This window comes from Gossypium hirsutum, chromosome D10 (genome assembly GCF_007990345.1).
Source record: "Gossypium hirsutum isolate 1008001.06 chromosome D10, Gossypium_hirsutum_v2.1, whole genome shotgun sequence".
Lineage (NCBI taxonomy): Eukaryota > Viridiplantae > Streptophyta > Magnoliopsida > Malvales > Malvaceae > Gossypium > Gossypium hirsutum.
Window position 1 is genome coordinate 64,866,737 of NC_053446.1, and position 54,537 is coordinate 64,921,273.

Sequence of the window (54,537 nt, forward strand, 5' to 3'; positions counted from 1 at the left end):
ATTGAAGCAATCCCCGAGGCAGTGGTACAAGCGATTTGATAGCTTTATGAGAAGGCAGAAGTACACAAGAAGCAAATATGACAATTGTGTGTATTTGCAGAAGCTGCATGACGGATCTTTCATTTATCTACTCTTGTATGTTGATGATATGTTAATCGCTTCGAAGAGCCAAAATGAGATAGATAAGCTGAAGGCTCAGTTGAATCAAGAGTTCGAGATGAAAGATCTAGGTGAGGCCAAGAAGATTCTCGGCATGGAGATAAGTAGAGATAGACAGAGAGGCAAGCTTTGTTTGAATCAGAAGCAATATCTGAAAAAGGTATTACAATGTTTTGGTGTAAATGAAAACACAAAACATGTAAGTACCCCACTTGCTTCTCATTTGAAACTTAGTGCTCAATTATCTCCGAAAACTGAAGAAGAAAGAGAATATATGGCAAAAGTCCCATATGCTAATGCAGTTGGGAGTTTGATGTATGCGATGGTGTGTATGAGGCCTGACATTTCACAAGCTGTTGGAGTTGTGAGCAGGTATATGCATGATCCTGGAAAAGGACATTGGCAAGCTGTGAAATGGATTCTACGGTATCTTCAAAAAACCGTAGATGTTGGTTTAATTTTTGAACAGGATGAAGCACTTGGTCAGTTTGTAGTTGGATATGTTGATTCCGACTTTGCTGGTGATTTAGATAAACGTCGTTCAACTACGGGGTATCTGTTTACTCTTGCGAAAGCCCCAGTGAGTTGGAAGTCTACCTTACAGTCTACAGTAGCTGTGTCTACTACAGAGGCAGAATATATGGCAGTTACAGAAGCTGTTAAGGAGGCTATTTGGCTTAATGGATTATTGAAAGACTTGGGAGTTGTTCAAAGTCACATTAGTCTATATTGTGATAGTCAGAGCGCTATTCATTTAGCGAAAAATCAAGTCTATCATTCAAGAACCAAGCATATCGACGTAAGATATCACTTTGTGCGGGAAGTCTTTGAAAAAGGAAAAATTCTACTTGAGAAGATTCCGACAACAGATAATCCCGCAGATATGATGACCAAGGTGGTAACAACAATCAAGTTTAATCATTGTTTGAACTTGATTAACATCCTGAGAATTTGAGCACCTTTAGGTGTATGGCGCTCGAGAGCGCATTTGGAGGCACTACAAAAGATAGCTTTATCGAATTTGGGGAGTTGAAGGAAGTGTGTGAAGATGTGATTATCCTAATCAAATCTTCAAGGTGGAGATTGTTGATAAGTTAAATTAAAAAGGGGTTGAAAAGTCAAAAATGGTGGGAGGTGCAATTGGCACCGAAAGAAAAAAAATAGTTGGCAAGTTGTTTAAAGTTGAAAGGGATAATTACAATTTTGGTCCCTAATTTTTAGGCCATTTGCAAGTTAGTCCCTGAACCTCAACTATAAATAGGCCTAACCATTTCTCATTTCAACCATCCCAACCAATCTTTCTCTCTTAGTTTTCTCTCTTCTCCCATTTGAGAATTCTCAAGGAATTCTATTTGTTTGTAATATTGTGAAGATAGTAAAGTTATCATCTGGTGTTAGTGCCCGAGGACGTAGGTATAATTTACCGAACCTCGTTAAAACTCTTGTGTTCTTTCTTGTCCTATTTTTCTTTCAATATTTGAGGGTATAATAGTAGTATTTAATTGTGCTATTAAATTACTATAGAAGGGATATTCTGACTAAGGAAAGACTTGGTATTTAAGAGATCCATGTGATCCACCTCTCTTCCCTGGGAATTGAACTTTGTGTGATTTTTTAGTACAATAATTTACACGCTTCCGACCCTATTGGAACAACAGAAATGGTTAGTCATATAAGTGACTTCGGCTTAGCAAAAATCCTTTCTACGGACAGACTGAATTATTCTGCTAATAAATCAAGCTCCCTTGGATTAAGAGGAACTATTGGTTATGCTCCTCCAGGTATGTTCACTTTAGTATTTTCTTCCATAATTTAAAAGCAAATCACATAGTTTAATATCAATTTTTCATGCTCTCTGCAATTATTTCTATATGTAATTTTGATAAAGTAATTGTAGAATATGGCATGGGAAGCGAGTTGTCAACAAAAGGTGACGTGTATAGCTATGGCATCCTACTGCTTGAGATGTTTACAGGAAAAAGGCCAATCGATGAAAGGTTCAGAGAAGGTTTAAGTCTCCACAACTTTGTTAAGGCAGCACTGCCTGAACGAATAATCGAGATTACAGATCCTAATCTTGTTCAAGAAAGAGTGAGACGAGGAACTCCCAATGTAAACAACTTTGGAAATGATTGGTATCTTCAGTGCTTGAATTCACTATTCGAAATAGGGCTCGCTTGTTCTGCTGAATCACCCAATGAGCGGATTGACATGAGTGATGTTGCTACCAAGCTTTGTTCTATTAAAGACAAACTTCATTCAACTAGATTACCTCGTGAGGTTCGAACTTAAATAAATTGCTTGGTCGAAAGGTAAGATAACTTCTTATCTTAGTAAAATATTGAATCATTCCATAACTTAAGTTATATTTCCACTACTTTTGGAGTTAAGTGTTATGCTAAGATGATATGAAGAAGTAAAACAGATTACTCTATTTTCAACAGGCAGGTATCTAAGGTGTCGAATAAATATGCAATATTTATAGCTTTCCACCAATAATTTCTCAGTGTACTTTGTATTAATGCTTTGTTTTTCTCTGTGCTTCTTAAACTATTGGATCCTCATCAAATAAGAATTTGAGATAATGCCAATATGCTTTGATTTTATTTATGTTACTCGGATTTGGAAGAATGTATTCAAATGTTTGACATGGAATATTATACTTGATTTTACATCTAAGTGTGGTCAGAAATCACTGAAATTTAAGACTCTTTGTTTTTGTATCCATATTAAATGATAAAGACTTCCTTTCTATTGGATTGAAGGGAGACTTATAAAATGTCTCTACATGATTTATTAATAGAAGCTTCTATTTATAAAATGTCGAGGAACTACTTATACTGCACTTTGTTTCTTGTTGATCAACAGAACACTTTGAAATACGTATAGAAATTGATTCAGGTTGATGGAGTTATTGAAAAGGCATTCGAAACTTTCCAGCTCTTTTTTCTTTGTTTACGTTGTAGTTATAATTCTTCTCTCATGCTTCAACTCCCACTGTCTTAACTTGCTTGGTTTAGCAGACCCTGTAGTTAGAGGAAATGCCACTGTAAACAAGCTTTACTCAAGTTCAAAGCCAAGATAACAAAATAATTAGAATTTCTATTTATTAGTGACAATAATTTTGAAGGGGTATCAGCAATTTTTCCAACACCCTTTTACGAAATAATGGGAAGAATCCCAGATGGGATTGGTAATCTCGTCAATTTGGAGGTATTATTTGCATCAGAAATTTACCGGTCAAATTAATTTTTTTCTCCGGGACTATTCCGAAATTTATCGGCATTAACAAAAGTTGGTTTAGATTTTAACTATCTCCAGGGCAGCATTCCTTCAAGGTTTCATCAAATAGATGTCGACAATACTTCTCTTCAAGATTTTTTTATGAACAAGTCTTTACGAGACGACCATCAAAATTTTAAGGACTCAGTCAATCCAAATCATGTATGCAATTTATGTTGGAACATTTTCAAATATTATGAAAAACCAGGCAAAGTAACAGTTCAATTCACTCACAAATAATGCCTAAAATCGAGTGTAAACATAGGCAACGAGAATACTTTGACAAAGTAACAGTTCACAACTCTCTACCCAACAAAAACAAGTCCCAATTAATCAGAAAAGATCACCTTGAAAATAGCCACCCATCACGTATTGGGAAGGAGAAAAATTACCACCTTCAACTTACGTGTAATATCACATTTTTATGTAATATTAAATTTATTAACGTAAAAGATAAAAACACTTAAATAATAATTATATAATATTATTAAATATTTATTTACTTGCCATTAATTCTTTAAATTTAAGGACAAAATCTAGTTAATTAATAATAACCAACATTATCAGATGAAGTTGGAGATGTTACAAATTGGTAGAGTATGAGAGTGATCTTTAATTCATGTAAATAATAGTTGTAATGGGGTTGAATTGAAGCAGCCCAAATTTGTTTCCTCCAACATATTCAGTAGTTGGAATTATGTAGTTTCTTTCACAATAATTATGATGATAATGACAATGGGAAATTACCAATTTAATTTTATTACATTCAAAAGAGATGTTACAGCATAGATTGAAATTATAATTTTTCTCATTTTTAGCTATTAAATAATAGTTAAGTATTTTAAAAGTCTGTTTTAAATTGTCAAGCTCAAATATTTGTCTATTGAAGTCTGATTATGAGTTGGTAAAATGATGAATAATAATACTCAATTTTGGGGTTATTTCTAAAGGACCCAATAAATTTTTAATTAGAATTAGAGGATATTTTTTAATTGATCGTTTTATCACATCATGATATTTTACATCGTTGAAAGAGCCCATGTAAAAATAATAAAATGATGACAAAATTATCAAAGATTGAGATTCCTTATTTCTGTCCAAGAGCGTATGAATAGTTTCGAGATTTTGGCTAAATGATTGTTAAATTCTTGCATAAGAACCAAACAGATTTTTATTGGTACGATCTCAACTATTATCAGAAACCAATCATTAACCCATGGATCATTTATTTTTCTGATAAAAAAAATATGAGGTTTCATTAAGTCAGTTCTTAAGAAATCTCGAATCAGACCATTAGTCCTTACTTCAACAAAGGAAGCACATGCCTATTCACCAGGAGAACTTTTGTTGTCTTGGTCTTGGTCCCAACTCAACACTACACAAGTCCAACTGTTTCTGAGCAATTTTTGGATGTCAAATGGACATCCTCATATGGTAATTTTAATGTGGCCGATTTTCTCTCCTTTACAATCAGTTTTGCAACAACACCCGCTGCTCTACTTGATTGTTCACCCTGTCCAAGTGTGCTTTCTATATTATGTATAATTGTGTCTAAGGGCATATCAATTGAAGTAGATTCTTTTTTTTCATCCATCAATTAAAACTCTTTCCTAAACTGTACAAACTTCTTCCAAAGTATATGGATTTATGGATGGAGATCTTTCTTGTTAAAAAATAAGAAAGAGTAGAAAAGAATCAATTAAAAACATTACGCATGTTTTTTAAATCAAGGCAAATCATAGTTGGTTTGGCTCAGTCAGTAGAGCGGGCATGAATTTTAACATGCGGACGTGGATTCGAAACTCATGGTTAACTTTTTTTTATTCTTTTATTCTTATTTGACTTACCAATCTCCCTAATCAATTTTAACTTTTTTCTCATCTATAAAATCCAACTAAAACTCTATGATAAAAGAAAAACCCAACTAAAACTCTATCATGTTTGGACAATTTTAATTAAAATAAAATACAAACCTTACGATAATTTTAGTTAAAATAATGAAAGATACTTTCATCCTAATCAAATTATTGATATTATTTATTGCTTTCGAGAGTTATAATATAAATAAATCTTTTAATTGTTTCAATTTAATCTTAACTTTAACCTATTTGAGTTAATTTCCAAGTGTATTATTGATCTATAAATAGTCAGTTGATTCATTCGTATTTTATCATATCAATTTATTCAAGTTTTGTTTGTTTATTTTTCCAATGATGAATTTCAAAAGCATTACGTTTTTTGTTGTGTTTTTGTCATGTCTTTTGGTCTCAAAGGCCGAAAAAGTTGAAGTTGTGGTTGAAGGAGCAACTTCCATTGCTCAAACCGATGAAGATTTTATTTGTGTTACCCTTGATTGGTGGCCTACAAACAAGTGTGATTATGATCAATAATTCTCTGTCTTCTCTGTTGGCTACGGTCAAGTCTAGTGACTACGTTTTATTTTAACATTTTGTTTAAGAAATTCCAGCGAAATCTGGAAAAAAAATACGATTGATGTTATTGTCAAGCATTTGGAAAAAATGTGGAGCATAATGTTTTAAAATAAAATTTTCCAACCCCAAGTCTAGGAACTATTTATACTGCACTTTATTTCTTGTTGATCAACAGAACACTTTGAAATACATATCAATCTCATCAATTAAGAAATTGATTCAGGTTGATGGAGTTATTGAAAAAGCATTCAAAACTTTCCAGCTCTTTTTTCCATGTTTACGTTGAAGTTATAATTCTTCTCTCATGCTTCAACTTCCGGTGTCTTAACTTGCTTGGTTTAGCAGACCCTGTAGTTAGTGGAAACGCCACTGATAAACAAGCTTTACTCGATTTCAAAGCCAAGATAACTGGTGATCAGCTCAAGGTTATGGAGTCGTGGAATAGTTCCATTCACTTCTGTCAATGGCATGGCGTTACATGCGGTCGCAAGCATCAGAGAGTCACCAAATTGGAACTACAATCCCTCAAACTCTCGGGATCTTTATCACCACACATTGGAAATATGAGCTTCCTTAGGGTGTTGAATCTTATGAACAACAGCTTCTATAACCAGATTCCTCAATCGATTGGTGGTTTAAGGAGACTGGAAACATTATATCTGACCAACAACTCCATAAGTGGTGAAATTCCTTCCAATTTATCTTCTTGTTCTAAGCTCACAATAGTTCGTATGGCAGGCAACCGGCTAACAGGAGAAATACCTGCTTTTCTGGGTTTCCTGTCAAACTTGAAAGTCTTGAGTTTTTACAACAACAGTTTGATAGGGAGTATCCCACCTTCATTGGGTAACTTGTCATCCTTGGAGGAACTTGCCTTGACATATAATGCATTAGATGGGATTATACCTGAAACTCTTGGACGGCTAACAAATCTTTCAATTTTTTTGGCAGCAGCAAATGCAATTTCTGGTACGCTTCCTGTTGCAATGTTCAATCTTTCCAATATTAGGCTCTTTGATATTGGTGAGAATAAGATTCAAGCTACTCTTTATACTGACTTAGCGATCACTATGCCATATGTTGAGTTCTTTTCTGTAAGGGGAAATAAAATCTCCGGACAAATCCCGATTTCAATAACCAATGCCTCAAATCTACACGTACTTCAATTTAATGATAATAGACTTAGTGGAAAGGTGCCTTCCTTGGAGAAGTTGGATAAACTATCTACGCTTCAACTTGCCGTAAACCGTTTGGGGCATGGGAGAGAAGGTGACTTGAACTTTCTTTGCACTTTAGTCAATAATACCAAACTAGAGTTTCTATATATTAGCGACAATAATTTTGGAGGGGCATTTCCTAAATGCGTCAGCAATTTTTCCAACACCCTTTTACGTTTAGGAATAGACGAGAACAAAATAATGGGAAGAATCCCAGATGGGATTGGTAATCTCGTCAATTTGGAGGTATTATTTGCATCACAAAACCAACTGTCAGGTCCCATACCATTTGATATTGGGAGGCTTCAAAAGCTAAACAAATTTTTCGCTGATATTAATTTTCTGTCCGGGACTATTCCCCATTCTTTTGGAAATTTATCGGCGTTAACAATGGTTGGTTTAGATTTTAACAATCTCCAGGGCAACATTCCTCCAAATATAGGCAAATGCCAGAGTTTGCTTGGCTTGAGTGTTTCTTATAATAATCTTAGTGGACCTATACCCCCTCAATTACTTGGGGTCTCATCCATGTCCATAATACTAGACTTATCGTCAAACTATTTGACTGGTGAGCTTCCTGTTGCAGTAGAAAATTTGAAAAATCTAGGTCAACTCCGTGTTTCTCAAAACAGGTTATCCGGTTTGCTTCCAAAAACCCTTGGTAGCTGTGTAAGTCTAGAGAAACTGTATTTGGATGGAAATCTTTTTGAAGGACCCATTCCTTCATCTTTGAGTTCACTGAGAGGACTTGAGGCATTAGACGTATCCAACAATAATCTTTCAGGTGAGATTCCAGAATTTCTTGTCAGATTTGGGGCTTTAAGGTACTTAAATCTCTCCTTCAATAATTTTGAAGGAGTGATACCAAGTGGAGGAATCTTTAAGAATGCCAGTGCAACATTTGTTGAGGGAAACAGTAAGCTCTGTGGAGGCATCCCCGAATTACACATGTTAAGATGTAACTTGAAAACATCATCAAGCAATTCTCTTAGATTAGAAGTTGCAATTATTGTTGGGTCTTTAGGAGCGACTCTGGCTTTTACTTGTCTCCTCATCTTGTGGATTGGAAAGAAGAAAGAGAAACAGGCAACAACAACTAGCGTAGAAAATTCAGTTTTACAACTATCATACCAAAGCATCGTAAGGGCTACGGACGGATTCTCCACGCAAAATTTGGTTGGTTCAGGAAGCTTTGGTTCTGTATACAAAGGAGTTCTTCAAGCTAGTGGAGCAGTTATTGCAGTAAAGGTGCTTAATCTTCTGAATCGTGGAGCTTCTAGGAGTTTCCTGGCTGAATGCGAGGCCTTGAAGAACATTCGACATCGAAATCTTGTCAAGGTACTAACAGCTATTTCAGGAGAAGATTACCAAGGCAATGATTTTAAAGCCTTGGTTTATGAGTTCATGGAAAATGGAAGCTTGGAAGACTGGTTGCATCCACTTATTGGCATGAATGAACCAGAGACGGTGAGAAACCTAAACTTCTTCCAAAGAGTAAGTGTTGCCATGGATGTTGCTCATGCACTCGAATATCTGCACCATCATTGTGAAGAACCAATCATTCATTGTGACCTCAAGCCAAGCAATATTCTACTTGATGAGGAAATGGTTGGTCATATAAGTGACTTCGGCTTAGCAAAAATCCTTTCTACGGACAGACTGAACTATTCTGCTAATAAATCAGGCTCCCTTGGATTAAGAGGAACTATTGGTTATGCTCCTCCAGGTATGTTCACTTTAGTATTTTCTTCCATAATTTAAAAGCAAATCACATAGTTTAATATCAATTTTTCATGCTCTCTGCAATTATTACTATATGTAATTTTGATGAACTAATTGTAGAATATGGCATGGGAAGCGGGTTGTCAACAAAAGGTGATGTGTATAGCTATGGCATCCTACTGCTTGAGATGTTTACAGGAAAAAGGCCGACCGATGAAAGGTTTAGAGAAGGTTTAAGTCTTCGCAACTTTGTTAAGGCAGCACTGCCAGAACGAATAGTCGAGGTTACAGATCCTATTCTTGTTGAAGAAAGAGTCGCACGAGGAACTCCCGGTGTAAAAAACTCAAGAAATGATAGACATCTTCGGTGCTTGAATTCACTATTCGAAATAGGACTCACTTGTTCTGCTGAATCACCCAATGAGCGGATTGACATGAGTGATGTTGTTATCAAACTTTGTTCCATTAGAGACAAGTTTCATCCAACTCGATTACGTCATGAGGTTCCAACTTAAATAAATTGCTTAGTCGAAAGGTGAGATAACTTCTTATCTTAGCAAAATATTGAATCATTCCATTACTTAAGGCATATTTCCACTACATTTGGAGATGAGTGTTATGTTTAGATGATATGAAGAAGTAAAACAGATTACCCTGTTTTCCACATGCAGGTATATAAGGTGTCGTATGGATGAAGTTGAGAGGCTTGGGTCAGTCAAAGTGTAGGATTTTATCTTTTGTTCACATTCTATTGGGTATTAGCAGGACTCCACATTTCGCCTAAAAGCACTATGCTTTGAGAAAAGAGAATAAATATGCAATATTTATAGCTTTCCACTGATAATTTCTCAGTGTATTTTGTATTAATGCTTTGTTTTTCTCTTTGCTTCTTAAACTATTGGATCCTCATCAAATAAGAATTTGAGATAACGCCAATATGCTTTGATTTTATTTATGTTACTCGAATTTGGAAGAATGTATTCAAATGTTTGTATATTTGATTTTACATCAAGTGTAGTCAGTAATCACTGAAATTTAAGACTCTTTGTTTTTGTATCCATATTAAATTATATTGTTGAAGTTTGGTCAACATGTAACACCAGGAGCAGTCAAGAAGCAGGCTATGCAGACTGAGTCATGCAGAAGCTGCTGAAGCAAGTGCAGCTGCTGTTCTTTTATTCATTTTGTAACCATAGTTTGATGAAATGTATTCAAGTTCATTTTGAACTATGTTAGGTTAATGTTTGATGTAATTTGATAGTGATTGAGCTGTTAACTTAGCTTTGTTTAAGTGTACAAGCTTTGTTTTCAAGTTTCAATGTATTAATGGTAGTAGGTGTTGATTAAGTGACCACACACTGATTTTGACAACTTAGTGCTTGGTTTATGTATTGGCATTAAGCCATTATTTATTTTTAAATGAATTCAATTAGTTTCCCTTCCAACAAATTCTCCATTTTCTTTGTTTTTCTTTTGTCTCAAATTCTGTTGTTTTCTCATCAAGCATCGAGCCTTGTTGCTCAACCCATAAGCTGAATTTGCTTGCACTTGTTCTTAACACCAACAATTGGTATCTAGAGCTGTAATCTCAGTGGACCTGTTACAACTTAACTTCAAAATCAATGGCTTCATCAAGCTTCTCCACTGCTGCACCACCAGTCTTCAACGGAGAAGGCTATCACATATATATGGGTGGTCAAATTAAAAACTAGCAGTTAATCTTGTTACCTACGAATACTAAAATATATAACTTTTGTTAAATACAAATACAAAATTGAATAAAAAATAACATAGTACCACAGTAAAAAAAGTGTCAAACTCGGATACTAAATAATATATTAAGAAAAAGTTAAAAAGTTAAAATCTTAGTCTAATAATTAATACCAATAGTAATTTTCGTCAACATTTTCGTCAAGTACAGGGATTAAGACAGATAATAGATTTCAACCAATACGAAAACTACAAAGGATGCAGGAGGAACTGGAGTTTTCGCTGACGCAACGTGTTTTTATTTTTTATTTATTCTTATTTGACTTATCAATCTCCCTAACCTTCGGTACTTTCCCTAATCAATTTTAACTTTTTCTCATCTATAAAATCCAACTGAAACTCTATGATAAAAGAAAAACACAACTAAAACTCTATTATATTTGGACAATTTTAATTAAAATAAAATACAAGCCTTACGATAATTTTAGTTAAAATAATCAAAAATACTTTCATCCTAATCAAATTATTGATATTACTTATTGCTTTTGAGAGTTATAATACAAACAATTCTTTTAATTGTTTCAATTTAATCATGACTCTAACCAATTTGAGTTCACTTCTAAGTGTATTATTGATCTATAAATAGTCAATTGATTCATTCGTATTTTATCATATCAATTTATTCAAGTTTTGTTTGTTTATTTTTCCAATGATGAATTTCAAAAGTATTACGTTTTTTGTTGTGTTTTTGTCCTGTCTTTTGGTCTCAAAGGCAGAAAAGGTTGAAGTTGTGGTTGAAGGAGCAACTTCCATAGCTCAAACCGATGAAGATTTTATTTGTGTTACCCTTGATTGGTGGCCTACAAACAAGTGTGATTATGATCAATGTCCGTGGGGTCAAGCTGGACTTTTTAATTTGGTAATTTTATTTTATTTCTTTAGTATATATTGATTCAAGACTATTTGTTTACTTAGATGTTTATTGTTTTGTATTATATATTCCATTTGTAGGATTTGAAGAACAAGATTCTTGAAAAGGCTGTAAAAGGTGAGTATTGGAGTTATTCTAATGAATGTTTTGTTTACTAGTTTTTTTTTTTACTGATATGAGCAGCTTCTAATATGCTAAATGATGTTGGTGAATAAATTATGGTTTCAGCATTTCATCCTTTGAGAATTAGAGTTGGAGGTTCGTTACAAGATCAAGTGGTGTACAACGTTCGAAATAATATTGAGAATTGCCAACCATTCCAAAAACAAGACAAGGGCTTCTTATTCGGTTTCTCCATTGGATGTCTTGACATGAAGAGATGGGATGAACTCAATGAGTTTTTCAATCAAACTCGGTATAAATTTATGACTACTGTGTTATTTTAAAATAGTAATTATGATGTGAGCTACTCATGTTATTTTTATGTTGTAGAGCTAAAGTTACATTTGGTTTAAATGCTCTTATCGGAAGAAAAGAGTCCGAAACTGAAAAGACTCTTTGGGTTGGTGATTGGTATTCACATAATGCTCGGGATCTCATGAGTTATACAATTTCCAAAGGATATACAATTGACTCTTATGAATTAGGTATTTGATTGGTATCAATATTTTTATGTTTTTAGATTAGTTTATATATGATTGACTCTCATCATATTCGATTTTCTTTTCATTTTTTTTAGGAAATGAATTGTGTGGAGTAGGAGTTAGTGCTAGGATTGAAGCTAAACAATATGCAAAAGATATGGCAACACTTAAAAATCTTGTAAAAGAGATGTATCCAAATCCAAAAACACAACCTAAGATTTTAGGCCCGGGAGGTTTCTATGACAAGAAATGGTTCGATACTTTTTTGGATGCTTCAGGACATGACGTTATTGATGGAGTTACACATCATATTTATAATCTCGGACCCGGTATCTATCTATATATCAATTAAAATATTTTTATTATTATTTATTGTTTCATGATTTGTTTAACATTATTGATGATTAATGTAGGTAATAACCCAGATGTGGTTCGTCGTGTCCAAGATCCATTTTTCTTGACCCAAATTGCTCAGACATTTAAAGATGTTTCAAATGCTATTGTCAAATTTGCACCATGGTCTGGTGCATGGGTTAGTGAATCGGGTGGAGCTTATAACAGTGGTGGCCAATTAGTGTCGTATACATTTGCATTTGGCTTTTGGTAAGTGTTTTTCAAATCTTTTATTAGTTGATTATTTTTAAGGCCCTATTAAAATCTAATGATTAACTTATGACTCCAACAGGTACTTGGACCAATTGGGAATGACATCAGTTTATAACCACAAAGTTTATTGCAGACAAGCTTTGACCGGGGGCAATTATGCTCTTCTTAACACTACCACATTTGTTCCCAATCCAGATTATTATGGGTATCTTTCATATATTTTCCACCGTATTTGTTGTTAAATTCATTTGTTTTAATTTCATTTGTTAAAATATCTTTTGCAGTGCACTTTTGTGGCATAGAGTTATGGGGAGTAAAGTTCTTTCCGTCACGCATAAGGGTTCTCCATATTTACGTGTATACTCTCATTGTGCCAAAAAGGAGGTAATTATTATTATTTTGGTTGACTCAATTAATTTTAATTTTAATTTTTTATTTCCTAAATTTTTGCTTGGTTGCAGCCCGGGGTTTCTTTGTTTTCATCAACTTATCGAAGAATACCTCATTTGAAATTGATCTTTTCCATGATCTAAATTTAAATGGTGGGAGTCCAAATTTTGAATTTAAAGGACATAAAAAGCGAGAAGAGTATCATTTGACTCCAAAAGATGGGAACATCTTAAGCAGTATTGTATTGCTAAACGGAACACCATTGGAACTTTCAGACTCGTTGGAGATACCAGAGTTGAAGCCGAAGCTTGTGGATGGTTTGAAACCCATTAGCATCGCTGCTCATTCAATCGCATTTGTAACCATAAGAGATTTCAATGCACCTGCATGTTCTTAAGATTTTATTTCTTGTAGGGTCAAAACTTATTGATTTTATTCATTAGGCAAATTTAGGATTTTTGGTTTTTGAGTTACAAGAGTTATTAATTTTGTTCATTAGGTCAATTTAGGTTATCATATTATTTTTTTAATTTTTAATTTGTTCCTTCTTATTAAAATAAATTATTCTTTTATTATTATTTTACTATTCGTTTCTTTTTATTTTTTAATTTAATATATAATTATGTTTATGAACAATTTGTCTTTACATTGCCTTTTTTACAATTTAAAAAAAAATAAACAGTAAATGAAAACAAATTTTACTCTTAAATAAATAAAGATTTTCTGAAGATTTTACAATACATTAATGTTGGAACAGACATGTATGATGGCCTGTTACCTCGAAACTCATTCATATTTCTCTATGTGTGTTACTGACTGGCCATCAAAATAAGTTACTACTGGTAGACGAAGAAAATAGTCATTTATGAGTTGGTCAATTTACTACTATTTGAGCTATGATTGTAAACAAAGAATTATTTTGTGGCTTCATTCCTACAACTGTGATGCATTCAAATGAATATATATGATTTTGAAAGGAGCTTTCATTGAAGTTGATTATGGTATTAAACAAAACATTATTGGAAGAAAATCATAATTTTAAGATGATGCCTTTCCTATTCCATCTTTACTTTGAAATTTTATAATAATATCCATAGGAAAACTGATGTTGGAGATGACAATAATTCTCTGTCTTCTCTGTTGGCTACAGTCAAGTCTACTGACTACGTTTTATTTTAACATTTTGTTTAAGAAATTCCAGCGAAATCTGGAAAAAAAAATACGATTGATGTTATTGTCAAGCATTTGGAAAAAATGTGGAGCATAATGTTTTAAAATAAAAATTTTCCGACCCCAAACAGTAAAACAGAAATAGAAATAGTGAAAGTAGAGAGAAATATATTTAAGCATAGTGTATGGTACAATGATAATAAATAATAAATAAAGGAATGCTATAATAATTGCAATATAATTATAAGAATAATAAAACACCAAATAATAACAATAGCAATAATCATATTAATTATTATTCTAATACTAATTAAATAATGCTGATGAAAGACAGCTCCTTTCGGCGCAGAGCCTCCGAATCCGCATGTTGCCAGTCACTCCCAAATAATTTCCCAAGTTGCAAACTTTGAAATTCATTACTAAAAACCATTTGCAATGTCTTCTCCCAATACAAGAACTGGGGCAGCCATTCTATTTTATTTTATTACGCTTATGAAAAGGGAAATAAAAATATTTTTTATATATTTAAATTTATTTTTATATTTGAAATTCATAAAAAATTTAGATGTGTTAAAAGAAATAATAAAACATAAATGATGAGGTGGAAAACGGGAGGATTCCAGCGGCCTCAAATCAGGCTGTATTTGGATTCAAATTAGTTCGGGCTTAGATATTCTCAAACTCGAGCCATTTCAGGTTAGGATTTTTTAATTCGGATATTTTCAGATTCTATCATATCAGTCGATCAAGCTAAAACAAATTCAAATAATTTTGATATTTTATAAATTTTATTTCGAATGTAATAAATAAATTCATTTTTACTTGATGATAACATAATACAAATTCGATTCACATAAATTCATGTCTGGTATTTGTATTGGCTTTAAGCCATTGTTCATTTTTAATGAAATTCATTTAAGTTTCATCATCCAATACTCTATTTTTCTTTGTTTTCACTTTCAATTTCTGTTTTGAATTCTGTTTTGTTTCTTCAGCAAGTTTCGAGCCTTGTTGCTCAAGTCAGAGCTGAACTTGCTTGCACTTGGTTCTTAACGCCAACAGCAATCATAGTATTAAAATTTCATGCCAGTTGTCAAGCATTTAGGACATCAATTTTGACTTAGTTGTGGGAAAAAAATCGACAACAGATTCCTTAAGGAAGCATTTAGCTCAAATTCCCAAGAAAACCGTAGGCATGTGATGTGATTTTCAAAGCTGGAAAACATGAACCAATTGACAGGAGATACCAGAGTTTGAAGCCTACTTATATTGCATGCTAGTTCTTGTTGATGAACCAAGCACTCTCAAAACAAATCAATCTCATCACGATTCAAGTTGATGGAGCTATCAAAAAAGCATTTTGAAGCATGCTGCTCTTTTTTCCTTGTTTTCTTTTTACAGCAAGTTTTCTCAAAAACTCCAACAGGCCTTGTAGTTAGAGGAAATGACACTGATCAACAAGCATTACTCCAGTTCAAAGCCAAGATAACTGATGATCAGCTTAGAGTCATGGAGTCCTGGAATAGTTCCATTCACTTCTGTCAATGGCATGGCGTTACATGCGGTCGCAAGCATCAGAGAGTCACCAAATTGGAACTACAGTCCCTCAAACTCTCGGGATCTTTATCACCACACATTGGAAATATGAGCTTCCTTAGGGTGTTGAATCTTTTGAACAACAGCTTCTATAACCAGATTCCTCAATCGATTGGTGGTTTAAGGAGACTGGAAACATTATATCTGGCCAACAACTCCATAAGTGGTGAAATTCCTTCCAATTTATCTTCTTGCTCTAAGCTCACAATAGTTCGTATGGCAGGCAACCGGCTAACAGGAGAAATACCTGCTTTTCTGGGTTTCTTGTCAAACTTGAAAGTCTTGAGTTTTTACAACAACAGTTTGAGAGGGAGTATCCCACCTTCATTGGGTAATTTGTCATCCTTGGAGGAACTTGCCTTGACATATAATGCATTAGATGGGATTATACCTGAAACTCTTGGACGGCTAACAAATCTTTCAATTTTTTTGGCGGCAGCAAATGCAATTTCTGGTACGCTTCCTGTTGCAATGTTCAATCTTTCCAATATTAGGTTCTTTGATATTGGTGAAAATAAGATTCAATGTACTCTTTATACTGACTTAGCGATCACTATGCCATATGTTGAGTTCTTTTCTGTAAGGGGAAATAAAATCTCCGGACAAATCCCGATTTCAATAACCAATGCCTCAAATCTAGACGTACTTCAATTTAATGATAATAGACTTAGTGGAAAGGTGCCTTCCTTGGAGAAGTTGGATAAACTATCTACGCTTCAACTTGCCGTTAACGGTTTGGGACATGGGAGAGAAGGTGACTTGAACTTTCTCTGCACTTTAGTCAATAATACCAAATTAGAATTTCTAATTATTAGTGACAATAATTTTGGAGGGTGTTGTGCGGAAGCGTGTGAAAGAGTAAAATTATTGTACTAAAAAATCACACTAAGTTCAATTCCCAGGAAAGAGAGGTGAATCACGAGGATCACTTAAGTACCAAGTCTTTCCTAGCCAGAATATCCCTCTATTGTAATTTAATAGCACAATAAATCACTACAATCACACTCACAAAATATGAACAATAAATAGTAAAGAACACCAGAATTTTAACGAGGTTCGGCAAATCTTGCCTACGTCCTCGGGCACTACCAAATATATTTCACTCCAAAAATACAAGTGAAACTTTACAAATAGGGAGAGAGAACAATGCCTTAAGTAGAGAATGGCAAATGTGGGATGATGAGAATGAGCAATGGTTGGCCTATTTATAGTTGAGATTCAAGGGCCACCTTGCAAAGTCCCTATTCACTTAGGGACCAAAAATTGCTATTATCCCATGCCCAACACTAAATAAATATTTGGTGCCCATAACTTTGACCTTTCCAAAGTATGGGTAGGTATGGGAAAGGTATGGGCAAGGTATGGGGTATATTCTAATAATCTCCACCTTGATGATTTGATTAGGATAATCTTATCTTCACACAATTCTTTCTGCTTTTGACAACAATACTTGATAGTGCCTTCTTCAACTGTTAAACTTGCAGGATATTAATCAAGTTCAAACAATGTTCGAACTTGGTTGTTGTTACCACCTTGGTCATCATATCTGCGGGATTATCTGCAGTCTTGATCTTCTGAAGACAAATTTTCCCCTCTTCAATAATTTCCCGCACAAAATGGAATCGTCGTCGATATGTTTTGTACGTGCATGATAGACTTGATTCTTTGCTAAATGAATAGCACTTTGACTATCACAATACACGTTAATATGCTCCTGAACCAACCCCAAGGTTTTAGCCATACCTTGTAACCAAACAGCCTCCTTTACAGCCTCTGTTACAGCCATGTACTCGGCTTCTGTGGTTGACAATGCAACTGTAGACTGTAGTGTAGACTTCCAACTTATTGGTCCTCCAGCAAGTGTAAACACATAACCGGTGGTTGATCTTCGCTTGTCCAAATCACCGGCATAGTCAGAATCAACGTACCCAATAACACCTTTACCAAGTGTATTATCCTGCTTGAACAGTAATCCAACATCCACGGTCTTCTGAATATACCGTAGAATCCATTTCACAGCTTGCCAATGTCCTTTTCCAGGATTATGCATATACCTGCTCACTATACTAACTGCCTGTGAAATGTCGGGTCTTGTACACACCATTGCATACATCAAGCTACCCACTGCATTAGAATACGGAACTTGCAACATGTATTCTTGTTCCGTATTCGTCGAAGGAGATAGTTGTGCAGAAAGCTTGAAATGAGAAGCCAACGGGGTACTTACAGGTTTGGTCTGCTCGTTCATGCCAAACTGCTGTAGTACTTTCTTCAAATACTGCTTCTGAGACAAGCTAACTCTGCCATGAGCTCTATCTCTACATATTTCCATGCCGAGAATCTTTTTAGCTTCTCCTAGATCTTTCATCTCAAACTCGAGATTGAGTTGAGTCTTCAATCTTTCAATCTCAACTTTGCTCTTAGATGCTATTAGCATATCATCAACATATAAGAGCAAGTATATGAAAGTTCCTTCTTGTAGCTTTTGAAAATACACGCAATGATCAAATTTACTTCTTGTGTACCTTTGCCCTTTCATGAACTGATCAAATCGCTTGTACCACTGCCTCGGAGATTGCTTCAATCCATAAAGCGACTTTGTTAGTTTGCAAACCCAATTTTCTTTTCCAGCAACATTGAATCCATCAGGCTGAGTCATATAGATTTCCTCTTCCAAATCACCGTGTAAAAATGCTGTCTTCACATCAAGCTGAACTAGTTCAAGATCGTATTGCGCAACCAAGGCTAGCAAAATTCGAATAGACGAATGCTTCACAACTGGAGAAAACACTTCATTGTAGTCTATTCCTTCTTTCTGAGCGTAACCCTTTGCTACCAATCTAGCCTTGTATCGAATTTCATTTTTACCAGGAAATCCTTCCTTCTTTGCATATACCCATTTGCATCCAATTGCCTTCTTTCCCTTGGGCAGTCTCACCAACTCCCAAGTCCTATTTTTATGAAGAGACTGCATTTCTTCATTCATAGCTTGCTTCCACTTTACACCATCAGAGTTACTTATTGCTTCTGTGTAAGTGGAAGGAACATCATCATCTGCAATTGGAAGTGCATAGGCCACCATATCGTCAAAGCGAGCAGGCTTACGAATCTCTCTTCTTGGCCTCCTATATGCAATTGAATCTTGTTGCTGTAGAAGTTCTTGGGTCGAAACTTCTTCATCATTTGTTCTTTCAATATTAGCTGGATCATCATTAACCTTTTCAAACTCCACCTGCTGCAAAGTACTACTGGTTTTGTCATCCTTTTGTGAATCCTCGTTCTTCATCATGGTTGATTCATCAAAAGTTACATCTCTACTGAAAACAATCTTCCTTGTATCAGGACACCAGAGACGGTATCCTTTTACACCACCAGTTATACCCATGAATAATGCTTTCTTTGCTCTTGGGTCTAACTTAGATTTTTTTACATGATAATATGCAGTGGAACCAAAAACATGTAAAGAATCATAATCAGTAGCAGGTTTACCAGTCCACATCTCCATAGGAGTTTTTCCATTTATTGCAGCTGATGGCAATCGGTTAATTAGATGGCACGCATATGTAACTGCCTCAGCCCAAAATTCCTTGCCCAATCCAGCATTGGACAACATACATCGAACTTTCTCCAGTATAGTCCGATTCATGCGTTCTGCCACCCCATTCTGCTGTGGTGTATCTCGAACAGTGAAGTGTCGCACAATGCCCTCATCTTGGCATACTTGTAGAAATGGATCGTTTTTGTACTCAGTACCATTATCTGATCGAAGTCGTTTGACCTTTCGACCAGTCTGAGTCTCCACCATCTTCTTCCACTTCAGAAATGCATCCAAAACTTCACTTTTTCTTTTCATTAGATACACCCATACTTTTCTTGAATAATCATCAAGAAAAGTGACAAAATAGTGCATACCTCCCAAAGAAGCCACTTTGGTAGGTCCCCACACATCACTGTGAACGTAGTCCAGAATTCCTTTCGTATTGTGAATTGCTGAACCAAATTTTACCCTCGTCTGCTTGCCCAGAACACAATGTTCACAGAATTCCAATTTGCAAGAATTTGCACCTTTCAACAAGCCTTGCTTCGCCAAAGTCTGCAAAGCTTTTTCACCAGCATGTCCCAATCGCCTATGCCATAACCTGGTAGCCTCTGAATCTGCATCTTTCGCAGAAGCTGTTGATGTTGATCCAATAACTGTACTTTCATTTAAATAGTACAAGTTATTTCTTCTAGTGCCTTTCATCACCGTCAATACCCCAGCTACTACCTTTAGTAATCCATCTCTCAAAGTGATTGTGAACCCTTTAGATTCTAGGGCCCCTAATGAGATGAGATTTTTCTTCAAGCTGGGTACATAGCGAACATCTGTCAGAACTTGGATTGAGCCGTCATGGTTCTTCAATTTGATTGTACCTACACCCATTGTCTTACAGGCACTATCATTGCCCATAAAAACAACTCCACCTTCTAGTTCTTCAAGACTAGAAAACCAGTCCTTATTAGGACACATATGGTAAGTACATCCCGAATCCAATATCCACTCATCCGTTTGACATGCCATTGCCATGCCAACCAAGCTAAAGTCTGACTCCTCATCATGCTCCGCTACACATGCATTAGAAATAGACTTGCCCTTTTGTAATTTAGGACAATTCTTTTTCCAATGCCCTTTCTCACGACAAAAGGCACATTCATCTTTGGCGGGTCTCCCTTTGGACTTACCCCTTCTACCAGGTTTGCTGCTGTGTGAACGACCTCTTACTGTTAAGACTTCTGCAGTTGTATCTCTGTGATCTCTTTTATCTTTCTTCCGAGTCTCAGATCTATACAACGCACTACAAACTGCATCAAATGTGATCGTGTCCTTCCCATGAAGCAATGTGGTGGTAAGATGATCATATTCATCAGGAAGGGAATTCAACAACAATAATGCCTTGTCTTCATCTTCAAATTTCTCATCCAAATTTAGCAAGTCTGCTAAAATTTTATTGAATGAGTTCACATGGTCATTCATCGACATACCGGGTGCATACGTGAATCGATAAAGTTTCTTTTTCATATAAAGCCTATTTTCAAGACTTTTCGTTAGAAACTTTTCTTCCAGTGTATCCCATAACTTCTTCGCTGATGCCTCCCTCATGACAGAGTACTTCTGCTCTTTGGCCAAACATAGGCGGATTGTACCACACGCCTGTCTATTGATCTTGGCCCACTCCTTGCCATCCATATTGTCAGGTTTTTCTTCAAGGGCTATATCCAGCTCTTGCTGACATAAGACATCCAGGATCTCACACTGCCACATACCAAAATTATTGGTACCGTCAAATTTCTCTACTTCAAATTTTGCATTTGTCACAGTAGTCCTTGCTGATGACGATGCTGCTGCCATTTTTCTCCTCAATCCCAACTACTGTATACGTGAACAGTACTGTATACGTGAATAGTGCCGTATACGTGAATAATACTGTATACGTAAATAGTGCCGTATACGTGAATAGTGCCGTAAACGGTCGTATTCCCCAAGTACGAACCTTGCTCTGATACCAATTGTTGCGCGGAAGCGTGTGAAAGAGTAAAATTATTGTACTAAAAAAATCACACTAAGTTCAATTCCCAGGAAAGAGAGGTGAATCACGAGGATCACTTAAGTACCAAGTCTTTCCTAGCCAGAATATCCCTCTATCGTAATTTAATAGCACAATAAATCACTACAATCACACTCACAAAATATGAACAATAAATAGTAAAGAACACCAGAATTTTAACGAGGTTCGGCAAATCTTGCCTACGTCCTCGGGCACTACCAAATATATTTCACTCCAAAAATACAAGTGAAACTTTACAAATAGGGAGAGAGAACAATGCCTTAAGTAGAGAATGGCAAATGTGGGATGATGAGAATGAGCAATGGTTGGCCTATTTATAGTTGAGATTCAAGGGCCACCTTGCAAAGTCCCTATTCACTTAGGGACCAAAAATTGCTATTATCCCATGCCCAACACTAAATAAATATTTGGTGCCCATAACTTTGACCTTTCCAAAGTATGGGTAGGTATGGGAAAGGTATGGGCAAGGTATGGGGTATATTCTAATAGAGGGGTATTTCCTAAATGCGTCAGCAATTTTTCCAACACCCTTTTACGGATAGAAATAGACGAGAACAAAATAATGGGAAGAATCCCAGATGGGATTGGTAATCTCGTCAATTTGGAAGTATTATTTGCATCAGAAAACCAAATGTTTGGTCCCATACCATTTGAGATTGGGAGGCTTCAAAAGCTAAACAAATTTTTCGCTCATATTAATATTCTCTCCGGGACTATTCCCCATTCTATTGGAAATTTATCGGCGTTAACAATAGTTGGTTTAGATTTTAACAATCTCCAGGGCAACATTCCTCCAAGTATAGGCAAATGCCAGAGTTTGCTTGAACTGACTGTTTCTTATAATAATCTTAGTGGACCTATACCCCCTCAATTACTTGGGGTCTCATCCATGTCCATAATTCTGGACTTATCGTCAAACCATTTGACTGGTGAGCTTCCTGTTGCAGTAGAAAATTTGAAAAATCTAGGTCAACTCTATGTTTCTCAAAATAGGTTATCCGGTTTGCTTCCAAAAACCCTTGGTAGTTGTGTAAGTCTAGAGAAACTGTATTTGGATGGAAATCTTTTTGAAGGACCCATTCCTTCATCTTTGAGTTCACTGAGAGGACTTGAGGCATTAGACGTATCCAACAATAATCTTCAGGTGGGATTCCAGAATTTCTTGTCAGATTTGGGACTTTAAGGTACTTAAATCTCTCTTTCAATAATTTTGAAGGAGTGATACCAAGTGGAGGAATCTTTAAGAATGCCAGTGCAACATTTGTTGAGGGAAACAGTAAGCTCTGTGGAGGCATCCCCGAATTACACATGTTAAGATGTAACTTGAAAACATCGTCAAGCAATTCTCTTAGATTAAAAGTTGCAATTATTGTTGTGACTTTAGGAGTGACTCTGGCTTTTACTTGTCTCCTCATTTTGTGGATTGGAAAGAAGAAAGAGAAACAGGCAACAGCAACTAGCGTAGAAAATTCAGTTTTACAACTATCATACCAAAGCATCGTAAGGGCTACGGATGGATTCTCCACGCAGAATTTGGTTGGTTCAGGAAGCTTTGGTTCTGTATACAAAGGAGTTCTTGAAGCTAGTGGAGCAGTTATTGCAGTAAAGGTGCTTAATCTTCTGAATCGTGGAGCTTCTAGGAGTTTCCTGGCTGAATGCGAGGCCTTGAAGAACATTCGACATCGAAATCTTGTCAAGGTACTAACAGCTATTTCAGGAGTCGATTACCAAGGCAATGATTTTAAAGCCTTGGTTTATGAGTTCATGGAAAATGGAAGCTTGGAAGACTGGTTGCATCCACTTATTGGCATGAATGGACCAGAGACGACGAGAAACCTAAACTTCTTCCAAAGAGTAAGTGTGGCCATAGATGTCGCTCATGCACTCCAATATCTGCACCATCATTGTGAAGAACCAATCATTCATTGTGACCTCAAGCCAAGCAATATTCTACTTAATGAGGAAATGGTTAGTCATATAAGTGACTTCGGCTTAGCAAAAATCCTTTCTACGGACAGACTGAATTATTCTGCTAATAAATCAAGCTCCCTTGGATTAAGAGGAACTATTGGTTATGCTCCTCCAGGTATGTTCACTTTAGTATTTTCTTCCATAATTTAAAAGCAAATCACATAGTTTAATATCAATTTTTCATGCTCTCTGCAATTATTACTATATGTAATTTTGATGAACTAATTGTAGAATATGGCATGGGAAGCGGGTTGTCAACAAAAGGTGATGTGTATAGCTATGGCATCCTACTGCTTGAGATGTTTACAGGAAAAAGGCCGACCGATGAAAGGTTTAGAGAAGGTTTAAGTCTTCGCAACTTTGTTAAGGCAGCACTGCCAGAACGAATAGTCGAGGTTACAGATCCTATTCTTGTTGAAGAAAGAGTCGCACGAGGAACTCCCGGTGTAAAAAACTCAAGAAATGATAGACATCTTCGGTGCTTGAATTCACTATTCGAAATAGGACTCACTTGTTCTGCTGAATCACCCAATGAGCGGATTGACATGAGTGATGTTGTTATCAAACTTTGTTCCATTAGAGACAAGTTTCATCCAACTCGATTACGTCATGAGGTTCCAACTTAAATAAATTGCTTAGTCGAAAGGTGAGATAACTTCTTATCTTAGCAAAATATTGAATCATTCCATTACTTAAGGCATATTTCCACTACATTTGGAGATGAGTGTTATGTTTAGATGATATGAAGAAGTAAAACAGATTACCCTGTTTTCCACATGCAGGTATATAAGGTGTCGTATGGATGAAGTTGAGAGGCTTGGGTCAGTCAAAGTGTAGGATTTTATCTTTTGTTCACATTCTATTGGGTATTAGCAGGTCTCCACATTTCGCCTAAAAGCACTATGCTTTGAGAAAAGAGAATAAATATGCAATATTTATAGCTTTCCACTGATAATTTCTCAGTGTATTTTGTATTAATGCTTTGTTTTTCTCTTTGCTTCTTAAACTATTGGATCCTCATCAAATAAGAATTTGAGATAACGCCAATATGCTTTGATTTTATTTATGTTACTCGAATTTGGAAGAATGTATTCAAATGTTTGTATATTTGATTTTACATCAAGTGTAGTCAGTAATCACTGAAATTTAAGACTCTTTGTTTTTGTATCCATATTAAATTATATTGTTGAAGTTTGGTCAACATGTAACACCAGGAGCAGTCAAGAAGCAGGCTATGCAGACTGAGTCATGCAGAAGCTGCTGAAGCAAGTGCAGCTGCTGTTCTTTTATTCATTTTGTAACCATAGTTTGATGAAATGTATTCAAGTTCATTTTGAACTATGTTAGGTTAATGTTTGATGTAATTTGATAGTGATTGAGCTGTTAACTTAGCTTTGTTTAAGTGTACAAGCTTTGTTTTCAAGTTTCAATGTATTAATGGTAGTAGGTGTTGATTAAGTGACCACACACTGATTTTGACAACTTAGTGCTTGGTTTATGTAAGCCATTATTTATTTTTAAATGAATTCAATTAGTTTCCCTTCCAACAAATTCTCCATTTTCTTTGTTTTTCTTTTGTCTCAAATTCTGTTGTTTTCTCATCAAGCATCGAGCCTTGTTGCTCAACCCATAAGCTGAATTTGCTTGCACTTGTTCTTAACACCAACAATTGGTATCTAGAGCTGTAATCTCAGTGGACCTGTTACAACTTAACTTCAAAATCAATGGCTTCATCAAGCTTCTCCACTGCTGTACCACCAGTCTTCAATGGAGAAGGCTATCACATATATATGGGTGGTCAAATTAAAAACTAGCAGTTAATCTTGTTACCTACGAATACTAAAATATATAACTTTTGTTAAATACAAATACAAAATTGAATAAAAAATAACATAGTACCACAGTAAAAAAAGTGTCAAACTCGGATACTAAATAATATATTAAGAAAAAGTTAAAAAGTTAAAATCTTAGTCTAATTATTAATACCAATAGTAATTTTCGTCAACATTTTCGTCAAGTACAGGGATTAAGACAGATAATAGATTTCAACCAATACGAAAACTACAAAGGATGCAGGAGGAACTGGAGTTTTCGCTGACGCAACGTGTTTTTATTTTTTATTTATTCTTATTTGACTTATCAATCTCCCTAACCTTCGGTACTTTCCCTAATCAATTTTAACTTTTTCTCATCTATAAAATCCAACTGAAACTCTATGATAAAAGAAAAACACAACTAAAACTCTATTATATTTGGACAATTTTAATTAAAATAAAATACAAGCCTTACGATAATTTTAGTTAAAATAATCAAAAATACTTTCATCCTAATCAAATTATTGATATTACTTATTGCTTTTGAGAGTTATAATACAAACAATTCTTTTAATTGTTTCAATTTAATCATGACTCTAACCAATTTGAGTTCACTTCTAAGTGTATTATTGATCTATAAATAGTCAATTGATTCATTCGTATTTTATCATATCAATTTATTCAAGTTTTGTTTGTTTATTTTTCCAATGATGAATTTCAAAAGTATTACGTTTTTTGTTGTGTTTTTGTCCTGTCTTTTGGTCTCAAAGGCAGAAAAGGTTGAAGTTGTGGTTGAAGGAGCAACTTCCATAGCTCAAACCGATGAAGATTTTATTTGTGTTACCCTTGATTGGTGGCCTACAAACAAGTGTGATTATGATCAATGTCCGTGGGGTCAAGCTGGACTTTTTAATTTGGTAATTTTATTTTATTTCTTTAGTATATATTGATTCAAGACTATTTGTTTACTTAGATGTTTATTGTTTTGTATTATATATTCCATTTGTAGGATTTGAAGAACAAGATTCTTGAAAAGGCTGTAAAAGGTGAGTATTGGAGTTATTCTAATGAATGTTTTGTTTACTAGTTTTTTTTTTTTTACTGATATGAGCAGCTTCTAATATGATTTTAACATTTTGTTTAAGAAATTCCAGCGAAATCTGGAAAAAAAAATACGATTGATGTTATTGTCAAGCATTTGGAAAAAATGTGGAGCATAATGTTTTAAAATAAAAATTTTCCGACCCCAAACAGTAAAACAGAAATAGAAATAGTGAAAGTAGAGAGAAATATATTTAAGCATAGTGTATGGTACAATGATAATAAATAATAAATAAAGGAATGCTATAATAATTGCAATATAATTATAAGAATAATAAAACACCAAATAATAACAATAGCAATAATCATATTAATTATTATTCTAATACTAATTAAATAATGCTGATGAAAGACAGCTCCTTTCGGCGCAGAGCCTCCGAATCCGCATGTTGCCAGTCACTCCCAAATAATTTCCCAAGTTGCAAACTTTGAAATTCATTACTAAAAACCATTTGCAATGTCTTCTCCCAATACAAGAACTGGGGCAGCCATTCTATTTTATTTTATTACGCTTATGAAAAGGGAAATAAAAATATTTTTTTATATATTTAAATTTATTTTTATATTTGAAATTCATAAAAAATTTAGATGTGTTAAAAGAAATAATAAAACATAAATGATGAGGTGGAAAACGGGAGGATTCCAGCGGCCTCAAATCAGGCTGTATTTGGATTCAAATTAGTTCGGGCTTAGATATTCTCAAACTCGAGCCATTTCAGGTTAGGATTTTTTTAATTCGGATATTTTCAGATTCTATCATATCAGTCGATCAAGCTAAAACAAATTCAAATAATTTTGATATTTTATAAATTTTATTTCGAATGTAATAAATAAATTCATTTTTACTTGATGATAACATAATACAAATTCGATTCACATAAATTCATGTCTGGTATTTGTATTGGCTTTAAGCCATTGTTCATTTTTAATGAAATTCATTTAAGTTTCATCATCCAATACTCTATTTTTCTTTGTTTTCACTTTCAATTTCTGTTTTGAATTCTGTTTTGTTTCTTCAGCAAGTTTCGAGCCTTGTTGCTCAAGTCAGAGCTGAACTTGCTTGCACTTGGTTCTTAACGCCAACAGCAATCATAGTATTAAAATTTCATGCCAGTTGTCAAGCATTTAGGACATCAATTTTGACTTAGTTGTGGGAAAAAAATCGACAACAGATTCCTTAAGGAAGCATTTAGCTCAAATTCCCAAGAAAACCGTAGGCATGTGATGTGATTTTCAAAGCTGGAAAACATGAACCAATTGACAGGAGATACCAGAGTTTGAAGCCTACTTATATTGCATGCTAGTTCTTGTTGATGAACCAAGCACTCTCAAAACAAATCAATCTCATCACGATTCAAGTTGATGGAGCTATCAAAAAAGCATTTTGAAGCATGCTGCTCTTTTTTCCTTGTTTTCTTTTTACAGCAAGTTTTCTCAAAAACTCCAACAGGCCTTGTAGTTAGAGGAAATGACACTGATCAACAAGCATTACTCCAGTTCAAAGCCAAGATAACTGATGATCAGCTTAGAGTCATGGAGTCCTGGAATAGTTCCATTCACTTCTGTCAATGGCATGGCGTTACATGCGGTCGCAAGCATCAGAGAGTCACCAAATTGGAACTACAGTCCCTCAAACTCTCGGGATCTTTATCACCACACATTGGAAATATGAGCTTCCTTAGGGTGTTGAATCTTTTGAACAACAGCTTCTATAACCAGATTCCTCAATCGATTGGTGGTTTAAGGAGACTGGAAACATTATATCTGACCAACAACTCCATAAGTGGTGAAATTCCTTCCAATTTATCTTCTTGCTCTAAGCTCACAATAGTTCGTATGGCAGGCAACCGGCTAACAGGAGAAATACCTGCTTTTCTGGGTTTCTTGTCAAACTTGAAAGTCTTGAGTTTTACAACAACAGTTTGAGAGGGAGTATCCCACCTTCATTGGGTAATTTGTCATCCTTGGAGGAACTTGCCTTGACATATAATGCATTAGAAGGGATTATACCTGAAACTCTTGGACGGCTAACAAATCTTTCAATTTTTTTGGCGGCAGCAAATGCAATTTCTGGTACGCTTCCTGTTGCAATGTTCAATCTTTCCAATATTAGGTTCTTTGATATTGGTGAAAATAAGATTCAATGTACTCTTTATACTGACTTAGCGATCACTATGCCATATGTTGAGTTCTTTTCTGTAAGGGGAAATAAAGTCTCCGGACAAATCCCGATTTCAATAACCAATGCCTCAAATCTAGACGTACTTCAATTTAATGATAATAGACTTAGTGGAAAGGTGCCTTCCTTGGAGAAGTTGGATAAACTATCTACGCTTCAACTTGCCGTTAATGGTTTGGGACATGGGAGAGAAGGTGACTTGAACTTTCTCTGCACTTTAGTCAATAATACCAAATTAGAATTTCTAATTATTAGTGACAATAATTTTGGAGGGGTATTTCCTAAATGCGTCAGCAATTTTTCCAACACCCTTTTACGGTTAGAAATAGACGAGAACAAAATAATGGGAAGAATCCCAGATGGGATTGGTAATCTCGTCAATTTGGAAGTATTATTTGCATCAGAAAACCAAATGTTTGGTCCCATACCATTTGAGATTGGGAGGCTTCAAAAGCTAAACAAATTTTTCGCTCATATTAATTTTCTCTCCGGGACTATTCCCCATTCTATTGGAAATTTATCGGCGTTAACAATAGTTGGTTTAGATTTTAACAATCTCCAGGGCAACATTCCTCCAAGTATAGGCAAATGCCAGAGTTTGCTTGAACTGACTGTTTCTTATAATAATCTTAGTGGACCTATACCCCCTCAATTACTTGGGGTCTCATCCATGTCCGTAATTCTGGACTTATCGTCAAACCATTTGACTGGTGAGCTTCCTGTTGCAGTAGAAAATTTGAAAAATCTAGGTCAACTCTATGTTTCTCAAAATAGGTTATCCGGTTTGCTTCCAAAAACCCTTGGTAGTTGTGTAAGTCTAGAGAAACTGTATTTGGATGGAAATCTTTTTGAAGGACCCATTCCTTCATCTTTGAGTTCACTGAGAGGACTTGAGGCATTAGACGTATCCAACAATAATCTTTCAGGTGAGATTCCAGAATTTCTTGTCAGATTTGGGGCTTTAAGGTACTTAAATCTCTCTTTCAATAATTTTGAAGGAGTGATACCAAGTGGAGGAATCTTTAAGAATGCCAGTGCAACATTTGTTGAGGGAAACAGTAAGCTCTGTGGAGGCATCCCCGAATTACACATGTTAAGATGTAACTTGAAAACATCGTCAAGCAATTCTCTTAGATTAAAAGTTGCAATTATTGTTGTGACTTTAGGAGTGACTCTGGCTTTTACTTGTCTCCTCATTTTGTGGATTGGAAAGAAGAAAGAGAAACAGGCAACAGCAACTAGCGTAGAAAATTCAGTTTTACAACTATCATACCAAAGCATCGTAAGGGCTACGGATGGATTCTCCACGCAGAATTTGGTTGGTTCAGGAAGCTTTGGTTCTGTATACAAAGGAGTTCTTGAAGCTAGTGGAGCAGTTATTGCAGTAAAGGTGCTTAATCTTCTGAATCGTGGAGCTTCTAGGAGTTTCCTGGCTGAATGCGAGGCCTTGAAGAACATTCGACATCGAAATCTTGTCAAGGTACTAACAGCTATTTCAGGAGTCGATTACCAAGGCAATGATTTTAAAGCCTTGGTTTATGAGTTCATGGAAAATGGAAGCTTGGAAGACTGGTTGCATCCACTTATTGGCATGAATGGACCAGAGACGGCGAGAAACCTAAACTTCTTCCAAAGAGTAAGTGTGGCCATAGATGTCGCTCATGCACTCCAATATCTGCACCATCATTGTGAAGAACCAATCATTCATTGTGACCTCAAGCCAAGCAATATTCTACTTAATGAGGAAATGGTTAGTCATATAAGTGACTTCGGCTTAGCAAAAATCCTTTCTACGGACAGACTGAATTATTCTGCTAATAAATCAAGCTCCCTTGGATTAAGAGGAACTATTGGTTATGCTCCTCCAGGTATGTTCACTTTAGTATTTTCTTCCATAATTTAAAAGCAAATCACATAGTTTAATATCAATTTTTCATGCTCTCTGCAATTATTTCTATATGTAATTTTGATAAAGTAATTGTAGAATATGGCATGGGAAGCGAGTTGTCAACAAAAGGTGACGTGTATAGCTATGGCATCCTACTGCTTGAGATGTTTACAGGAAAAAGGCCAATCGATGAAAGGTTCAGAGAAGGTTTAAGTCTCCACAACTTTGTTAAGGCAGCACTGCCTGAACGAATAATCGAGATTACAGATCCTAATCTTGTTCAAGAAAGAGTGAGACGAGGAACTCCCAATGTAAACAACTTTGGAAATGATTGGTATCTTCAGTGCTTGAATTCACTATTCGAAATAGGGCTCGCTTGTTCTGCTGAATCACCCAATGAGCGGATTGACATGAGTGATGTTGCTACCAAGCTTTGTTCTGTTAAAGACAAACTTCATTCAACTAGATTACCTCGTGAGGTTCGAACTTAAATAAATTGCTTGGTCGAAAGGTAAGATAACTTCTTATCTTAGTAAAATATTGAATCATTCCATAACTTAAGTTATATTTCCACTACTTTTGGAGTTAAGTGTTATGCTAAGATGATATGAAGAAGTAAAACAGATTACTCTATTTTCAACAGGCAGGTATCTAAGGTGTCGAATGGATGAAGTTGAGAGGCTTGGGTCAGTCAAAGTGTTGGATTTTATCTTTTGTTCACATTCTATTGGGTATTAGCAGGTCTCCACATTTCGCCTAAAAGCACTATGCTTTGAGAAAAGAGAATAAATATGCAATATTTATAGCTTTCCACCAATAATTTCTCAGTGTACTTTGTATTAATGCTTTGTTTTTCTCTGTGCTTCTTAAACTATTGGATCCTCATCAAATAAGAATTTGAGATAATGCCAATATGCTTTGATTTTATTTATGTTACTCGGATTTGGAAGAATGTATTCAAATGTTTGACATGGAATATTATACTTGATTTTACATCTAAGTGTGGTCAGAAATCACTGAAATTTAAGACTCTTTGTTTTTGTATCCATATTAAATGATAAAGACTTCCTTTCTATTGGATTGAAGGGAGACTTATAAAATGTCTCTACATGATTTATTAATAGAAGCTTCTATTTATAAAATGTCGAGGAACTACTTATACTGCACTTTGTTTCTTGTTGATCAACAGAACACTTTGAAATACGTATAGAAATTGATTCAGGTTGATGGAGTTATTGAAAAGGCATTCGAAACTTTCCAGCTCTTTTTTCTTTGTTTACGTTGTAGTTATAATTCTTCTCTCATGCTTCAACTCCCACTGTCTTAACTTGCTTGGTTTAGCAGACCCTGTAGTTAGAGGAAATGCCACTGTAAACAAGCTTTACTCAAGTTCAAAGCCAAGATAACAAAATAATTAGAATTTCTATTTATTAGTGACAATAATTTTGAAGGGGTATCAGCAATTTTTCCAACACCCTTTTACGAAATAATGGGAAGAATCCCAGATGGGATTGGTAATCTCGTCAATTTGGAGGTATTATTTGCATCAGAAATTTACCGGTCAAATTAATTTTTTCTCCGGGACTATTCCGAAATTTATCGGCATTAACAAAAGTTGGTTTAGATTTTAACTATCTCCAGGGCAGCATTCCTTCAAGGTTTCATCAAATAGATGTCGACAATACTTCTCTTCAAGATTTTTTTTATGAACAAGTCTTTACGAGACGACCATCAAAATTTTAAGGACTCAGTCAATCCAAATCATGTATGCAATTTATGTTGGAACATTTTCAAATATTATGAAAAACCAGGCAAAGTAACAGTTCAATTCACTCACAAATAATGCCTAAAATCGAGTGTAAACATAGGCAACGAGAATACTTTGACAAAGTAACAGTTCACAACTCTCTACCCAACAAAAACAAGTCCCAATTAATCAGAAAAGATCACCTTGAAAATAGCCACCCATCACGTATTGGGAAGGAGAAAAATTACCACCTTCAACTTACGTGTAATATCACATTTTTATGTAATATTAAATTTATTAACGTAAAAGATAAAAACACTTAAATAATAATTATATAATATTATTAAATATTTATTTACTTGCCATTAATTCTTTAAATTTAAGGACAAAATCTAGTTAATTAATAATAACCAACATTATCAGATGAAGTTGGAGATGTTACAAATTGGTAGAGTATGAGAGTGATCTTTAATTCATGTAAATAATAGTTGTAATGGGGTTGAATTGAAGCAGCCCAAATTTGTTTCCTCCAACATATTCAGTAGTTGGAATTATGTAGTTTCTTTCACAATAATTATGATGATAATGACAATGGGAAATTACCAATTTAATTTTATTACATTCAAAAGAGATGTTACAGCATAGATTGAAATTATAATTTTTCTCATTTTCAGCTATTAAATAATAGTTAAGTATTTTAAAAGTCTGTTTTAAATTGTCAAGCTCAAATATTTGTTTATTGAAGTCTGATTATGAGTTGGTAAAATGATGAATAATAATACTCAATTTTGGAGTTATTTCTAAAGGACCCAATAAATTTTTAATTAGAATTAGAGGATATTTTTTAATTGATCGTTTTATCACATCATGATATTTTACATCGTTGAAAGAGCCCATGTAAAAATAATAAAATGATGACAAAATTATCAAAGATTGAGATTCCTTATTTCTGTCCAAGAGCGTATGAATAGTTTCGAGATTTTGGCTAAATGATTGTTAAATTCTTGCATAAGAACCAAACAGATTTTTATTGGTACGATCTCAACTATTATCAGAAACCAATCATTAACCCATGGATCATTTATTTTTCTGATAAAAAAAATATGAGGTTTCATTAAGTCAGTTCTTAAGAAATCTCGAATCAGACCATTAGTCCTTACTTCAACAAAGGAAGCACATGCCTATTCACCAGGAGAACTTTTGTTGTCTTGGTCTTGGTCCCAACTCAACACTACACAAGTCCAACTGTTTCTGAGCAATTTTTGGATGTCAAATGGACATCCTCATATGGTAATTTTAATGTGGCCGATTTTCTCTCCTTTACAATCAGTTTTGCAACAACACCCGCTGCTCTACTTGATTGTTCACCCTGTCCAAGTGTGCTTTCTATATTATGTATAATTGTGTCTAAGGGCATATCAATTGAAGTAGATTCTTTTTTTTCATCCATCAATTAAAACTCTTTCCTAAACTGTACAAACTTCTTCCAAAGTATATGGATTTATGGATGGAGATCTTTCTTGTTAAAAAATAAGAAAGAGTAGAAAAGAATCAATTAAAAACATTACGCATGTTTTTTAAATCAAGGCAAATCATAGTTGGTTTGGCTCAGTCAGTAGAGCGGGCATGAATTTTAACATGCGGACGTGGATTCGAAACTCATGGTTAACTTTTTTTTATTCTTTTATTCTTATTTGACTTACCAATCTCCCTAATCAATTTTAACTTTTTTCTCATCTATAAAATCCAACTAAAACTCTATGATAAAAGAAAAACCCAACTAAAACTCTATCATGTTTGGACAATTTTAATTAAAATAAAATACAAACCTTACGATAATTTTAGTTAAAATAATGAAAGATACTTTCATCCTAATCAAATTATTGATATTATTTATTGCTTTCGAGAGTTATAATATAAATAAATCTTTTAATTGTTTCAATTTAATCTTAACTTTAACCTATTTGAGTTAATTTCCAAGTGTATTATTGATCTATAAATAGTCAGTTGATTCATTCGTATTTTATCATATCAATTTATTCAAGTTTTGTTTGTTTATTTTTCCAATGATGAATTTCAAAAGTATTACGTTTTTTGTTGTGTTTTTGTCATGTCTTTTGGTCTCAAAGGCCGAAAAAGTTGAAGTTGTGGTTGAAGGAGCAACTCCCATTGCTCAAACCGATGTGTTACCCTTGATTGGTGGCCTACAAACAAGTGTGATTATGATCAATGCCCGTGGGGTCAAGCTGGACTTTTTAATTTGGTAATTTTAATTTTTTTAGAATATATTGATTAAAGACTATTTACTTACTTAGATGTTTATTGTTTTGTATTATATATTCCATTTGTAGGATTTGAAGAACAAGATTCTTGAAAAGGCTGTAAAAGGTGAGTATTGGAGTTATTCTAATGAATGTTTTGTTTACTAGTTTTTTTTTTTTACTGATATGAGCAGCTTCTAATATGCTAAATAATGTTGGTGAATAAATTATGGTTTCAGCATTTCATCCTTTGAGAATTAGAGTTGGAGGTTCGTTACAAGATCAAGTGGTGTACAACGTTCGAAATAATATTGAGAATTGCCAACCATTCCAAAAACAAGACAAGGGCTTCTTATTCGGTTTCTCCATTGGATGTCTTGACATGAAGAGATGGGATGAACTCAATGAGTTTTTCAATCAAACTCGGTATAAATTTATGACTACTATGTTATTTTAAAATAGTAATTATGATGTGAGCTACTCATGTTATTTTTATGTTGTAGAGCTAAAGTTACATTTGGTTTAAATGCTCTTATCGGAAGAAAAGAGTCCGAAACTGAAAAGACTCTTTGGGTTGGTGATTGGTATTCACATAATGCTCGGGATCTCATGAGTTATACAATTTCCAAAGGATATACAATTGACTCTTATGAATTAGGTATTTGATTGGTATCAATATTTTTATGTTTTTAGATTAGTTTATATATGATTGACTCTCATCATATTCGATTTTCTTTTCATTTTTTTTAGGAAATGAATTGTGTGGAGTAGGAGTTAGTGCTAGGATTGAAGCTAAACAATATGCAAAAGATATGGCAACACTTAAAAATCTTGTAAAAGAGATGTATCCAAATCCAAAAACACAACCTAAGATTTTAGGCCCGGGAGGTTTCTATGACAAGAAATGGTTCGATACTTTTTTGGATGCTTCAGGACATGACGTTATTGATGGAGTTACACATCATATTTATAATCTCGGACCCGGTATCTATCTATATATCAATTAAAATATTTTTATTATTATTTATTGTTGTTTCATGATTTGTTTAACATTATTGATGATTAATGTAGGTAATAACCCAGATGTGGTTCGTCGTGTCCAAGATCCATTTTTCTTGACCCAAATTGCTCAGACATTTAAAGATGTTTCAAATGCTATTGTCAAATTTGCACCGTGGTCTGGTGCATGGGTTAGTGAATCGGGTGGAGCTTATAACAGTGGTGGCCAATTAGTGTCGTATACATTTGCATTTGGCTTTTGGTAAGTGTTTTTCAAATATTTTATTAGTTGATTATTTTTAAGGCCCTATTAAAATCTAATGATTAACTTATGACTCCAACAGGTACTTGGACCAATTGGGAATGACATCAGTTTATAACCACAAAGTTTATTGCAGACAAGCTTTGACCGGGGGCAATTATGCTCTTCTTAACACTACCACATTTGTTCCCAATCCAGATTATTATGGGTATATTTCATATATTTTCCACCGTATTTATTGTTAAATTCATTTGTTTTAATTTCATTTGTTAAAATATCTTTTGCAGTGCACTTTTGTGGCATAGAGTTATGGGGAGTAAAGTTCTTTCCGTCACGCATAAGGGTTCTCCATATTTACGTGTATACTCTCATTGTGCCAAAAAGGAGGTAATTATTATTATTTTGGTTGACTCAATTAATTTTAATTTTAATTTTTTATTTCCTAAATTTTTGTTTGGTTGCAGCCCGGGGTTTCTTTTGTTTTCATCAACTTATCGAAGAATACCTCATTTGAAATTGATCTTTTCCATGATCTAAATTTAAATGGTGGGAGTCCAAATTTTGAATTTAAAGGACATAAAAAGCGAGAAGAGTATCATTTGACTCCAAAAGATGGGAACATCTTAAGCAGTATTGTATTGCTAAACGGAACACCATTGGAACTTTCAGACTCGTTGGAGATACCAGAGTTGAAGCCGAAGCTTGTGGATGGTTTGAAACCCATTAGCATCTCTGCTCATTCAATCGCATTTGTAATCATAAGAGATTTTAATGCACCTGCATGTTCATAAGATTTTATTTCTTTTAGGGTCAAAATTTATTGATTTTATTTGTTAGGCAAATTTAGGATTTTTGGTTTTTGAGTTACAAGATTTATTAATTTTGTTCATTAGGTCAATTTAAGTTATCATATTATTTTTTTAATTTTTATTTGTTCCTTATTAAAATAAATTATTCCTTTCTTTATTATTTTACTATTCGTTTCTTTTTATTTTTTAATTTAATATATAATTTCACGGAAGATTTTAAGTAAAAGTTCGGAATAAAGGTTATGAGTATTTACGGCATTGTATAGTCATTAATACTGTATTACTACAAATTAATCAAAACAAGTCAGAAATTACGACAAAGCCTTCATTAATACAACATGCTACTTTCGCCTACATCGTCTAGCACATGGAGAATTGTTTTTCCCTTGTCCATGCATTGCCTTTTTTACACTTTTTTAAAAAATTAATAAATAAACAGTAAATGAAAACAAACTTTATTCTTAAATAAATAAATAAAGAATGTTTTTGACTTATCAAACGAGCCTTATCTGCTTAATTCTTGCAGCTTTTTGTTTGTACCAATATGAGATATGGCAAGATTACATAATTGAAACTTCTTTAGGAAGACCTTTCCGTTGTCCTTGCATCCCAAATAAAACAAGCTTGGAGGACTGGTTGCATCCACTTATTGGCATGAATAAACCAGAGACGGCGAGAAGTCTAAACTTCTTCCAAAGAGTAAGTGTGGCCATGCATGTTGCTCATGCACTCGAGTATCTGCACCATCATTGTGAAGAACCAATCATTCATTGTGACCTCAAGCCAAGCAATATTCTACTTGATCAGGAAATGGTTCGTCATATAAGTGACTTCGGCTTAGCAAAAATCCTTTCTACGGAAGACTGAACTATTCTGATAATAAATCAAGCTCCTTTGGATTAAGAGGAACTATTTGTTGGTGCTGTAACAGAAATAACAGACTCGGCAAGTGTCTTGTGCAACAAGCCTCGATGCTTGCTGAGTAAACAAGTGAATTCGAGCAAAAGAAAGAAGAACAGCTAAAGAAAAATGGAGAGAAAATTGATGAACAAATCTGATTCATTCATTAAGAAAACAATGGCATGAAGCCAGTACATAAATCAAGCACTAAGCTTGTCAGAAACAGCAAGTAATTACCTAAACATTACCTACCTCCACTAATTACATAGGAACTTGAAATTTTAGCTTGTAAACCTATACAAAGATGTGATTACAGCTCATACACAAGCTAATTACATACTTAACTTAGTTAGAAATGAACTAAGACTCATTTCATGAACTAAAGTTTACAAAATGAACAAAAACAGCTTGCATTGGCAGCTCCAGCATGGTTGGGTCTTCATGCTGTCGAGTGTTTGCTGCATGCTGACCAACTTCATCACTATTGGTTATGCGGCGCCAGGTAATTTTAATTATTTAATTTCTTCCGTCATTTAACAGCAAAACATACAATCTAAAACCACTTTTTCGTATATTGATAGGGTTTCCATTTGTAGTTATTTCTATATGTAATTTGTGATGAATTAATTGCAGAATATGGTATTGGGAATGAGTTATCAACGAAAGGTGATGTGCATAATTTTGGCATTCTTTTGCTAGAGATGTTTACAGGGAAAAGGCTGACCGATGAAGGGTTCAAAGAAGGTTTAAGTCTTCACAATTTTGCTAAGGCAGCTTTGCCCGAACGAGTGATTGACATTATAGATCCCATTCTTCTTCAAGAAAGAGTCAAATGAGGAACTCTCAATGAAAATAGCCTAGGGAATGATATAGAACTTCGATGCTTGAATTCAATATTTGAAATCAGACTCACTTGTTCTTCAAAATCACCGCATGAGCGTATTTATATGAGTGATGTTGTTACCAAGCTTTGTACCATTTTGAGATGAATGTTGCTTTTAGATGATATGAAGTAGTAAAAGAGATTTCCTTGTTTTCTTAAGTTGCAGGTATCTATGGTGCCATAAGAATGGACTTGAGAGGTCAGGCAAGTGCTTGCTTGTTTATGTTTTGTTTAGGCAAATAAGCTTAAAAAACAAGTAATGAAATCTTTGTTTTGTTTGTTCGAATAAGTTGAATTAATAATGATGTCGAATTTTGAGTGTAATATAATAAATAATAAATAATAAAGATTATTTTTAGGACTTTCAATTTAGCATGCTATCTAGGTGGCATACACTGAATTAGATTCTAATTGATTTTGTCAGTCACGTAAGTGACTATTAATAGTCAAATCGGTCAATCACGTTTTCATTATTGAAAGGGCCTACCAAACAATTTTCCAAGTTGCAAAACTTTGAAAATAATTACTAAAAACCATTTTCAATGTCTTCTCCCAATACAAGAACTGGGGCAGCCCTTCTATTCTATTTTATTACGCTTATGAAAAGGGAAAAAAATATTTTTTTTATATATTTAAATTGATTTTTATATTTGAAATTCATAAAAAAATTTAGATGTGTTAAAAGAAATAATAAAACATAAATGATGAGGTGGCAAATAGTCAGATCAGGCTTTATTCGAATTCAAATTAGTTCGTGCTTCGATATTCTCAAACTCGAGCCTTTTCAGGTTTGGATTTTTTTAGTTTGGATATTTTCAGATTCTATCAGATCGGCTCAAGGTTATGGAGTCGTGGAATAGTTCCATTCACTTCTGTCAATGGCATGGCGTTACATGCGGTCGCAAGCATCAGAGAGTCACCAAATTGGAACTACAATCCCTCAAACTCTCGGGATCTTTATCACCACACATTGGAAATATGAGCTTCCTTAGGGTGTTGAATCTTATGAACAACAGCTTCTATAACCAGATTCCTCAATCGATTGGTGGTTTAAGGAGACTGGAAACATTATATCTGACCAACAACTCCATAAGTGGTGAAATTCCTTCCAATTTATCTTCTTGTTCTAAGCTCACAATAGTTCGTATGGCAGGCAACCGGCTAACAGGAGAAATACCTGCTTTTTTGGGTTTCCTGTCAAACTTGAAAGTCTTGAGTTTTTACAACAACAGTTTGATAGGGAGTATCCCACCTTCATTGGGTAACTTGTCATCCTTGGAGGAACTTGCCTTGACATATAATGCATTAGATGGGATTATACCTGAAACTCTTGGACGGCTAACAAATCTTTCAATTTTTTTGGCAGCAGCAAATGCAATTTCTGGTACGCTTCCTGTTGCAATGTTCAATCTTTCCAATATTAGGCTCTTTGATATTGGTGAGAATAAGATTCAAGCTACTCTTTATACTGACTTAGCGATCACTATGCCATATGTTGAGCTCTTTTCTGTAAGGGGAAATAAAATCTCCGGACAAATCCCGATTTCAATAACCAATGCCTCAAATCTACACGTACTTCAATTTAATGATAATAGACTTAGTGGAAAGGTGCCTTCCTTGGAGAAGTTGGATAAACTATCTACGCTTCAACTTGCCGTAAACCGTTTGGGGCATGGGAGAGAAGGTGACTTGAACTTTCTTTGCACTTTAGTCAATAATACCAAACTAGAGTTTCTATATATTAGCGACAATAATTTTGGAGGGGCATTTCCTAAATGCGTCAGCAATTTTTCCAACACCCTTTTACGTTTAGGAATAGACGAGAACAAAATAATGGGAAGAATCCCAGATGGGATTGGTAATCTCGTCAATTTGGAGGTATTATTTGTTGAAAAGTCAACAAAGGTAGGAAGCAACTTGTTAAAAAGGTTGAGCAAGTTGCACCGAATGTTGAAAAGTTGAATGGGATAATTGCAATTTTGGTCCCTAATTTTTTAGGCCATTTGCAAGTTAGTCCCTGAACTTCAACTATAAATAGGCCTTTTCATTTTTCATTTCAACCATCCCAACCAATCTTTCTCTCTTAGTTTTCTCTCTTCTCCCATTTGAGAATTCTTAAGGAATTCTATTTGTTTGTAATACTTTGGAGATAGTAAAGTTATCATCTGGTGTTAGTGCCTGAGGACGTAGGTATAATTTACCGAACCTCGTTAAATCTCTTGTGTTCTTTCTTGTCCTATTTTTTCTTTCAATATTTGAGGGTATAATAGTAGTATTTAATTGTGCTATTAAATTACTATAGAAGGGATATTCTGTCTAAGGAAAGACTTGGTATTTAAGAGATCCATGTGATCCACTTCTCTTCCCTGGGAATTGAACTTTGTGTGATTTTTTAGTACAATAATTTACACGCTTCCGACCCTATTGGAACAACAAGTGGTATCAGAGCCGAAGGTTAATCGTAGTATGCTCTGTGGTTGCAGTTTAAACTGATCTTCCACATCAGAAAAAATTTCCTTTGGTATATATTGAAAGATTATGGAGAAAACGGTCGGTGTAGGAGCTTCAACATCGTCCATGTGGACAAGACCGACAATTGCAAATGCAAGATTGGCCGTGGAGATCTTTGATGGCACGGGCCATTTTGGTATGTGGCAAAGTGAGGTTCTAGATGCCCTTTTTCAGCAGGGTCTAGACATTGCCATTGATGAAGAGAAACCAGATGATATACAGGAGAAAGATTGGAAGGCGATCAATCGGTTGGCATGTGGCACAATTCGATCATGCCTTTCTCGAGAGCAGAGGTATGCTTTTTCAAAGGAGACTTCTGCAAATAAGTTGTGGGTGGCACTTGAAGAAAAATTTTTGAAGAAAAACAGTCAAAATAAGCTCCACTTGAAGAAAAGACTGTTTCGCTTCACATACGTCCCAAGTACCACAATGAATGATCACATCACCAAATTTAATCAGTTAGTCACTGATTTGCTGAATATGGATGAGACATTCAAAGATGAAGATTTGACTTTGATGCTGTTGGGGTCACTTCCTGAGGAGTTTGAGTTCCTAGAAACTACTCTACTTCATGGCAGGAGTGATATATCTCTGAGCGAAGTCTGTGCGGCCTTATACAGTTATGAACAGAGAAAGAAGGACAAACAGAAAAACTCAATCAGAGATACAGAAGCTTTAGTAGTCCGAGGTCGTTCATACACTCGGAAGAAAACTCAAAAGGGGAGATCAAAGTCAAAGTCCAGACTCGGGAAAGATGAATGTGCTTTTTGTCATGAGAAAGGCCACTGGAAGAAAAATTGTCCAAAGCTGAAGAATAAGGGAAAAGCTGCTGTAGATGCTTGTGTTGCAAAGCATGATACTAGTGACTCTGAACTATCACTGGTTGCATCATCATCGTCGTTCCATTCAGATGAGTGGATATTGGATTCGGGTTGTACCTATCATATGTCCCCTAACCGGGAGTGATTCTCTGATTTAGTAGAACTAAATGGAGGAGTTGTTTATATGGGCAATGACAATGCCTGTAAAACTGTTGGGATAGGTTCAATCCAATTAAAGAATCAAGATGGATCAACCAGAGTTCTGACTGATGTTCGGTACGTGCCCAGTTTGAAGAAAAATCTCATCTCATTGGGAGCCTTGGAATCCAATGGTTCAGTTGTTACTATGAGAGATGGGATTTTGAAAGTGACATCTGGCGCACTTGTGATATTGAAGGGCATCAGGAAAAATAACTTGTATTACTACCAAGGTAGTACAGTTATTGGAGCAGTCGCTGCAGCTTCCGGTAACAAAGACTTGGACTCAATGCAGTTGTGGCATATGAAGTTGGGACATGCCAGCGAAAAATCCTTGCAAATTCTGGCAAAGCAAGGATTGTTGAAAGGTGCAAAGGCTTGCAAATTAAAATTTTGTGAGCACTGTGTTCTGGGAAAGCAAAAGAGAGTGAAATTCGGCACTGCTATCCATAATACAAAAGGTATTTTGGAATATATTCACTCAGATGTGTGGGGGCCTTCCAAAACACCTTCGTTGGGAGGAAAACACTACTTTGTTACTTTTGTTGATGACTTTTCCAGAAGAGTTTGGGTGTATACCATGAAAACTAAAGATGAAGTGCTTGGAGTTTTTCTTAAATGGAAAACTATGATCGAAAACCAGACTGGCAAGAAAATCAAGCGGCTTAGGACGGACAATGGAGGGGAATATAAAAGTGATCCGTTCTTCGATGTGTGCCAAGAGTATGGTATTGTTCGACACTTCACAGTTAGGGATACACCACAACAGAATGGAGTGGCAGAGCGTATGAATCGAACATTGCAGGAGAAAGTTCGATGTATGTTGTCCAATGCTGAGTTGGGCAAGCAATTTTGGGCTGAGGCTGTGACATACGCTGGCCATCTTGTTAATCGTTTGCCATCATCTGCATTAGAAAGAAAAACTCCTATGGAGGTATGGTCTGGAAAACCGGCTACAGATTATGATTCCTTACATGTGTTTGGATCCACTGCATATTACCATGTGAAGGAGTCAAAGTTAGATCCGAGGGCAAAGAAAGCTCTCTTTATGGGAATCACTTCTGGAGTGAAGGGATTTCGTCTTTGGTGCTTAAGCACAAAGAAAATGATCTGTAGCAGAGATGTTACCTTTGATGAATCTGCCACATTGAAAAATGTAGCAGATAAAGATATTCAGACGAGCAATACTCCACAGCAGGTGGAGTGTACTCCAAAACAGGTGGAGTTTGAGCAGATGGGGATTTGCCCAGTTAATAAGTCTAATTCTCCAGCCACAATGGAGGAATTAGAGGTTGAAGAGGTTCTGACCCAAGAACCACTAAGTACACCAGAACCAGTTGCAGTTGCAAGGCCACGGAGAGAAATTCGTAAACCTGCTCGATTTACTGATATGGTGGCCTACGCCCTTCCCGTTGTTGATGATATTCCTATCACTTATCAAGAAGCAATGCAAAGCTTAGAAAGTGATAAATGGAAAAGCGCCATGGATGAAGAAATGCAGTCTCTCCTGAAGAACAATACTTGGGAGTTGGCGCAATTACCGAAAGGTAAAAGGGCAATCGGATGCAAGTGGGTATTCGCAAAGAAAGATGGATCTCCTAGCAAGAAGGATATTCGCTACAAGGCAAGATTGGTAGCTAAAGGCTACGCTCAGAAGGAGGGAATTGACTACAATGATGTATTTTTCCCTGTTGTGAAGCATTCCTCCATTAGAATTTTGTTGGCCTTGGTAGCACAGTTGAATTTGGAGCTAGCTCAACTTGATGTTAAGACGGCTTTCTTGCATGGTGAGTTAGAAGAGGAGATCTATATGACTCAGCCAGAAGGATACACAGATGCTGGTGGTAGAAATTGGGTTTGTAAGCTTAACAAATCGCTATATGGATTGAAGCAATCCCCGAGGCAGTGGTACAAGCGATTTGATAGCTTTATGAGAAGGCAGAAGTACACAAGAAGCAAATATGACAATTGTGTGTATTTGCAGAAGCTGCATGACGGATCTTTCATTTATCTACTCTTGTATGTTGATGATATGTTAATCGCTTCGAAGAGCCAAAATGAGATAGATAAGCTGAAGGCTCAGTTGAATCAAGAGTTCGAGATGAAAGATCTAGGTGAGGCCAAGAAGATTCTCGGCATGGAGATAAGTAGAGATAGACAGAGAGGCAAGCTTTGTTTGAATCAGAAGCAATATCTGAAAATGGTATTACAATGTTTTGGTGTAAATGAAAACACAAAACATGTAAGTACCCCACTTGCTTCTCATTTGAAACTTAGTGCTCAATTATCTCCGAAAACTGAAGAAGAAAGAGAATATATGGCGAAAGTCCCATATGCTAATGCAGTTGGGAGTTTGATGTATGCGATGGTGTGTACGAGGCCTGACATTTCACAAGCTGTTGGAGTTGTGAGCAGGTATATGCATGATCCTGGAAAAGGACATTGGCAAGCTGTGAAATGGATTCTACGGTATCTTCGAAAAACCGTAGATGTTGGTTTAATTTTTGAACAGGATGAAGCACTTGGTCAGTTTGTAGTTGGTTATGTTGATTCTGACTTTGCTGGTGATTTAGATAAACGTCGTTCAACTACGGGGTATCTGTTTACTCTTGCGAAAGCCCCAGTAAGTTGGAAGTCTACCTTACAGTCTACAGTAGCTGTGTCTACTACAGAGGCAGAATATATGGCAGTTACAGAAGCTGTTAAGGAGGCTATTTGGCTTAATGGATTATTGAAAGACTTGGGAGTTGTTCAAAGTCACATTAGTCTATATTGTGACAGTCAGAGCGCTATTCATTTAGCAAAAAATCAAGTCTATCATTCAAGAACCAAGCATATCGACGTAAGATATCACTTTGTGCGGGAAGTCTTTGAAAAAGGAAAAATTCTACTTGAGAAGATTCCGACAACAGATAATCCCGCAGATATGATGACCAATGTGGTAACAACAATCAAGTTTAATCATTGTTTGAACTTGATTAACATCCTGAGAATTTGAGCACCTTTAGGTGTATGGCGCTCGAGAGCGCATTTGGAGGCACTACAAAAGATAGCTTTATCGAATTTGGGGAGTTGAAGGAAGTATGTGAAGATGTGATTATCCTAATCAAATCTTCAAGGTGGAGATTGTTGAAAAGTCAACAAAGGTAGGAAGCAACTTGTTAAAAAGGTTGAGCAAGTTGCACCGAATGTTGAAAAGTTGAATGGGATAATTGCAATTTTGGTCCCTAATTTTTTAGGCCATTTGCAAGTTAGTCCCTGAACATCAACTATAAATAGGCCTTTTCATTTTTCATTTCAACCATCCCAACCAATCTTTCTCTCTTAGTTTTCTCTCTTCTCCCATTTGAGAATTCTTAAGGAATTCTATTTGTTTGTAATACTTTGGAGATAGTAAAGTTATCATCTGGTGTTAGTGCCCGAGGACGTAGGTATAATTTACCGAACCTCGTTAAATCTCTTGTGTTCTTTCTTGTCCTATTTTTTCTTTCAATATTTGAGGGTATAATAGTAGTATTTAATTGTGCTATTAAATTACTATAGAAGGGATATTCTGTCTAAGGAAAGACTTGGTATTTAAGAGATCCATGTGATCCACCTCTCTTCCCTGGGAATTGAACTTTGTGTGATTTTTTAGTACAATAATTTACACGCTTCCGACCCTATTGGAACAATATTATTTGCATCACAAAACCAACTGTCAGGTCCCATACCATTTGATATTGGGAGGCTTCAAAAGCTAAACAAATTTTTCGCTGATATTAATTTTCTGTCCGGGACTATTCCCCATTCTTTTGGAAATTTATCGGCGTTAACAATGGTTGGTTTAGATTTTAACAATCTCCAGGGCAACATTCCTCCAAGTATAGGCAAATGCCAGAGTTTGCTTGGCTTGAGTGTTTCTTATAATAATCTTAGTGGACCTATACCCCTTCAATTACTTGGGGTCTCATCCATGTCCATAATACTAGACTTATCGTCAAACTATTTGACTGGTGAGCTTCCTGCTGCAGTAGAAAATTTGAAAAATCTAGGTCAACTCCGTGTTTCTCAAAATAGGTTATCCGGTTTGCTTTCAAAAACCCTTGGTAGTTGTGTAAGTCTAGAGAAACTGTATTTGGATGGAAATCTTTTTGAAGGACCCATTCCTTCATCTTTGAGTTCACTGAGAGGACTTGAGGCATTAGACTTATCCAACAATAATCTTTCAGGTGAGATTCCAGAATTTCTTGTCAGATTTGGGGCTTTAAGGTACTTAAATCTCTCTTTCAATAATTTTGAAGGAGTGATACCAAGTGGAGGAATCTTTAAGAATGCCAGTGCAACATTTGTTGAGGGAAACAGTAAGCTCTGTGGAGGCATCCCCGAATTACACATGTTAAGATGTAACTTGAAAACATCATCAAGCAATTCTCTTAGATTAGAAGTTGCAATTATTGTTGGGTCTTTAGGAGCGACTCTGGCTTTTACTTGTCTCCTCATCTTGTGGATTGGAAAGAAGAAAGAGAAACCGGCAACAACAACTAGCGTAGAAAATTCAGTTTTACAACTATCATACCAAAGCATCGTAAGGGCTACGGACGGATTCTCCACGCAAAATTTGGTTGGTTCAGGAAGCTTTGGTTCTGTATACAAAGGAGTTCTTCAAGCTAGTAGAGCAGTTATTGCAGTAAAGGTGCTTAATCTTCTGAATCGTGGAGCTTCTAGGAGTTTCCTGGCTGAATGCGAGGCCTTGAAGAACATTCGACATCGAAATCTTGTCAAGGTACTAACAGCTATTTCAGGAGAAGATTACCAAGGCAATGATTTTAAAGCCTTGGTTTATGAGTTCATGGAAAATGGAAGCTTGGAAGACTGGTTGCATCCACTTATTGGCATGAATGAACCAGAGACGGTGAGAAACCTAAACTTCTTCCAAAGAGTAAGTGTTGCCATGGATGTTGCTCATGCACTCGAATATCTGCACCATCATTGTGAAGAACCAATCATTCATTGTGACCTCAAGCCAAGCAATATTCTACTTGATGAGGAAATGGTTGGTCATATAAGTGACTTCGGCTTAGCAAAAATCCTTTCTACGGACAGACTGAACTATTCTGCTAATAAATCAAGCTCCCTTGGATTAAGAGGAACTATTGGTTATGCTCCTCCAGGTATGTTCACTTTAGTATTTTCTTCCATAATTTAAAAGCAAACCACATAGTTTAATATCAATTTTTCATGCTCTCTGCAATTATTACTATATGTAATTTTGATGAACTAATTGTAGAATATGGCATGGGAAGCGGGTTGTCAACAAAAGGTGATGTGTATAGCTATGGCATCCTACTGCTTGAGATGTTTACAGAAAAAAGGCCGACCGATGAAAGGTTTAGAGAAGGTTTAAGTCTTCGCAACTTTGTTAAGGCAGCACTGCCAGAACGAATAGTCGAGGTTACAGATCCTATTCTTGTTGAAGAAAGAGTCGCACGAGGAACTCCCGGTGTAAAAAACTCAATAAATGATAGACATCTTCGGTGCTTGAATTCACTATTCGAAATAGGACTCACTTGTTCTGCTGAATCACCCAATGAGCGGATTGACATGAGTGATGTTGTTATCAAACTTTGTTCCATTAGAGACAAGTTTCATCCAACTCGATTACGTCATGAGGTTCCAACTTAAATAAATTGCTTAGTCGAAAGGTGAGATAACTTCTTATCTTAGCAAAATATTGAATCATTCCATTACTTAAGGCATATTTCCACTACATTTGGAGATGAGTGTTATGTTTAGATGATATGAAGAAGTAAAACAGATTACCCTGTTTTCCACATGCAGGTATATAAGGTGTCGTATGGATGAAGTTGAGAGGCTTGGGTCAGTCAAAGTGTAGGATTTTATCTTTTGTTCACATTCTATTGGGTATTAGCAGGTCTCCACATTTCGCCTAAAAGCACTATGCTTTGAGAAAAGAGAATAAATATGCAATATTTATAGCTTTCCACTGATAATTTCTCAGTGTATTTTGTATTAATGCTTTGTTTTTCTCTTTGCTTCTTAAACTATTGGATCCTCATCAAATAAGAATTTGAGATAACGCCAATATGCTTTGATTTTATTTATGTTACTCGAATTTGGAAGAATGTATTCAAATGTTTGTATATTTGATTTTACATCAAGTGTAGTCAGTAATCACTGAAATTTAAGACTCTTTGTTTTTGTATCCATATTAAATTATATTGTTGAAGTTTGGTCAACATGTAACACCAGGAGCAGTCAAGAAGCAGGCTATGCAGACTGAGTCATGCAGAAGCTGCTGAAGCAAGTGCAGCTGCTGTTCTTTTATTCATTTTGTAACCATAGTTTGATGAAATGTATTCAAGTTCATTTTGAACTATGTTAGGTTAATGTTTGATGTAATTTGATAGTGATTGAGCTGTTAACTTAGCTTTGTTTAAGTGTACAAGCTTTGTTTTCAAGTTTCAATGTATTAATGGTAGTAGGTGTCGATTAAGTGACCACACACTGATTTTGACAACTTAGTGCTTGGTTTATGTATTGGCATTAAGCCATTATTTATTTTTAAATGAATTCAATTAGTTTCCCTTCCAACAAATTCTCCATTTTCTTTGTTTTTCTTTTGTCTCAAATTCTGTTGTTTTCTCATCAAGCATCGAGCCTTGTTGCTCAACCCATAAGCTGAATTTGCTTGCACTTGTTCTTAACACCAACAATTGGTATCTAGAGCTGTAATCTCAGTGGACCTGTTACAACTTAACTTCAAAATCAATGGCTTCATCAAGCTTCTCCATTGCTGCACCACCAGTCTTCAATGGAGAAGGCTATCACATATATATGGGTGGTCAAATTAAAAACTAGCAGTTAATCTTGTTACCTACGAATACTAAAATATATAACTTTTGTTAAATACAAATACAAAATTGAATAAAAAATAACATAGTACCACAGTAAAAAAAGTGTCAAACTCGGATACTAAATAATATATTAAGAAAAAGTTAAAAAGTTAAAATCTTAGTCTAATAATTAATACCAATAGTAATTTTCGTCAACATTTTCGTCAAGTACAGGGATTAATACAGATAATAGATTTCAACCAATACGAAAACCACAAAGGATGCAGGAGGAACTGGAGTTTTCGCTGACGCAACGTGTTTTTATTTTTTATTTATTCTTATTTGACTTATCAATCTCCCTAACCTTCGGTACTTTCCCTAATCAATTTTAACTTTTTCTCATCTATAAAATCCAACTGAAACTCTATGATAAAAGAAAAACACAACTAAAACTCTATTATATTTGGACAATTTTAATTAAAATAAAATACAAGCCTTACGATAATTTTAGTTAAAATAATCAAAAATACTTTCATCCTAATCAAATTATTGATATTACTTATTGCTTTTGAGAGTTATAATACAAACAATTCTTTTAATTGTTTCAATTTAATCATGACTCTAACCAATTTGAGTTCACTTCTAAGTGTATTATTGATCTATAAATAGTCAATTGATTCATTCGTATTTTATCATATCAATTTATTCAAGTTTTGTTTGTTTATTTTTCCAATGATGAATTTCAAAAGTATTACGTTTTTTGTTGTGTTTTTGTCCTGTCTTTTGGTCTCAAAGGCAGAAAAGGTTGAAGTTGTGGTTGAAGGAGCAACTTCCATAGCTCAAACCGATGAAGATTTTATTTGTGTTACCCTTGATTGGTGGCCTACAAACAAGTGTGATTATGATCAATGTCCGTGGGGTCAAGCTGGACTTTTTAATTTGGTAATTTTATTTTATTTCTTTAGTATATATTGATTCAAGACTATTTGTTTACTTAGATGTTTATTGCTTTGTATTATATATTCCATTTGTAGGATTTGAAGAACAAGATTCTTGAAAAGGCTGTAAAAGGTGAGTATTGGAGTTATTCTAATGAATGTTTTGTTTACTAGTTTTTTTTTTACTGATATGAGCAGCTTCTAATATGCTAAATAATGTTGGTGAATAAATTATGGTTTCAGCATTTCATCCTTTGAGAATTAGAGTTGGAGGTTCGTTACAAGATCAAGTGGTGTACAACGTTCGAAATAATATTGAGAATTGCCAACCATTCCAAAAACAAGACAAGGGCTTCTTATTCGGTTTCTCCATTGGATGTCTTGACATGAAGAGATGGGATGAACTCAATGAGTTTTTCAATCAAACTCGGTATAAATTTATGACTACTATGTTATTTTAAAATAGTAATTATGATGTGAGCTACTCATGTTATTTTCATGTTGTAGAGCTAAAGTTACATTTGGTTTAAATGCTCTTATCGGAAGAAAAGAGTCCAAAACTGAAAAGACTCTTTGGGTTGGTGATTGGTATTCACATAATGCTCGGGATCTCATGAGTTATACAATTTCCAAAGGATATACAATTGACTCTTATGAATTAGGTGTTTGATTGGTATCAATATTTTTATGTTTTTAGATTAGTTTATATATGATTGGCTCTCATCATATTCGATTTTCTTTTCATTTTTTTAGGAAATGAATTGTGTGGAGTAGGAGTTAGTGCTAGGATTGAAGCTAAACAATATGCAAAAGATATGGCAACACTTAAAAATCTTGTAAAAGAGATGTATCCAAATCCAAAAACACAACCTAAGATTTTAGGCCCGGGAGGTTTCTATGACAAGAAATGGTTCGATACTTTTTTGGATGCTTCAGGACATGACGTTATTGATGGAGTTACACATCATATTTATAATCTCGGACCCGGTATCTATCTATATATCAATTAAAATATTTTTATTATTATTTATTGTTGTTTCATGATTTGTTTAACATTATTGATGATTAATGTAGGTAATAACCCAGATGTGGTTCGTCGTGTCCAAGATCCATTTTTCTTGACCCAAATTGCTCAGACATTTAAAGATGTTTCAAATGCTATTGTCAAATTTGCACCATGGTCTGGTGCATGGGTTAGTGAATCGGGTGGAGCTTATAACAGTGGTGGCCAATTAGTGTCGTATACATTTGCATTTGGCTTTTGGTAAGTGTTTTTCAAATCTTTTATTAGTTGATTATTTTTAAGGCCCTATTAAAATCTAATGATTAACTTATGACTCCAACAGGTACTTGGACCAATTGGGAATGACATCAGTTTATAACCACAAAGTTTATTGCAGACAAGCTTTGACCGGGGGCAATTATGCTCTTCTTAACACTACCACATTTGTTCCCAATCCAGATTATTATGGGTATATTTCATATATTTTCCACCGTATTTGTTGTTAAATTCATTTGTTTTAATTTCATTTGTTAAAATATCTTTTGCAGTGCACTTTTGTGGCATAGAGTTATGGGGAGTAAAGTTCTTTCCGTCACGCATAAGGGTTCTCCATATTTACGTGTATACTCTCATTGTGCCAAAAAGGAGGTAATTATTATTATTTTGGTTGACTCAATTAATTTTAATTTTAATTTTTTATTTCCTAAATTTTTGTTTGGTTGCAGCCCGGGGTTTCTTTTGTTTTCATCAACTTATCGAAGAATACCTCATTTGAAATTGATCTTTTCCATGATCTAAATTTAAATGGTGGGAGTCCAAATTTTGAATTTAAAGGACATAAAAAGCGAGAAGAGTATCATTTGACTCCAAAAGATGGGAACATCTTAAGCAGTATTGTATTGCTAAACGGAACACCATTGGAACTTTCAGACTCGTTGGAGATACCAGAGTTGAAGCCGAAGCTTGTGGATGGTTTGAAACCCATTAGCATCTCTGCTCATTCAATCGCATTTGTAATCATAAGAGATTTTAATGCACCTGCATGTTCATAAGATTTTATTTCTTTTAGGGTCAAAATTTATTGATTTTATTTGTTAGGCAAATTTAGGATTTTTGGTTTTTGAGTTACAAGATTTATTAATTTTGTTCATTAGGTCAATTTAAGTTATCATATTATTTTTTTAATTTTTATTTGTTCCTTATTAAAATAAATTATTCCTTTCTTTATTATTTTACTATTCGTTTCTTTTTATTTTTTAATTTAATATATAATTTCACGGAAGATTTTAAGTAAAAGTTCGGAATAAAGGTTATGAGTATTTACGGCATTGTATAGTCATTAATACTGTATTACTACAAATTAATCAAAACAAGTCAGAAATTACGACAAAGCCTTCATTAATACAACATGCTACTTTCGCCTACATCGTCTAGCACATGGAGAATTGTTTTTCCCTTGTCCATGCATTGCCTTTTTTACACTTTTTTTAAAAAATTAATAAATAAACAGTAAATGAAAACAAACTTTATTCTTAAATAAATAAATAAAGAATGTTTTTGACTTATCAAACGAGCCTTATCTGCTTAATTCTTGCAGCTTTTTGTTTGTACCAATATGAGATATGGCAAGATTACATAATTGAAACTTCTTTAGGAAGACCTTTCCGTTGTCCTTGCATCCCAAATAAAACAAGCTTGGAGGACTGGTTGCATCCACTTATTGGCATGAATAAACCAGAGACGGCGAGAAGTCTAAACTTCTTCCAAAGAGTAAGTGTGGCCATGCATGTTGCTCATGCACTCGAGTATCTGCACCATCATTGTGAAGAACCAATCATTCATTGTGACCTCAAGCCAAGCAATATTCTACTTGATCAGGAAATGGTTCGTCATATAAGTGACTTCGGCTTAGCAAAAATCCTTTCTACGGAAGACTGAACTATTCTGATAATAAATCAAGCTCCTTTGGATTAAGAGGAACTATTTGTTGGTGCTGTAACAGAAATAACAGACTCGGCAAGTGTCTTGTGCAACAAGCCTCGATGCTTGCTGAGTAAACAAGTGAATTCGAGCAAAAGAAAGAAGAACAGCTAAAGAAAAATGGAGAGAAAATTGATGAACAAATCTGATTCATTCATTAAGAAAACAATGGCATGAAGCCAGTACATAAATCAAGCACTAAGCTTGTCAGAAACAGCAAGTAATTACCTAAACATTACCTACCTCCACTAATTACATAGGAACTTGAAATTTTAGCTTGTAAACCTATACAAAGATGTGATTACAGCTCATACACAAGCTAATTACATACTTAACTTAGTTAGAAATGAACTAAGACTCATTTCATGAACTAAAGTTTACAAAATGAACAAAAACAGCTTGCATTGGCAGCTCCAGCATGGTTGGGTCTTCATGCTGTCGAGTGTTTGCTGCATGCTGACCAACTTCATCACTATTGGTTATGCGGCGCCAGGTAATTTTAATTATTTAATTTCTTCCGTCATTTAACAGCAAAACATACAATCTAAAACCACTTTTTCGTATATTGATAGGGTTTCCATTTGTAGTTATTTCTATATGTAATTTGTGATGAATTAATTGCAGAATATGGTATTGGGAATGAGTTATCAACGAAAGGTGATGTGCATAATTTTGGCATTCTTTTGCTAGAGATGTTTACAGGGAAAAGGCTGACCGATGAAGGGTTCAAAGAAGGTTTAAGTCTTCACAATTTTGCTAAGGCAGCTTTGCCCGAACGAGTGATTGACATTATAGATCCCATTCTTCTTCAAGAAAGAGTCAAATGAGGAACTCTCAATGAAAATAGCCTAGGGAATGATATAGAACTTCGATGCTTGAATTCAATATTTGAAATCAGACTCACTTGTTCTTCAAAATCACCGCATGAGCGTATTTATATGAGTGATGTTGTTACCAAGCTTTGTACCATTTTGAGATGAATGTTGCTTTTAGATGATATGAAGTAGTAAAAGAGATTTCCTTGTTTTCTTAAGTTGCAGGTATCTATGGTGCCATAAGAATGGACTTGAGAGGTCAGGCAAGTGCTTGCTTGTTTATGTTTTGTTTAGGCAAATAAGCTTAAAAAACAAGTAATGAAATCTTTGTTTTGTTTGTTCGAATAAGTTGAATTAATAATGATGTCGAATTTTGAGTGTAATATAATAAATAATAAATAATAAAGATTATTTTTAGGACTTCCAATTTAGCATGCTATCTAGGTGGCATACACTGAGTTAGATTCTAATTGATTTTGTCAGTCACGTAAGTGACTATTAATAGTCAAATCGGTCAATCACGTTTTCATTATTGAAAGGGCCTACCAAACAATTTTCCAAGTTGCAAAACTTTGAAAATAATTACTAAAAACCATTTTCAATGTCTTCTCCCAATACAAGAACTGGGGCAGCCCTTCTATTCTATTTTATTACGCTTATGAAAAGGGAAAAAAATATTTTTTTTTATATATTTAAATTGATTTTTATATTTGAAATTCATAAAAAAATTTAGATGTGTTAAAAGAAATAATAAAACATAAATGATGAGGTGGCAAATAGTCAGATCAGGCTTTATTCGAATTCAAATTAGTTCGTGCTTCGATATTCTCAAACTCGAGCCTTTTCAGGTTTGGATTTTTTTAGTTTGGATATTTTCAGATTCTATCAGATCGGGTCGATCAAGCTAAAATAAATTCAAATAATTTTGATATTTTATAATTTTTAATAGTATATATCTTTATGATTTTTAAAAGATTAAATCAAATTTTTATCATTTGTAAGGAGGACAAAGTATAATTTTATATTTACTAATTTAAAATTTTTAAAAGACCTAAATAGATAATTTTCTATTTTAAGAGAGGCCGGATATGCCACTGCATGTGTCCTATTTACCCCATTTTGTCTTACTAAAGAATTTTTGGAATATGTGAAAAAT

The 54,537-nt window shown here is 34.8% G+C and overlaps 8 protein-coding genes across 10 annotated transcripts; all 8 read left to right on the plus strand.

Moving 5' to 3' along the window:
• Positions 1 to 1,819: 1,819 nt before the first annotated feature.
• LOC121222128 (probable LRR receptor-like serine/threonine-protein kinase At3g47570) lies at positions 1,820 to 3,351 on the plus strand. Its single transcript, XM_041102054.1, has 2 exons — positions 1,820 to 1,940; positions 2,057 to 3,351. Exons 1-2 carry the CDS (start codon positions 1,820 to 1,822, stop codon positions 2,449 to 2,451), a joined length of 516 nt encoding a protein of 171 aa, XP_040957988.1. The 3' UTR covers positions 2,452 to 3,351.
• Positions 3,352 to 5,635: 2,284 nt separating this feature from the next.
• LOC107931770 (probable LRR receptor-like serine/threonine-protein kinase At3g47570) lies at positions 5,636 to 10,154 on the plus strand. 2 transcript variants are annotated; one of them, XM_041103627.1, is made up of 4 exons: positions 5,636 to 7,874; positions 7,947 to 8,816; positions 8,933 to 9,347; positions 9,484 to 10,154. In XM_041103627.1, the coding sequence occupies exons 1-3, from the start codon at positions 6,101 to 6,103 to the stop codon at positions 9,325 to 9,327; spliced, it is 3,039 nt and encodes a 1,012-aa protein (XP_040959561.1). In that variant the 5' UTR covers positions 5,636 to 6,100; the 3' UTR covers positions 9,328 to 9,347; positions 9,484 to 10,154. The 2 variants fall into 2 exon arrangements, with proteins under 2 accessions (XP_040959561.1, XP_040959560.1); XM_041103626.1 differs by having other exon boundaries at positions 5,636 to 8,816.
• A 1,040-nt stretch (positions 10,155 to 11,194) lies between these two features.
• On the plus strand, positions 11,195 to 13,676 carry LOC121222585 (heparanase-like protein 2). 2 transcript variants are annotated; one of them, XM_041103629.1, is made up of 9 exons: positions 11,195 to 11,441; positions 11,534 to 11,570; positions 11,682 to 11,868; positions 11,946 to 12,100; positions 12,193 to 12,426; positions 12,511 to 12,700; positions 12,783 to 12,908; positions 12,988 to 13,106; positions 13,183 to 13,676. In XM_041103629.1, exons 1-9 carry the CDS (start codon positions 11,232 to 11,234, stop codon positions 13,488 to 13,490), a joined length of 1,566 nt encoding a protein of 521 aa, XP_040959563.1. In that variant the 5' UTR covers positions 11,195 to 11,231; the 3' UTR covers positions 13,491 to 13,676. The 2 variants fall into 2 exon arrangements, with proteins under 2 accessions (XP_040959563.1, XP_040959562.1); XM_041103628.1 differs by having other exon boundaries at positions 12,988 to 13,087; positions 13,165 to 13,676.
• Positions 13,677 to 15,601: 1,925 nt separating this feature from the next.
• LOC121222129 (probable LRR receptor-like serine/threonine-protein kinase At3g47570) lies at positions 15,602 to 22,648 on the plus strand. Its single transcript, XM_041102055.1, has 2 exons — positions 15,602 to 16,613; positions 22,008 to 22,648. Exons 1-2 carry the CDS (start codon positions 15,602 to 15,604, stop codon positions 22,646 to 22,648), a joined length of 1,653 nt encoding a protein of 550 aa, XP_040957989.1.
• Positions 22,380 to 24,983, plus strand: LOC121222586 (probable LRR receptor-like serine/threonine-protein kinase At3g47570). The gene is made up of 3 exons (XM_041103630.1): positions 22,380 to 23,551; positions 23,668 to 24,082; positions 24,219 to 24,983. The coding sequence occupies exons 1-2, from the start codon at positions 22,774 to 22,776 to the stop codon at positions 24,060 to 24,062; spliced, it is 1,173 nt and encodes a 390-aa protein (XP_040959564.1). The 5' UTR covers positions 22,380 to 22,773; the 3' UTR covers positions 24,063 to 24,082; positions 24,219 to 24,983.
• Positions 24,984 to 25,919: 936 nt separating this feature from the next.
• LOC107940350 (heparanase-like protein 2) lies at positions 25,920 to 36,579 on the plus strand. The gene is made up of 9 exons (XM_041103631.1): positions 25,920 to 26,167; positions 26,260 to 26,296; positions 34,666 to 34,852; positions 34,930 to 35,084; positions 35,177 to 35,410; positions 35,498 to 35,687; positions 35,770 to 35,895; positions 35,975 to 36,074; positions 36,152 to 36,579. The coding sequence occupies exons 1-9, from the start codon at positions 25,958 to 25,960 to the stop codon at positions 36,476 to 36,478; spliced, it is 1,566 nt and encodes a 521-aa protein (XP_040959565.1). The 5' UTR covers positions 25,920 to 25,957; the 3' UTR covers positions 36,479 to 36,579.
• Positions 36,580 to 37,789: 1,210 nt separating this feature from the next.
• LOC121222130 (probable LRR receptor-like serine/threonine-protein kinase At3g47570) lies at positions 37,790 to 48,288 on the plus strand. Its single transcript, XM_041102056.1, has 6 exons — positions 37,790 to 37,898; positions 38,030 to 38,184; positions 39,099 to 40,137; positions 45,514 to 46,962; positions 47,079 to 47,493; positions 47,630 to 48,288. Exons 1-5 carry the CDS (start codon positions 37,790 to 37,792, stop codon positions 47,471 to 47,473), a joined length of 3,147 nt encoding a protein of 1,048 aa, XP_040957990.1. The 3' UTR covers positions 47,474 to 47,493; positions 47,630 to 48,288.
• A 1,049-nt stretch (positions 48,289 to 49,337) lies between these two features.
• On the plus strand, positions 49,338 to 51,739 carry LOC107940344 (heparanase-like protein 2). The gene is made up of 9 exons (XM_016873776.2): positions 49,338 to 49,587; positions 49,680 to 49,716; positions 49,827 to 50,013; positions 50,091 to 50,245; positions 50,337 to 50,570; positions 50,658 to 50,847; positions 50,930 to 51,055; positions 51,135 to 51,234; positions 51,312 to 51,739. Exons 1-9 carry the CDS (start codon positions 49,378 to 49,380, stop codon positions 51,636 to 51,638), a joined length of 1,566 nt encoding a protein of 521 aa, XP_016729265.2. The 5' UTR covers positions 49,338 to 49,377; the 3' UTR covers positions 51,639 to 51,739.
• The last annotated feature ends 2,798 nt before the right edge of the window (positions 51,740 to 54,537 follow it).

Bases quoted from the DNA above. Each gene is read 5' to 3' on its own strand.
- LOC121222129 (XM_041102055.1), top strand. From the start codon at position 15,602: ATGGAGCTATCAAAAAAGCATTTTGAAGCATGCTGCTCTTTTTTCCTT. The intron at 16,614-22,007 runs GTGACTTGAACT...TTTTACGGATAG, and splicing joins TTTGGGACATGGGAGAGAAG to AAATAGACGAGAACAAAATA.
- LOC121222585 (XM_041103629.1), top strand. From the start codon at position 11,232: ATGATGAATTTCAAAAGTATTACGTTTTTTGTTGTGTTTTTGTCCTGT. The intron at 11,571-11,681 runs GTGAGTATTGGA...TTATGGTTTCAG, and splicing joins TCTTGAAAAGGCTGTAAAAG to CATTTCATCCTTTGAGAATT. The intron at 12,909-12,987 runs GTATCTTTCATA...TATCTTTTGCAG, and splicing joins CCCAATCCAGATTATTATGG to TGCACTTTTGTGGCATAGAG.
- LOC107931770 (XM_041103626.1), top strand. From the start codon at position 6,101: ATGGAGTTATTGAAAAAGCATTCAAAACTTTCCAGCTCTTTTTTCCAT. The intron at 8,817-8,932 runs GTATGTTCACTT...AACTAATTGTAG, and splicing joins TATTGGTTATGCTCCTCCAG to AATATGGCATGGGAAGCGGG.
- LOC121222128 (XM_041102054.1), top strand. From the start codon at position 1,820: ATGGTTAGTCATATAAGTGACTTCGGCTTAGCAAAAATCCTTTCTACG. The intron at 1,941-2,056 runs GTATGTTCACTT...AAGTAATTGTAG, and splicing joins TATTGGTTATGCTCCTCCAG to AATATGGCATGGGAAGCGAG.
- LOC121222586 (XM_041103630.1), top strand. From the start codon at position 22,774: ATGTTAAGATGTAACTTGAAAACATCGTCAAGCAATTCTCTTAGATTA. The intron at 23,552-23,667 runs GTATGTTCACTT...AACTAATTGTAG, and splicing joins TATTGGTTATGCTCCTCCAG to AATATGGCATGGGAAGCGGG.
- LOC107940344 (XM_016873776.2), top strand. From the start codon at position 49,378: ATGATGAATTTCAAAAGTATTACGTTTTTTGTTGTGTTTTTGTCCTGT. The intron at 49,588-49,679 runs GTAATTTTATTT...TTCCATTTGTAG, and splicing joins AAGCTGGACTTTTTAATTTG to GATTTGAAGAACAAGATTCT. The intron at 49,717-49,826 runs GTGAGTATTGGA...TTATGGTTTCAG, and splicing joins TCTTGAAAAGGCTGTAAAAG to CATTTCATCCTTTGAGAATT.
- LOC121222130 (XM_041102056.1), top strand. From the start codon at position 37,790: ATGAACAAAAACAGCTTGCATTGGCAGCTCCAGCATGGTTGGGTCTTC. The intron at 38,185-39,098 runs GTGATTGACATT...GGATATTTTCAG, and splicing joins AGGCAGCTTTGCCCGAACGA to ATTCTATCAGATCGGCTCAA. The intron at 46,963-47,078 runs GTATGTTCACTT...AACTAATTGTAG, and splicing joins TATTGGTTATGCTCCTCCAG to AATATGGCATGGGAAGCGGG.
- LOC107940350 (XM_041103631.1), top strand. From the start codon at position 25,958: ATGATGAATTTCAAAAGTATTACGTTTTTTGTTGTGTTTTTGTCCTGT. The intron at 35,411-35,497 runs GTATCTATCTAT...TGATTAATGTAG, and splicing joins TATTTATAATCTCGGACCCG to GTAATAACCCAGATGTGGTT. The intron at 35,688-35,769 runs GTAAGTGTTTTT...TGACTCCAACAG, and splicing joins ACATTTGCATTTGGCTTTTG to GTACTTGGACCAATTGGGAA.